Source organism: Triticum urartu, chromosome 1A (assembly GCF_056163025.1).
Source record: "Triticum urartu cultivar PI428250 chromosome 1A, HENAU_Tu73, whole genome shotgun sequence".
Taxonomy (NCBI): Eukaryota; Viridiplantae; Streptophyta; class Magnoliopsida; order Poales; family Poaceae; genus Triticum; species Triticum urartu.
The window spans coordinates 543,678,061-543,748,792 of NC_141873.1; the positions used below are offsets into that span (position 1 = coordinate 543,678,061).

The following is a 70,732-nucleotide window of genomic DNA, read 5'->3' on the forward strand; positions in this document are numbered from 1 at the left end:
AATGATCAAGATACTTCTAATCAAGCTCCTACTGAAATTCGAAGGTCCACAAGGACACGTTCCGCACCAGAGTGGTACGGCAACCCTCTCTTGGAAATCATGTTGTTAGACAACGGTGAACCTTCGAACTATGAAGAAGCATGGCGGGCCCGGATTCCGACAAATGGCTAGAAGCCATGAAATCCGAGATAGGATCCATGTATGAAAATGAAGTATGGACTTTGACTGACTTGCCCGTTGAACGGCGAGCCATAGAAAATAAATGGATCTTTAAGAAGAAGACAGACGCGGATGGTAATGTGACCATCTATAAAGCTCGACTTGTCGCTAAGGGTTATCGACAAGTTCAAGGGGTTGACTACGATGAGACTTTCTCACCGGTAGCGAAGCTAAAGTCCGTCCGAATCATGTTAGCAATTGCCGCATTCTACGATTATGAGATATGGCAAATGGACATCAAAACGGCATTCCTTAATGGTTTCCTTAAGGAAGAATTGTATATGATGCAGCCGGAAGGTTTTGTCGATCCTAAGAATGCTGACAAGGTGTGCAAGCTCCAACGCTCGATTTATGGGCTGGTGCAAGCATCTCAGAGTTGGAACATTCGCTTTGATGAGATGATCAAAGCGTTTGGGTTTACACAGACTTATGGAGAAGCCTGCGTTTACAAGAAAGTGAGTGGGAGCTCTGTAGCATTTCTCATATTATATGTAGATGACATACTATTGATGGGAAATGATATAGAACTCTTGGACAGCATCAAGGCCTACTTGAATAAGAGTTTTTCAATGAAGGACCTTGGAGAAGCTGCTTATATATTAGGCATCAAAATCTATAGAGATAGATCGAGACGCCTCATAGGTCTTTCACAAAGCACATACCTTGATAAGATATTGAAGAAGTTCAATATGGATCAATCTAAGAAGGGGTTCTTGCCTGTGTTACAAGGTATGAAATTGAGCTCAGCTCAATGTCCGACCACGGCAGAAGATATAGAAGAGATGAGTGTCATCCCCTATGCCTCAGCCATAGGTTCTATTATGCCATGCTGTGTACCAGACCTGATGTAAACCTTGCCATAAGTTTGGTAGGAAGGTACCAAAGTAATCCCGGCAAGGAACACTGGACAGCGGTCAAGAATATCCTGAAGTACCTGAAAAGGACTAAGGAAATGTTTCTCGTTTATGGAGGTGACGAAGAGCTCGTCGTAAAGGGTTACGTCGACGCTAGCTTCGACATAGATCTGGATGACTCTAAGTCACAAACCGGATACGTGTATATTTTGAATGGTGGGGCAGTAAGCTGGTGCAGTTGTAAGCAAAGCATCGTGGCGGGATCTACATGTGAAGCGGAGTACATGGCAGCCTCGGAGGCGGCACATGAAGCAATATGGGTGAAGGAGTTCATCACCGACCTAGGAGTCATACCCAATGCGTCGGGGCCAATCAAACTTTTCTGTGACAACACTGGAGCTATTGCACTTGCCAAGGAGCCCAGGTTTCACAAGAAGACAAGGCACATCAAGCGTCGCTTCAACTCCATTCGTGAAAATGATCAAGATGGAGACATAGATATTTGTAAAGTACATACGGACCTGAATGTAGCAGATCTGTTGACTAAACCTCTCCCTAGAGCAAAACATGATCAACACCAGAATTCCATGGGTGTTCGATTCATCACAATGTAACTAGATTATTGACTCTAGTGCAAGTGGGAGACTGTTGGAAATATGCCCTAGAGGCAATAATAAAAGCATTATTATTATATTTCCTTATTCATGATAATTGTCTTTATTCATGCTATAATTGTGTTATCCGGAAATCGTAATACATGTGTGAATAACAGACACCAACATGTCCCTAGTAAGCCTCTAGTTGACTAGCTCGTTGATCAACAGATAGTCATGGTTTCCTGACTATGGACATTGGATGTCATTGATAACGAGATCACATCATTAGGAGAATGATGTGATGGACAAGACCCAATCCTAAACATAGCACAAGATCGTATAGTTCGTTTGCTAGAGTTTTTCCAATGTCAAGTATCTTTTCCTTAGACCATGAGATCGTGTAACTCCCGGATACCGTAGGAGTGCTTTGGGTATACCAAACTTCACAACGTAACTGGGTGACTATAAAGGTAGACTACGGGTATCTCCGAAAGTGTCTATTGGGTTGACATGGATCAAGACTGGGATTTGTCACTCCGTATGACGGAGAGGTATCACTGGGCCCACTCGGTAATGCATCATCATAATGAGCTCAAAGTGACCAAGTGTCTGGTCACGGGATCATGCATTACGGTACGAGTAGAGTGACTAGCCGGTAACGAGATTGAACGAGGTATTGGGATACCGACGATCGAATCTCGGGCAAGTAACATATTGATTGACAAAGGGAATTGCATACGGGGTTGATTGAATCCTCGACATCGTGGTTCATCCGATGAGATCATCGTGGAGCATGTGGGAGCCAACATGGGTATCCAGATCCCGCTGTTGGTTATTGACCGGAGAGTCGTCTCGGTCATGTCTGCTTGTCTCCCGAACCCGTAGGGTCTACACACTTAAGGTTCGGTGATGCTAGGGTTGTGAAGATATGTATATGCAGTAACCTGAATGTTGTTCGGAGTCCCGGATGAGATCCCGGACGTCACGAGGAGTTCCGGAATGGTCCGGAGGTAAAGAATTATATATAGGAAGTGCTGTTTCGGCCATCAGGACAAGTTTCGGGGTTATCGGTATTGTACCGGGACCACCGGAGGGGTCCCGGGGGCCCACCGGGTGGAGCCACCTATCCCGGGGGGCCACATGGGCTGTAGGGGGTGCGCCTTGGCCTAGATGGGCCAAGGGCACCAGCCCCAAAAGCCCATGCGCCTAGGGTTCCACTTAAGGGAAGAGTCCCAATGGTGGAAGGCACCTCTAGGTGCCTTGGGGGGGAGGGAAACCTCCCCTTGGCTGCCGCACCTAGGAGATTGGATCTCCTAGGCTGGCGCACCACCCCCCTTGGCCCTCCTATATATAGTGGGGGAGAGGAGGGACTTCACACCCCAGCCCCTGGCGCCTCCCTCTCTCCCCGTTACGTCTCTCTCTCGTAGTATAGGCGAAGCCCTGCTACTGTGACGCCCTGCATCCACCACCACGCCGTCGTGCTGCTGGATCTTCATCAACCTCTCCTTCCCCCTTGCTGGATGAAGAAGGAGGAGACGTCTCCCGTCCCGTACGTGTGTTGAACGCGGAGGTGCCGTCCGTTCGGCGCTTGGTCATCGGTGATTTGGATCACGTCGTGTTCGACTACATCATCACCGTTCTTTGAACGCTTCTGCACGCGATCTACAAAGGTATGTAGATGCATCCGATGACTCGTTGCTAGATGAACTCCTAGATGGATCTTGGTGAAACGAGTAGGAAATTTTTTGTTTTCTGCAACGTTCCCCAACAATAGGCTAGTGCTATGCATTGTTTATTCAAAAAGGTGCGTCGAAGCAGAATGATACAAGTAGTGCGATAAGCAAAAAAGTAGGACTATTTAACATGTCCCCTCCAAGGGCAAGCTGAGGAATGGTATTTAAAGCAGGTATTTCACTCGTTACCAGAGACCACCTGGGAATTTCATGGTGCGACATAGCTTTCTGCCTCCTTGGTTGTTGTATCGTGTGTCCGGCAATCGTACTGCCAGACGGGGTTTCCAGAGAGTAAAGTCCTGAAAGAGAGAAAAAATAACAAAGCAGAAAGCCCCTAGTGCGGTTGAGCCGTGTTTTGGGGCGTGCCGTAGTCGTGCCCCCCCCCACCTATGCCCATGGTATTTTCAGTGCGTAATTATGTACACGTGGCGCAGATTTTGCCGTTTGGGTGAGACTGGGGTGGGGGCCGCATTGCTATGCGAGCTCAGAATGTGCCAGGCGGTCTTGTTGTAGATTACTTCGGGTGCGCTTGACGGTGTCCGGGTGTTTAATCGCCGAACTGGTGGATTGCCTGAAGAGGCTACCTTGTGCTTCTGCTGCGAGGGCCGCAGTGTGCTCCTCCGTGTTGAGAGAGCGCTCTGTGTTTCCATTGACTGTGATGACCCCCCGAGGTCCTGGCATCTTGAGCTTGAGGTATGCATAATGCGGTACTGATACGTCTCCAACGTATCTATAATTTTTGATTGCTCCATGCTATATTATCTACTATTTTGGACTATATTGGGCTTTATTTTCCACTTCTATATTATTTTTGGGAATAACCTATTAACCGGAGGCCCAGCCCAGAATTGCTGTTTTTTGCCTATATCAGTGTTTCGAAGAAACGGAATATCAAACGGAGTCCAAACGGAATAAAATCTTCGGGAACGTGATCCAGGAGACTTGGACCCTGCTCCAAGGAACAAAAGAGGCGGTCACGAGGGTGGGGGCGGTCACGAACGTGATCAAGATCGTCACCACGCCGTCGTGCTGACGAAACTCCTCCCCGAAGCTTTGCTGGATCGGAGCCTGGGGTGTGTCATCGAGCTGTACGTGTGTCAAGAACTCGGAGGTGCCGGAGTAACGGTGCTTGGATCGGTTGGACCGGGAAGACGTACGACTACTTCCTCTACGTTGCGTCAACGCTTCCGCTTCGGTCTACGAGGGTACGTAGACAACACTCTCCCATCTCGTTGCTATGCATCACCATGATCTTGCGTGTGCGTAGGAAAATTTTGAAATTACTACGTTCCCCAACAGTCACGAGGGTGGGGGGCGCCCCCCCTAGGGCACGCCCCCTGCCTTGTGGGCCCCTCGTTGCTCCTTCGGCGTACTTCTTCCTCCTATATATACACACACGTACCCCCAAACGATCAGAAGAGGAGCCAAAAACCTAATTCCACCGCTGCAACTTTCTGTATCCACGAGATCCCATCTTGGGGCCTGTTCCGGAGCTCCGCCGGAAGAGGGCCGTCATCACGGAGGGCTTCTACATCATCATAGCCTCTCTGATGAAGTGTGAGTAGTTTACCTCAGACCTTCGGGTCCATAGTTAGTAGCTAGATGGCTTCTTCTCTCTCTTTGAATCTCAATACAAAGTTCTCCCCCTCTCTTGTGGAGATCTATTCGATGTAATCTTCTTTTTGCGGTGTGTTTGTTGAGACCTATGAATTTTGGGTTTATGATCAAGTCTATCTATGAATAATATTTGAATCTTCTCTGAATTCTTTTATGTATGATTGGTTATCTTTGCAAGTCTCTTCGAATTATCCGTTTGGTTTGGCCAACTAGATTGGTAGTTCTTGCCATGGGAGAAGTGCTTAGCTTTGGGTTCGATCTTGCGGTGTCCTTACCCAGTGACAGAAGGGGCAGCAAGGCACGTATTGCATCGTTGCCATTGAGGATAACAAGATGGGGTTTATTTCATATTGCATAAATTTATCTCTATACATCATGTCATCTTGCTTAAGGCGTTACTCTGTTTTTAACTTAATACTCTAGATGCATACTGGATAGCGGTCGATGAGTGGAGTAATAGTAGTAGATGCAAAATCTTTTCGGTCTACTTGTCACGAACATGATGCCTATATACATGATCATGCCTAGATATTCTCATAACTATGCTCAATTCTGTCAATTGCTCAACAGTAATTTGTTCACCCACCATAGAATACTTATGCTCTTGAGAGAAGCCACTAGTGAAACCTATGGCCCCCGGGTCTATTCTCATCATATCAATCTCCATCACTTTAATCTTGCTTTGCTTTTTTACTTTGTTTTTACTTTTTACTTTGCATCTTTATACCAAAAAAACCAAAAATATTATATATATATATCAGATCTCACTCTCATAAGTGACCGTGAAGGGATTGACAACCCCTAATCGCGTTGATTGCGAGTAGCTATCGCTTTGTGCAGGTACGAGGGACTTGAGCGTGGCCTCCTACTGGATTGATACCTTGGTTCTCAAAAACTGAGGGAAATACTTACGCTACTCTGCTGCATCATCCCTTCCTCTTCGGGGAAAACCAACGCAAGCTCAAGACGTAGCAGGTACTGCATTGAATCTTGCAAATGCGGTTCGCCCGAGCAGTGCGTGATAGCCACTGCGGAACGGGACTATATCGAAGATTAACTCCTCGCTTCGGAAGTTATCCGGGGATCCGGAGACCACTTCCAGTGTGACTGAGCCTATGAAATGGGCCTCTACACCTAGTATGACGCCTTTGAAGGTCGTTTTTGTGGGTTTGATTCTTGAGGGGTCTATACCCATTTTGCGCACTGTGTCCTGATAAAGCAGGTTCAGGCTGCTGCCGCCGTCCATAAGGACTCGAGTGAGGTGAAATACGTCGATGATTGGGTCTAGGACCTATGCGGCAAATCCGCCATGACGGATACTAGTGGGGTGGTCCCTGCGATCGAAGGTGATCGGACAGGAGGACCATGGGTTGAACTTTGGGGCGACTGGCTCCAACGCATATATGTCCCTTAGCGCACGCTTCCGCTCCCTCTTGGGAATGTGGGTTGCGTATATCATGTTCATCGTCCGTGCTTGTGGGGGGAACCTCTTATGTCCCCCGATGTTCGGCAGCCGGGGCTCCTCCTCGTCATCGCTATGTAACCCCTCTTTGTTTTCGGCATTTAACTTGCCGGCCTGCTTGAACACCCAACATTCCCTGTTGGTGTGGTTGGCTGGCTTGTCGGGGGTGCCGTGTATTTGACACGAGCGATCGAGTATACGGTCCAAACTGGACGGGCCCGGAGTGCTTCTTTTCAATGGCTTTTTCCGCTGACCGGGTTTAGAGCCTCTGAATCCGGCATTGACTGCCATATCCTCGGTATTGTCGCTGTTGATGTGGCACTTGTGTTTGTTGCGACGTGACCTGCCATTGGTATCCTTGGTATCCGAAGTACCATGGTTCTTTGATATATTATTGCTGTGAGCCAGCCAGCTGTCCTCTCCCGCACAAAAGCGAGTCATGAGTGTCGTGAGGGCTGCCATAGATTTCGGCTTTTCCTGGCCAAGGTGCCGGGCGAGCCACTCGTCGCGGATGTTGTGCTTAAAAGCTGCTAGGGCCTCTGCATCCGGACAGTCGACGATTTGATTTTTCTTTGTCAGGAACCGTGTCCAGAATTGCCTGGCCGATTCCTCTGGTGCTGAATTATGTGGCTCAAGTCATCGGCATCTAGTGGTCGCACATAAGTGCCCTGGAAGTTGTTGAGGAATGCGGCTTCCAGATCTTCCCAACAGCCAATGGATTCTGCTGGCAGGCTGTTGAGCCAATGCCGAACTGGTCCTTTGAGTTTGAGTGGGAGGTATTTGATGACGTGTAGATCGTCACCACGGGCCATGTGGATGTGCAGGAGGAAGTCCTCGATCCATACCGCGGGATCTGTTGTACCGTCGTATGATTCGATATTTACGGGTTTGAAACCCTCTGCGATTTGGTGATCCATTACTTCGTCTGTGAAGCATACGGGGTGTGCGGCGCCTCTGTACTGGGCTATATCGCGACGCAGCTCAAATAAGTCTTGTCCGCTGTGTTCGGCCCGGCCGGATTTACTTTTACTGTATCCGGCGTGACGGTTATCGTCTCGCATAGTGGCGCGCCCTCGTGATCCGTAGATCGATGTTGCGTGTTTTGCTTTGTCCTCCAATACGACTCGCGGGTCTAGCGTGTTTCCCCGGGCCTTGACATTTTTATTTGAGTGGCGTCAGGGTGCGGGCTGAGCTTTTGGCTGAAATGCCTCTCTGTCGTGGCCACGAGGTGGCCGATCAGCCGCGTCATACGCTGGAGATGTAGGTTTTAATGCTTCCTCCTCCTGTCGGGGTAGCAACCTGCGCTTTGGGTAACTCTTGGAGGGGCGTTCGAGTTCATATTCCTCGGCCGCAAGGACTTCAGTCCATCTGTCAGCTAGCAAATCTTGATCAGCTCGAAGCTGTTGTTGCTTTTTCTTAAGGCTATTTGCCATGGCTATAAGCCGGCGCTTGAAGCGCTCTTACTCGACGGGATCCTCAGGCACGACAAATTCGTCATCGTCGAGGCTTGCCTCGTCTTCGGAGGGAGGCATGTAGTTATCATCCTCCGCCTCTCCATCTGCCGCTCTCTCGGGAGGGTTGGCTTCTCCATCCTCCTGATCTAAATCTTGCTGGAGGAGATTGTCGTCATCTTCGGCACTGTCCGGAGTGCTATTATCTCCTGTGCCGGTATCACCGCTTTTGCCCTGGCAAGACTTAGAGCGGCGCCGCTGACGTCGGCGCTTGGGTTGCTTCTTGGAGGGGTCATCCTCCGTTGTCCCGTCGCCATTGCCTTCTTTGGGTGTGTCCACCATATATATATATATATATATATATATATATATATATATATATATATATATATCATATGATGAGGTGGCTGTCCAGTGCCCTGTGGGCAGTGGTTCTTGTTCGTCTCCTGCATCGTCGTCCATACCGTCGATGTCTTCGGAGTTGAAGTCGAGCATGTCGGTCAAATTGTCGACAGTGGCTACTAAGTGGGTGGTCGGTGGGCGGCGAATTTCTTCGTCATCCGCATCCCAATCCTGCCGGACATGGTTCGGCCAGGACTCTCCTGACAAGGAGAGAGACCTTAATGAGTTCAGTATGTCACCGAAGGGCGAGTGCTGAAAGATATCCGCGGAGGTGAACTCCATGATCGGCGCCCAGTCGGATTCGATAGGCACGAGCGCAGGCGGTTCGGAGTCCGTGGCCGGGGAAGAATCCAGCAGTTTGGCGTCACGGCTCTCGTGAAGGGTAAGGTCAATACTCGGCCCGATCGCCGCTGATAATGCGGTCTCCGTGGCGGGGTCTATCCACCCGTCCATGGATGGTGCAATTGGCTCCGAATTGAGGTTCGGAGCAGTTGTCGGTGCGGTCTCCTGAACACTGTCCGATGGTAGAGCTAAATCATGCTCATCGTGACCGTGCCGCGCACTCGGCAGGGGCTCGAATCCGCCGAAGATCAAGTCTCCGCGGATGTCAGCCGTGTAGTTTAAGCTTCCAAACCTGACCTGGTGGCCAGGGGCGTAACTCTCGATCTGCTCCAGATGGCCAAGCGAGTTGGCCCGCAGTGCGAAGCCACCGAATACGAAGATCTGTCCGGGGAGAAAAGTCTCACCCCGGACTGCATCGCTATTGATGATTGAAGGAGCCATCCAGCCTAACGATGACGACACAGAGGAACTCTCAATGAAAGCACCAATGTCGGTGTCAAAACCGGCGGATCTCGGGTAGGGGGTCCCGAACTGTGCGTCTAGGCAGATGGTAACAGGAGGCAGGGGACACGATGTTTACCCAGGTTCGGGCCCTCCTGATGGAGGTAATACCCTACGTCCTGCTTGATTGTTCTTGATAATATGAGTAGTACAAGAGTTGATCTACCACAAGATCGAAGAGGTTAAACCCTAGAAGCTAGCCTATGGTATGGTTGTTGTTGTTGGTCCTACGGACTAAACCCTCCGGTTTATATAGACACCGGAGGGGGCTAGGGTTACACAGAGTCGGTTACAAGGAAGGAGATCTACATATCCGTATTGCCAAGCTTGCCTTCCACGCCAAGGAGAGTCCCATCCGGACACGGGACGAAGTCTTCAATCTTGTATCTTCATAGTCCAACAGTCCGGCCAAAGGATATAATCCGGCTGTCCAGATACCCCCTAATCCAGGACTCCCTCACTTACACTGATGGCACGGTTGGGTATGACTCTCGCCGCCGTGCCTTCTCCGCCGCACCAGTTTCCCATCTTGATGCTTTGGGTGAACCTGCCTGGCGTGCCACCATGTCCGAGGAGTTTGCTGCTCTCCGTCACACTAACACCTGGGTCTTGGTGCCTCGGCCACCTGGTGTTAATATTGTGAGCTGCAAGTGGATTTTCAAAACCAAGCATCGTCCGGATGGGTCTGTTGATAAGCACAAAGCTCGTCTTGTTGCTCGCGGTTTCACTCAACAGCATGGGATTGACTATGGAGATACATTTAGCCCGGTAGTGAAGCCTGCCACAGTTCGCTTGGTTCTGTCTCTTGCTGTGTCTCGTGGTTGGAGCCTCCGATAGATTGATGTGAGCAATGCCTTTTTACATGGGTTCTTGGTCGAAGATGTGTATATGCAGCAGCCACCCGGGTTCGAGGATGCCACGTATCCCTCTCATGTCTGCAAACTTCAGCGGTCTATTTATGGTCTCAAGCAGTCGCCCCGTGCCTGGTATGCTCGTTTGAGTCAGCGCCTTTCGCAGCTCGGTTTTGTTGTCTCCCGATCAGATATATCTCTGTTCATCTTCTCTCAAGGTGCTATACAGATATACATGCTGGTGTACGTTGATGATATTGTGATTGCTGGCTCTACCCCCGCCGTGGTGGATCATCTTGTGCAGTCGTTAGCTGCTAGATTTCCCATCAAAGATTTGGGTCGCCTCCAGTACTTCCTTGGTTTGGAAGCGTCCTTTTATTCAGGGGCCATGACCTTGACGCAAAAAAGTATGCTTTGGATCTTCTTCATCGCGTCAACATGGAGAACTGCAAGGCCATTTCCACTCCGCTTGCTACATCCGAGAGTCTCTCACGTCATAGTGGTGCACTACTGGGTAGAGATGACTCCTTTCGGTATCGCAGTGTGGTTGGAGCACTTCAGTATTTGACCCTCACTCGTCTTGATATCTCCTTCGCAGTGAACAAAGTGTGCCAGTTCATGTCTCAGCCAACGGAGGATCATTGGGAAGCAGTCAAGCGTATTCTAAGATATGTCAAAGGTACGCTAGACATGGGACTACGGATTCGTAAGTCCAGATTTACTGGAGTGAGTATATTCATCGATGCAGACTAGGCAGGCTATGTTGATGATAGGCGCTCTACTGGTGGTTTTGCTATATTGGTTGGACCCAATCTTGTATCTTGGAGCTCGAAGAAGCAACCCACATTCTCGAGGTCAAGCACCGAGGCAGAGTATAAGGCATTGGCCAATGGCGCAGCTGAAGCCATTTGGATAGATTCAGTTCTCACAGAACTTGGAGTCCCACGGCAGCGCAGTCCTATATTGTGGTGTCATAACTTAGGGGCAACTTACCTGACGGCGAACCTGGTGTTTCATGCTCTGACTAAACACATTGAGATTGATTTTCATTTTGTGAGAGAACGAGTAGCTGCTTGTGAACTGGAAGTCAGGTTTATTTCTACAGATGATCAGTTAGCGGATGTATTTACTAAACCCGCTACTAGACAGATGCTAGACCATTTTAGAACCAATCTGAATCTTGTATGTAGTTCAGATTGAGGGGGCATGTAAAGTAGGGTCTAGTATATTGTTCTTGTACACGTATTTGTATACGTATGTAATTGTAATTGTGATCATCTATATATTGAGACGTGAGGCTGGATGTCAACCACCCACGCAAAACCCTAAACCCTGTGTTTCAACAAGGGATTCAGGGATAGATGGACTGAGGCCCTTCATACCCTAGGTAAACATCGACTGCCCAGTGTGGATAGATATGAAACCAAGGCCAAATCGCTGAGGGTGATCATTTTTTACAAAGTATAGTTTTTCTTCTGAAACAATGCCAAAATATTTGCCTTGTATATTAATTAACTAATGCAAACAACCCATAAGCGGACTACTCACAAAGTGTGAAACATCAACCCTTGACACTTGTACAACACATCGGAACCCTTGACGAGAACACTAGCAACAACAACTTAGACAACCAAAGGCACACGGCACCCTCCATCATGAAATCGCATATGCCTTCCCGGTGGCACCACCCATCTTGCTTTTGTTCCTCTTTGATTTCTTCCTGGCTAGTTTCTCCTTCAGGAGGCTGCCACTTGTCTTGCCGGATCGATCCAAGGTGCTCAGTCGCCCATTTGTCCAAGAAATTGTAGAACTCATTGTATTATTGGTGTAGAGTTGTCATCAACCAAGAGGCTCCTAGGAGTAAGCACCAAAACACCAGTTGCATTGACATCATCAACCACAGGAACCACCGACACGACGGACTCAAGCACCCAGTTTCTCGCATGACAGAGGCAACGCATGTCCCTCACACGAGGTTACCGACGAGCCCACCTTCATATGCTCCACTGACAGATGCGAGGCAAGGCTCAGACATATAGTTCTCTAAGCTCAAGCAAGATCTATAGCACCGGGCCACAAGCACGGCGATGGACTAGTCCTTGGTGGTAGGCAACACATGGGACAAGGCAGATGACGCCGATAAATTGTCCCCAACATTATGGGAGAGACATCTATGTAGCTCCGCCGGCCCAGAGCAGGCTCCGCTCACTCCAGAAAGCTCTCAGCCGCGCCAACTGTCCTTGCAGACTAGCGGAATGGTGGATGTGAGAGAGAAGGCTTGCTGATATTTCAGACAATTCGTGAACGTATATAAATTTATGGGATTAGGTGTAAAGAATCTGAGGGGGTACTACTAATCGGCTAATAAACCTTCTCTTGTAACACAGTGGTCGGCTGAAGCCTTCGTTTGGTAGGGGAGATCCTAAGTTCGAATCCCAACATATAGCATTTTTTCCTGCGGCTCAATCGAAGAAAAAAAAGATGCAGAAAGGAATTAACTCCCATTTGTAGCGCAAAAAGATGCAGCCCAATAGGAGCTCCTATTTGTTGTGTTTTCCTCTCATTTTTTGAGTCTAAACACACTTGCTTTATTGATTACTAATGTTCATAGGGATACAATTCAGATCGGGGGGGTGGGGGTTATCAACCACACATGGCGCCCCGATTCCAGACCAAAAGCGTGCTTAGCAAGGCCATGTGCCTCTTGATTAGTTTTCTGGCCTTAGAAGATGAAGGTACATTGTTGAAAGAGCTCCACGGTATCTCTGATCTCCTTCACGATAGTTGCATACATTCCTCCTATACCACGATTGATGTCCTGCACCACGCCCTTGTTGTCTGAGGCAACAACAACATGAGACAATGATAGGTCTTGAGCTAGTGCAAGAGCTTCCCGGCAAGCCAGTGCCTCAAGTGTTGCTGGGTCAGTGAGGTCGGCGCATCTGATCACCGATGACCCTAGATAATTCCCATCGTAGTCCTTGCACACCGCACTGTAAGCGCGTTCCTCATTTGCTCTATTTACAGCCCCGTCGACCCTTATCTTGGCAAAGTTCACTGGTGGTCGGATCCACCTAGGTTTCCTGATGGTTGATCTGGTGGCGGGAGTGTGTTGCACCTCTTTTGGTTTACAATCGTTGAGTTCTCGGATGTACTTCATAACAAAGTGGTGAGTGGTGGCTTTGAAAAATATTTTCATGCAATACTTGCCGTCAAGAAAACCAGATAGGCCAGAGGGTTACCAGCACCTGGGTAAACTCCGCCGAGGGAGCACGTCCAGAAGGGTGAACAAATAGCGCTTTGAGTCAGGTTCGGTCGTTTCGGATAAGACATGAAAGAGTTCAGGGGCTTGCAGTGCCCACACTGATCGAGCAACGTGACAGTGCAATAAAGAGTGTTGCCAGGAATCTATAGCTCCACATAGCCCACAACTGTCGACAGTAGACATCTTCCAGTGGTGTAACAAGTCCGCTGTTGGGATGAATTGTTGGGCTAGTCTCCAGAGGAGATTTTGACCTTTGAAGGCACATCTACCTTCCATAGTTTAGACCAGGATTTCTGTTCACCTTCAAAATTGGAGGAGTCTGAATGTCCTTCCAGCCAAGCTTTCCGGCTATACTTTGTAGTAACCAGCATGCGGTACGCCGGGCGTACTGTAAAAACTCCATTCTTTTCATGTGCCCACGACCAAAAATCGTCTGTTTGTTGTGTTTTTCTACAAACAGTCAATGTAGCGCAAAATGGAACTGAACACTAGACCTTTAGCTCGTGTGTGCACATAGCTAGCCACTTTACCTAATGACCATTTTATGAATACAAAGCAGCGATAAACGTTAGAGAGCTAAGCGGCATCGGCAGACCCCGAACAATTTTTTTAATTTTCGAAGCCAATCATTTTCAAAAATCACAAACAGATTTAAAATTTTGAATATTTTTTAAAAACTCAAACATGTTTTGAAGCTCCCAAACAAAAAATGAGAATGTGAATAATTTTTAAACCCCTGAACAAAAAAATAAAATCCCGAACAATTTTTGAAAATGCCAACAATTTTTGTTAGTAAACATAATCGGAAATATTTTTGGAAACTAAAAAAAATTCAATGCAAACACGAGCTAAAGAGAACATTTTTTTCAAAATCATGAACATTTTTTGAATATGTGATAAAACAAAAACATTTTTTGAAACTCCCAAACAAAATTGAAAAACACGAGCCAATTTTTCAATATGTGAACAGTTTTGGAAAAAGAGAACATTTTGAATTTTTTTAATCATGAACATTTTTTTAAAAATTCTGAACATTCTTTTTAATAAATAAACATGAGAAAAGGAAAAGGAGAATTAAATATAAGAAACCTGTTTAGGAACCTTTAACGGGTAAACCGGCTGAGAACGTTGTAGAAGGTTCTCGAAACCAGAACTGAAAGCTGTACGTATGTACATATGGGCCGACCCAAAAATCGCTCGTACATGGGATACGTTGACTGTTTAACGCAGTATGCCTCAAATAGGGGTTTTCCAGCCTCTTGGCCCACGTAGGTGATTGGCTCTCTACGGCCTATAATTGAAAAAAAAAAAGTTGACCTGGCCCCTTGAGTGAACTTCCCAGTGCGTTTTTTTTTTGGAATCAATGAGCATTATTGATCAAAGATCAGTATTACAATCTTGCTGTAAAATGTCAGCAAGGAAAGGAAGGGTATAATTAAGCCTAAGCATCTACGCCTAGACTCGCTCGCTCTTTAGCACAAAGATGCGCCGCGGCATTAGCATCCCTCCCAATAAAGCTCAAGGTAAAACGAGAGAAACCAGCACTGATCTCCATGATGTCATGCAGAATATACTTCCTATCAATGCTCTCTTGTAGTTGCTGGACCGCCACAAAAAATTATCTATGCGTGGACGGACAAAAAATTTAGTACCACCTCAGATTTCGGTACCAAAGAAAATAATTGCATGTGGTGAATGGAACAAAAAGTCGGAGAAACGCAGCTGGTAGGCATAGATGAAGCGGGGCAACAGACGGGCACACGGGATACGCGACGTGCACGTTGGCGCCAAATACGTAGAGCCAAGCGAGAGCACGGGCGACAAATCCACGCAGCGCAAAGGAACGCTGCCGCAGCCCATAGTACGATCCAATGCTCGACCGCGACGTCCCCGTCCGCTATCCTGGACGCGCGAGTCGAGCCCAGAGGAAGAAAGCCAAGCTTCTTCCGCCTCGTCTCACCGTCGGGACAACACATCAACATATAGTCGCAACACTTAGGCCCTCTTTGATTCATAGGATTTTCAAATCATAGGAATAGAAAAAGTATAGGGTTGGAGTGGCATACACACATGAATCCTACAGGATTAGCATGGAGTGTTTGATGGCACAGGAAAAGCAAAGGAATTGTAAAAAGAGGTTGGAGTGGATGTTAGATTTCCTATGAAATGTAGTACAAAAGATTCCATAAAAAAAATTTCTATGGGATCCAATCCTATGAATCAAAGGATTAACATAGAAAAAATTCTTAAGGATTCCAATCCTCCAGAAATTCTATAAAATTCCTTTGAATCAAAGAAGCCCTTAAAATCCGTATGCCACCATTGTACATGCCCCATGCCATCCGATGATTGCATGCGAATGCAATGCAGAGCCAAGCCGGTCGACTGATTGATTGGCTTCCCTGCCGATCATCGACGCTTCCCTGCCACGGTAGGTATGGTCGACGAAAGGGAGAGGCGAGGTGACAAGGACGGCTCAATCACCCCAATCACACGCGCGCGCACACACACGAACTCGAGCCTAATTAATGAATCTTCCCCCTTAATCCTTATCCACCAAAGCAGGTCCAATGCCTACTGACGCCCGCTTTCCTTGACCCACTGACCCCCCGTGGACCGCCCAGCGCCCCAGGGCCCGGCCCCCGGCCGCCCGATCATGATCCCACGGCCCTGCGCTAACCCCGACGGGTCGACGACCTCTTCTCCCTATTTGTACATCGGACCGGCCTCTGCTCTCGTCCCTCCCGAATAACCAACTACTGCCTCCCCCCGCTCGCCGCACCTACCCTACCGCGAGCGTCAGAGCCGCACGAGCGCCGCGGCCAAAGAGAGCTTGCTTGCTTGGCCCGCTCCGATGGCCCGCGACGGCGCGTCGGCGGAGCGGCGCCGGGTGGCGCTGCGGGTGCTGCTCGCGCGCGTCGAGGGGTCCTCGTCCTCCTCCTCTCCCCCGCCGCGGGGGCCCGGGGAGGAGGCGCGGCGGGGCAAGCAGCAGTGGCTCGCGCTGCGCCTGCGCGACCTCGGCTGCGCGTCCGCCGCCGCGTCCCGGGCCCACGCGCCCGTCGCCGCCTCGGCCTCCGTGCGCCCGGCCCCGGACGCGTTGGAGGAGGGGGAGGAGCAAGAGGAGGAGGAGGAGTGGCGCGGGGCCCGGCAGCAGCGGCGGCGGAGGCGGAGGGAGAGGAGGGGCGCGAGGGGCGCTGGCACGGCCGGAGGGGTCGCCGGGGACGTGTGGTGCACCTGCACCCCGGGGATTCCCTTCGCCGCCGAGGCGTCCTCGGTCGACTGCGTCGTCGCGCGCCACCACCACACGGCTGTCCCGGGCCGCCGCGGGGACGGGGAGAGGCGACACAGGGAGGTTTGTGCCGGCTTCTCCTTGCTCCTGGTTGATTTTCAGATGTGGAGATAGCTAGTTTGTGTAGCTGAAACTTTGAACGAATTCAAGTCCAACTGAATCTCCATCTCGTTCTGTCGAATTGACTTCTGATTTCCTGATGCCAGAGGACCGCCGAGCAGCGGGCGCGCAGGGTCACCATGCGGGAGCACATATCCTCCTCCTTCATGGACTCGCCGCCGCGCTTCCACATGCCCTTCCACGACGCCGACCTCCTGCATTCAGGCCGCCACCGCCACGCCCACCCCTACGACAGGACCGACCAAGAGGTACACTCCAACACCTGCTCCATTCCACGCACCATTTCATTCCCCCCACCCCGTGAACCACACCGACAAAACCTCACCTCACAGCACTTCCATCCAGCATTCATTTCATCATTGTTGGTACACGATAGGTCGGTCCTCCACATTCCGCAAGAATCATTCTGATTGGGTAAATCTCATAGCATCCATCGTAGGTGGTTTCAGACTATCAGGGGGTCCGTGCTCAATCTTATACTACTCTACTAGCAGCCATCATATGTTGTAGCCCATGGTCCATGCTGATTTGGCATTTTTGTTCGGATGCCATGTACTCACTCACATGGTACCACCACACAAAACGATCCTCACACGTTCTATTATACTGGAGTGGTTGGTTGCAGCTCTAGGATTGGTACAGTATGGTAGTTTATCACCCCTAGCTGGTAGTAGTTATGTTTATACGACACGCAACGCAACGCAGGCACGCGGCAGATTGGATGGAGGCACATGAGAGCAGGTGATGGTGGTAGATATGTTAGGTGCAGAGGCAGAGAGCCCTTTGAGTGTAGATGCAGATTTCCCTTTCCTTTCCCTGCTGTGTTTACACACACAGATGATGAATCATTGTGCTGGGCTGAACTGAACAAGCATGTTGCTGATTCTTTTGGTTAACTAGTTGCCATGTTGCTGGGGTGGATGGTTGGTTCGTTGTTTAATGTGATATTTTAGAATGGGGTGAGCGCGATGAAGGATTTGAATGCCTGAGCAAGGATAATAAGAATCTGACCTCCTTCAAGTGGACTTTAGGATATGAACTGGCATGTTTGTGAGTCAAAAGGCGGCATTCGGTGGCAGTTTTGACTTTGGGTTCTGCACTTAAGATAATACCTAGTTGCTCTTGATCAGAGAACTGTACTATTTTTTGCTAGTTTCCTGCTCATGGAGCACAATGCTGCTGTGCCACTTTAGTGCTGATCAGTTCTGAAGTTGTTTTTCATCTGTTCTACACTAGTTGTTGGCATCAGGTCATTATTTGATAGGTTGTTCCAGTTCACTACTGTCAGTCACCCACAAGCTCTTTAGATCCCTTGAGTACTTCTGCTAATGGATATATGTGGCATGCACTTTGAACCCATGTTATTTGTTACTACTATATAACATTCAGTATTATCCTTTACAACATTCAGATAATGATGTTTCGAACGAGACTACTGTTGGGAAGAATGGGCATGTATGATCAATATCAGGATTGGCGCCTTGACGTTGATAACATGAATTACGAGGTACCCCCCCTTCTGCTGCCCATCATCTGCAACAGATTTAAGATTGCACACCACTGTCTTTACTTAATAAAGAACATTGTTGCATCATTTGACAGGAGCTACTCGCACTCGAGGACAGGATCGGCTATGTAAGCACAGGGCTGCGCGAAGACGAGATCGTTCGCGGCCTTAGGGTGGGCAAACACCTGGCATTCGACCGCAAGCATTTCTCAACAGAGACGGAGCGGAGCTGCAGCATTTGTCAAGTATGTCGACGTACTTGCTCCTTTCGATTCAGTCCCCATGTCACATCGGCATCGGCTCTTCACAAGTTAACATGAACTTACAAACCATTGCAATTTTTCAGGAAGAGTTTGAAGCGAGTGAGGAGATAGGGAGGCTGAGCTGCGGCCACGGCTACCATGTGCACTGCATCAAGCAGTGGCTCTCCCGGAAGAACGCCTGCCCACTTTGCAAGACCGCCGTCTCAAAACCATGAGATAGATCATACGTAGATCCATACGCCGCCCAGTTTCTTTTTCTCTGGTATAATACATGTATTCATATCGTATCTGAAAGGTGTTTGTTCTTGTGCGTAGTTGTACTTGTACAGGCCCCTCTACCGCTCTGCATATGCACATTGTTGTTGTAAAAAAGATACACAGGCACACATGCATATAGAAATGATATTGTCCGCGTCGTCTTGAATTGCGTCTCAGTCATGGCCTCGTGCATTTCCCGCCGACGAGCTTCAGATAGCTTCTTATGGCGAGCGTCTGCGCCCGCGGGTGCCGTGCCAAAGGTGACGGCGGCGGCGATGGCGTCCTCCTTCTTGATGTCGCCGCCGACGAGCCTTTCACCATCGCGGCTCGCCTCGACGTGTGCGCGCGCTGCAGGCCGTCATGCGGCCTCCGCTGCCCCGCCGCGCTCTCATCGTCCACGGCCTGTAATTCAAGCCCGAGCTCCCTCTCGATCGCCTCGGCCCGCATGATCATCTCCTTCTCGCCGGCCCGCCGCGCCTCCACCCACGCCTCGGCCGCCGCCACCTTCTTGTCGGCGACCGCGCGGACCACCTCGGCGCGGCCGGTCAGGTACTCGTACTCGAACCTCGGGAGCGTCACGTTCCCGGACCTCCGCGGCGCCATGGACGCCCTCTCCATCGCCGCACCCTCCACGGCGGCCCTCAGCCTCTCCGTCGCCGCGGCCTCCGACGCCCTCGCCGCCTCCAGCTCCCTGATCGAGCCCCTGATCGTCTGCTCGGCGGCGGCGATCTCGGCGTCCACGCTGTCCGCGTCGTCCTGGACGCACTGGCCCTCCTGCTCCATCAGCGCCTTCTCCTTCTCCGCCGCCTCGGTCTCCTCCTCCAGCTGCCGCAGCGTCGCCTCCAGGTCCGCGAGGATCTCGCCGGCCATCTCGTCGGCCGCCGTGACGGCGCCCAGCCGGCACTTGGCGTCGCGCAGCGCGGCCACCAGCTGCCGCACCTGCGCGCCGGCCTTCTTCTCCTGCTCCTCCAGCCGGCCGATCTCCTCGGCGAGCCGCGCCGCTTCCGTGCGCGTGCGCTCCATGGACGCCGTGAACTGGAGGCTCTCTCCCTTGGCGGACTCGAGCTCCGCCCGCGCCATGTCCAGCTTGGCCTCCGCCGCCTGCAGCGACGGCGAGCTGTCGTGCCCCTCGTCGGTGATCTCCGAGTCCGAGGAGTGGCCGAAGCCGTGGCGGAGCCGTCTGTCGTCGGAGCTCGCCGCGGTGAGCCACGCCTCGAGCTCGCTCGACACGCTCTGGCGGCCCATGATCGCACCTCTCTGCAGCCCCATGGTCGGCGGCGTCCACCTCGTCACCTCCTCCTCTGTCTCCCTGGTAGACGACCGGCCGGCTCCGGTGAGCTCAAAGGCGACGCGCACCTCCTTCGCTTCGTGGTCGGCATCCGGTCGTTCCTTCGCGCCGTGGGCGACGATCGAACCAGGGCTCCTCGTCGCCGTGGACGACGCGTCCTCCTCGGCCACGGCCATGCCGCCCTTGGCCCCCCTCGCGGCCTTCACCTCGCGCTGCAGCTCCCGCAGCTCCCTCTTGACGCGGTCCAGCTCCCGCATCACCTCGGCGTACGTCGCGCCGCCGCTAGACTCCAGCGGCCGAGCACCACCGCCGGGCGCCTCGACGACGACGTTCGCGCGCGGTCCTTTGAGGAGCTCCGACGTGCGAGACCCCTGCCGCTCCAGCTGCTTCTTGGCCACGACCGCCGGCGGCTCAAGCTCCGCGGCAGCGACGGGGCGCGCCCTCTCCTTGTCCGGCCCGTGCGACCCCGCCGCCTTGGCGTCGGCCTGCTCCACCAGCTGCTCCAGCGTCTTGCCCGCGAACAGCTCAGGACCCACCCGCGCCTTCTCCTTCTCCCTCTCCGGCGTGGCGGGCGGACGCCGGTGCGGCAGCCTGTCAGTGCCGGACCCGGACCTCGCCACCTGCTTGACATCATACGACACATTCTGCAGTCACCACGGTCGACGTCAGTACACCAAGAACGGCAAAGACAAAGCCTCTAAGGGCAACTCTGTCTACCTTGACGACCTTGGGCAGGGTGGCTCGCCGCCGGGGCTTGCCGCGGCGGCGCACGTCGATGCTCTGGCTCTGGCTCTGGCCGAAGATGCTCATGCCGTCGCCCACCGACACCGACTCGTTGCCGCCGTAGCCCCGCGCCGTTCGGATCCTCGCGCCCTCCATTGCCGCTATAGTTTCCTTGAACGAATGGATTCCAGGTTAAATACGTTCTTGCTGGTGCGTGGTGACAAACCGAGGCATGGCAACTCCAAGCCTTCCTTCGCGCCAGCTCGCCACAGCCTCACTCCTGAAAGCGGCGTGAATGTGATTGGCCGGGGTTTGTCTCCAGCTCGGGGGGGTGGGGTGGGGTGGGGGGTTTCTCGTGGAGTCAGACGACAGTGTGCAGCTGCGGTGATTTTTTACATGAAAATGATGCTATTTTACATTGGTGACAGCGTCTAAACATGGAGTTTTCGATGGTCCGGAAGAACATGGGAGTTCTCTGCTCTTCCTGGTCCAATGACATCAGGTGGAGAGAACTAGATTGCGTTTGGAAATGAAGCAGCTTGGGACAAATTAGTAATCTGTCGTAGTTCACAAAGATTTCGTGAGGTGTGAATTGAATTGGCAAATTCGCATCTCGGTCGAAGAGTTTCGTATGGCTTTTCAGTTTGGCATACCGTTTAAAATTTCAAGTGACAGTGAATCTATGTTGCCAGACAGACCAGAGTACTTTCCAATGCGGAAAAGACCAATATGCTACCAAATTATTATGCTTCATCGCATAAGAAATTGAACAAGCTTCGGAGAAAAACATGTCATGCCTCCAAATGTTAATTGCGTTGGTCGCTAAATTTAGCTGCGTCGATAGAGTTCTCCAGCTGACTGCTGAGCAAGATACAATGATGCCCTGCACAAGCAACAATATTTCCTCTTCCTCCATGTGTTCATACATCATATCTTCTAGAATGCACACTCCAAGTTGGTTCTAAAATACAGAATTGAACTTAGGTGTGGACAGGCGATGAAGGACAAAACCAGGGCCATTGGCAGCTATGCTCCCAGTAATCTATTGTATACAGCAGGTTAAGACAAGCGGTGAAAAATCAAATGCATCAGATGATCAGATTGCACTGTGGGCTGAAGCTACAACAATGAACACCAAAAATAATGTACAAAGGAGGTCAAAGGAAATACGGGACCGCACTTCTCGGCCCTCGCATTTGGTTGTTCTCGTCCGTCTCTGTGAAGATCTTGACATCTCGTTCCTGCCAACGGAGTTATAAGGGTCGATAAAATTATGAAAATACAAAAGGTGGCATAATCAGTCCCCACAAAAAATGACATAACAAATCTCCTTTTTTAAGATAATAACTGAAAAACATGGTATGCATAAAACGCAGGAGTATCAGGTACTGCAACATTAGGGAATTGAATGGAGATTGTTGTAATTATTATGCTGTCTACTTCTCTTTATCAAGGAAAGATAGAAGGCACCAGTTCATTTGTTACCAACCAAGCCACATTCGCCTGTTTATTGGTAAGTCTACAGCTTGGAAGCTGGGATGGTATGTTCCTTCTCAGAATCTCAGGTCATATTAACTTGCTTACTCTGGGCTAACTTCTTTTCAAGACTCTTATTACTGTTAGTTTGTTAATATCAAGAGTGCACAGAAATACAGGAGCGACTTCATCAATCATAACAGGAACTGTTGCAACTTGCGCTGCAATGCTACTATGTAACAAGGATCAAAACAGCCTGAAAATCAAATCGCAGCTTCTGTTCTCTATCTGGATATGCCATCAGGAGCTCCGGAGTTCATACACAAAACAGTGAAATTATCACTATATACCTCACCGATAGACTCAAGAAGGTTTCCAATGGAACCTATCAAAGCCTGAGTAGGAACGATTTCTTGAAAGTTTTGAAGCCAATAAAGCATGTCTAGCAAATTATCGCAGGCGAAGACAGCAGTAGGCATAACGTACATAAAACACAATTGAAGAACTAAGTCTGGTAGTGATGATGGTGTGACCTACCATAGTTTCGCTGAAGCTTAGTATAGAAGCAACATTCCCACATCTGTAACAATAATTAGGTGCAGACCACACCTGGAAAAAGTACACAAATAAACAGTGAGCATCTGGAACTACATGCAAGTTCTCGGACAATTCGACATGTGTAAATGGAGAGCTTACAGTTACAAGACCCTTGTCTGGGAACATGTACTTTAGGCCTTCCTGGACTAGTTGATGAGCCCGACAAACTAACTCAAGATTGTTAACATGGTTAAACTGCATCAGAGCAACAAGCATCAGTAAAAACCTTATATGGAGACAACCTGAAATGAAAAGAGCAATATGCCATACCTCGGTTGTCACCCGTGATCCAAAAAGCCAACCTGCTCCACGGGGACTAACACCCCATGTCTCTATCTCCTCTGGGTCACTCCACATCAGATCACAAAAAGGTCCTTCATGGGGAATTTCGCAGTTGCGATCAATTGTCCGCATCTGGACACAACAAATACATTTGAAATTACTCATGAGATTTCCAATTTGGTTTGGTATTTCACTGGGCACTGTCTTAAACAATCCAGTCTACTCAAAGGGACATTGGATTGAGCTAATTGAATACATGAAGTTCACAAATTAATTTGACACATGAAATGTGGATAACTATATCTTAAATTATGATTTCACCACAGCAGAGTAAATGAAAGCATCATTTCAGGAATATGAGCCAAAAGTGAATAGAATGACTAACCTGATCAACTGTACGTATATCAGGTGAAAGGCCACCATGAACACAGAGGACCTAAATATTTCAGTATGTCACTAAGTATGACTTAGCATCATGTGAACCTAGGACTTAACATGTTTACTCAAAGTAACTTACTGTGCCATTAATGATCGCCGAAAGAGTAAGGTAGTCAAAAACATCAGTGCAATACCTCCATGCATTCGCATTCCCATACTTCCTCTGACACTCGTCATAAAAACCATAAACCTAAAAAAAGATAGAAACCTTAGGATACACACATGACAGATTGGTTTAGTTGCAGATAGTATTGGTTAACCAGCATAAAGCTTCAAAGCAAATAGAATAAGAGAGATTCTAGTTCCAGTTAGAAAGGAAGCATGTGACACAAACTAAAAATTGAGAAAAGAAATAGCATTTGAATATTACAAAAGGATTGTACCTGCGTCAACTGTCTGCTTTCATGGTTTCCACGCAGAAGGGTTATGTGGCCAGGATACCTAATGATAATCATGAAACTAAATAAATTGAAAAATAAATTTGTCGTGATACCAATCTATTTGAAAGCAAGTCCTCTTTTTGTTTTGGAATTGAAATAACTCTTCGAGTGCAAAGAAAATAAACTGGGTTCGAACAGAAATATTCAATGTTAGCCATTGTCCAATATGGATTCAGCAAGTATGTTAATCCTGAGAAATTTTATTAAGCATGAAGCAATGGTTCCATTCTACAGCAAAGGAGTATCAAGTATAGCCCCCTGAACTTTCTAACTTCCCTTAGGCCTTGTTTGGATACACAGTTTTACCAGTACTAGTTTTCCATAGACTCGCATAACCGCCTAACAAACTAAAACCATGTTTGGGCTTTCCACCAAAAACATGGATAAGCAGGATTTGGTTTCCACAAAACCAGGAATCTGCGTTTTGTGAAAAACTACTAATAGTTGTTTTTGAGAAAACACGATCGTAGAAACCCACCGCAACTGATTTTTTCCAGTTCCACTTCTTTCGCAACAAATCCATTAGCACTGATTTTACAGTCATCAGGAGCTTGGATGGCCGGCGTGCATGCAAATTGACCCTGAGCATCAGCTCTCTACCGTCGGCCTGTACGTCGATGGAAGCGGATGTCGCCGCCCGTGCGGGGCGAGTGGAAGCGTTCACTGCCGTGCGCGTGCCGTGTTGGCGAGGGGAAGTAGCCACCGCCGTGCGCGTACGCCGGAGTCGTCATTAAGAAGCGGTCGATGCCGTCGTCCGCGCGCGACGAGTCGTCGAGGGAAAGCGGCTGCTGCCGTGCGCTCACGGCCAGTCCCCAGATGAAAGACGTTGCCGTCGTCCGCAACCAGCAGCTGAGCTTACCAAACATAGTTTTCTATAAACCGGTTATTCACAAAATAGTAGATAAAACTGGTTTTCCTAGAAATTAGCTGAAAACGCATTTTCTATATTCTTATCGCTAATCTCCATTATCCAAACAACCACTTAGGTAGAAACAACCCTCCTAGCAACGTTACATATGAACTCCCATGTGCTGAATCAGTAACTACAGCATACTACTGAATTTGACAGCAAGCTAAAACACCACTAGAATTTTACAAAGGTGCTGTTTGGGAAAAGGAGCAAATTAAACAGCACATCATAAAGTATGTTAATGAGACTCAAGTAGCATACATGATATCCCTAAATGTGCAGAGCAAGTACAGTCATTCAATTGCTCAAGCAGACATTCAATGCCATACCTAGCTTTTAGAAGCAGAAGAATGGTGAAGACCTCAAGGCTGTTGAACCCGCGGTCCACGAAGTCGCCCTGCAAGTCAACACAAACTCAGTTCTTGAATCAGCGGGAAGGCCAATCCAGCCTAAGACACCAAACCGACAGCAGGGCCAGAGACCATGAATATGTAGTTGGTGTCCGGGACATGGCCCCCGGTGGCGAAGAGCTTCATGAGGTCGTGGAACTGGCCGTGGATGTCGCCGCACACCGTCACGGGGCTGTTGACCGGCTGCACGTTCGACTCCTCGATGAGGATCTCCTTCACCTGAAATGATTTCATCACACACACACAAGAGCATCAGCCACTCTGCTCAGCTCACTGAACAGCAGCGTAGAGCCGCACCACTGGCCAGGCGGCGGCGCCGGACAGTAGCGAAACGCCGGAGGGGAAGCCGGCGGGGTTGGGGCACCGGAAGGGGGGAGAGGGACTGTACGTATTCGCAGAGGGACTGGAGCTCGTGCTCGGCGAGGTGCTGCCCCTCCTTGACCTTGACGATCCACAGATCCAAATCCATCTCGCCCGAGCGCTGGAATCCCCCGGCTACGGCCTCCCGTTCCTCACCGCTAGGGTTTCGGCGGATTGGGGATTGGATTTTGGTGGGAGCGACGATTTTGTTTTCGATCCAATCAAAGGAGGCGGCGAGAGAGGGGAAGGGAATGGGCTCGAGGACGAGGAGCATGAATTTTCAATTCCCCTTTAGTTTTGGAATTTTTTTAAGCCTTGTAATCTTGGATAGGGATTTTCCCGTTGGCCCCACGTGTCAGGCCAGTCACTTCCTTCTTCATTTTTGCTTTTTCTTCAAATACCCATGTGATGTGATGAATTTCCTTTCAAAAAATATGTTTCAAACATGTGGTCCTGGTCCATAGTCTTGGGGATTGAACGCGAGGCAAATACATCAATGATGAGGATGAAGACGAAACATATGAGGAGGGAGGGTAGAGAATGAGGGCAGGAAGAAGGGTTGGCCAACAATCTAGATGGTTTATGGTAACCGATGATGGCCGGACATCGAGGAGGTGGTGTGTGTCAATGGATGAGCAAAGCAAAGAGAAAGGCCATGTAGAATGTGTAGATGAGGTGGTAGTAGCAAAAAAAAGGGTGTATAGCACACCCTAAGCCTGTGGCGCGACAAATTGTTGTGTAACTAGTGGCTGGGGCGCGTCCTTGGTGCGCCTCCTCTATGGTACTGTGCGTACTAATCTTGCTGGAGCATTTGGTGCAGCGCAAATGAGTGCCAATTGTTAAAAGAGAATACATGGAGTAGAAACTGCAGCAGCACAATACTAACTCATAAAGCACGCATGTCAATCTTAACAGAGAGGTGACCGTCTTACAAGATGGATGACTGATCATAGAGCATGTCGATCTATTGAAATCAAACTCTAACATCCTCTAAAAGGTATCACAGAGCATGGCGATCAGTTGAAATCAAACTGTACCATCCTCTAAAAGGTGGGCGATCACCAAAAGAGAGACATAGTTCACTAGATAATCAGAGCACAGGCATATTAAGTCTTAGAGAGAAACTAAATACATAGTTCATTGGGTCATCAGAGCACAGGCATATTAAGTCTTAAGAGAAAAACTAAAGACCATACATGGATCATATGTATAGGCGATAGCTGCGGCTGACAGTGGTGTGTCTAGAGACAGTGCACATGAGAGAGAGGCGGCGCCCTTGCTTGTGCTTGAAAAGGAAGGTGCAGATGTCACCTTGCTGAATGTTCGGGTGGTGGCGAAATTATGATTAGTTCGTCGTGATGGTGGCCCTCTTGTTAGTTCCAAGCATGAAGCGATCGTCGTGATGGTGGTCCATCTTCAAGCTTGACTGGTAGGGTATCATCGTCTCGGTGCATGTACTCCTTCAAATTGTTCTCAGCGTATTCCACCTGAAAGTAGTACCGTTGACAAGAGACAAGAGGGAAAAGAAGTGAGGGCATGACAAAACACAATATCATGCCACCATTAGTCTTCTTCCTAGCGATTCAATCTAGCATCCTAAAGGTTTGCAAAGGAATGTTGTGCATACCATCTATGCAGCCACTTCTAACCATGTCCTTCAGGGCTTCCCAAAACTTTCAAAAGCTATCCTACGCCGGTGCTTCACAAAAACTTCTCTTGTGTAGATATATGACATGGTAACTACAACACACTACTTGAATCTACAAAATATTTGTAGTACCTGAAATTGATAAGCAATCATTCAGGGTTAGTCGTATAGCCGTGTGGTTCTCACACTTTCTCTACGCAGTGGGGGGGGCAAACAATTACTCTTTGATAAAAAATTTAAAGGGGGATTCTTAGATCTGTGATTGCAACTGACAACAGGCACCTCATTCGTATTTCCCCATTTTTAATTATAATGAAATGTATAAAGAAAATTTATTACTGAATATACCTAGAGCTCTGCATATTTACCCTATACACCTTCAAATTTCCCCCTTAATATTGAAAACCTTGTTGGAGAGGCTATGGCTTTTGCTTCTTGAATGGGCATAATACTCCAGAGATGTAATTAAGAGTAAAAACAGATATATGCAGTAAAATAAAATGGACATGCAGATCCCATATCTTGACTACTATTAAACTATCATCGAAAAAGAATTAAATATCCTAATCTACAAAATTACCAAAAGATTGTAGAAGAGATACATCCATACTAAAACAAAACCACACATCGCCAGAACGCCCTCTGAGCAGACCATCGCAAATCGAAATTGATTCGAGACTTGTTCGCCAAGTGATGTTCATCGTTGTGGTGTTGCACAGTGGCACGGGAGGTCATGCTTTTCTATAGATGGCATACATGTATTAAGAATTCAACTAGAATTTACATATTCAGAACACTGGCTGCCACTTGTGGACAAAGGTTAACTGAAATGTAAATAAGTTCAAGGCTGCAATATTTAGAATGCAAGACAGATCCGTTTGTGACGGTTGCACATGAATTAAAACTCAGAACTGCGAGACCTGAAAAACTAAAATCCCACAAATTCATTAGAAAAGCTTACGATGTGGAGATTTCTTTCGCTTCCACAAATTCAACCTAAATTAAGACGGGGAGATTCACTTACATTTAGCTATGTGTAGATTTTTTTCGCTTCCAATGCTTCCATGCAGCATCAACATGCTGAACATCAAGCAAAGGAAGAAATAATGAGCAGCACAAACCAACAAATAAATCTAGTATCAGCTTGATATGAAAAAAAATCATACCATAAAATATTTGTTCAACTATTGTACACATCAAGAGAAACCCGCTTGATACTGAACATAATGGAATAAGAATAGTAATTAGTGAACTCATAACTATAGGTGTGAGAGGGGAAAGAACAACACATCATCATTTTCAAGTATAATAGTGAACCTCATACTATGCATATACACATCACTAAATTTTTCAGGTTTAGACAACCCAAGCTTAATAACTGAAACAAGAAGCAGGCGATGTTGTTGTTGGAAATATGCCCTAGAGGCAATAATAAATTAGTTATTATTATATTTCATTGTTCATGATAATCGTTTATTATCCATGCTAGAATTGTATTGATAGGAAACTCAGATACATGTGTGGATACATAGACAACACCATGTCCCTAGTAAGCCTCTAGTTGACTAGCTCGTTGATCAATAGATGGTTACGGTTTCCTGACCATGGACATTGGATGTCGTTGATAACGGGATCACATCATTAGGAGAATGATGTGATGGACAAGACCCAATCCTAAGCCTAGCACAAGATCGTGTAGTTCGTATGCTAAAGCTTTTTCTAATGTTAAGTATCATTTCCTTAGACCATGAGATTGTGCAACTCCCGGATACCATAGGAGTGCTTTGGGTGTGCCAAACGTCACAACGTAACTGGGTGGCTATAAAGGTGCACTACGGGTATCTCCGAAAGTGTCTGTTGGGTTGGCATGAATCGAGACTGGGATTTGTCACTCCGTGTAACGGAGAGGTATCTCTGGGCCCACTCAGTAGGACATCATCATAATGTGCACAATGTGACCAAGGAGTTGATCACGGGATGATGTGTTACGGAACGAGTAAAGAGACTTGCCGGTAACGAGATTGAACAAGGTATCGGGATACCGACGATCGAATCTCGGGCAAGTATCGTACCAATAGACAAAGGGAATTGTATACGGGATTGATTGAATCCTTGACATCGTGGTTCATCCGATGAGATCATCGTGGAGCATGTGGGAGCCAACATGGGTATCCAGATCCCGCTGTTGGTTATTGACCGGAGAGTTGTCTCCGCCATGTCTGCATGACTCCCGAGCCCGTAGGGTCTACACACTTAAGGTTCGATGACGCTAGGGTTATAGGGAATAGATGTACGTGGTCACCGAATGTTGTTCGGAGTCCCGGATGAGATCCCAGACGTCACGAGGAGTTCCGGAATGGTCCGGAGGTAAAGATTTATATATGGGAAGTCATCATACGGTCACCGGAATAATTCGGGGGGTTACCGGTATTGTACCGGGACCACCGAAGGGGTTCCGGGGGTCCACCGGGAGGGTCCACCTGCCCCGGAGGGCCCTATGGGCTGTGTGTGGAGAGAGACCAGCCCCTTAGTGGGCTGGGCGCCTCCCCCTTAGGGCCCATGCGCCTAGGGTTTGGGGGAACCCTAAAGGGGGGCGCCCCCCTTGCCTTAGGGGGGCAAGGCAACCCCCCTGGCCGCCGCCCCCTCCTCAGATTGGATCTGTGGGGGCCGCCCCCTCTCCCTTGCCCCTATATATATGTGGGGGTGGGAGGGCAGCCGCACCCAAGTTCTGGCACAGCCCTCCCCCTCTCCCAAGTCCTCCTCTTCTCCCGTGGTGCTTGGCGAAGCCCTGCAGGATTGCCACGCTCCTCCTTCACCACCACGCCATTGTGTTGCTGCTGGATGGAGTCTTCCCCAACCTCTCCTTCTCCCCTTGCTGGATCAAGGCGTGGGAGACGTCACCGGGCTGCACGTGTGTTGAACGCGGAGGCGCCGTTGTTCGGCGCTTAGATCGGAATCAACCGCGATCTGAATCGCTGCGAGTACGACTCCTTCATCCGCGTTCTTGCAACGCTTCCGCTTAGCGGTCTACAAGGGTATGTAGATGCACTCCCCTTCCCCTCGTTGCTAGATTACTCCATAGATTGATCTTGGTGATGCGTAGAAAATTTTAAATTTCTGCTACGATCCCCAGCAGTGGCATCAGGAGCTAGGTCTATGCGTAGTTTCTATGCATGAGTAGAACACAAGTTGTTGTGGGCGTCGATTTTGTCAATTTGCTTGCCGTTACTAGTCGTATCTTGATTCGGCGGCATCGTGGGATGAAGCGGCCCGGACCGACCTTACACGTACGCTTACGTGAGACTGGTTCCACCGACTGACATGCACTAGTTGCATAAGGTGGCTAGCGGGTGTCTGTCTCTCCCACTTTAGTCAGATCGGATTCGATGAAAAGGGTCCTTATGAAGGGTAAATAGAAATTGGTATATCACGTTGTGGTTTTGGCGCATGTAAGAAACGTTCTTGGTAGAAACCTATAGCAGCCACGTAAAAATTTGCAACAACAATTAGAGGACGTCTAACTTGTTCTTGCAGCATATGCCTTGTGATGTGATATGGCCAAAAGGATGTGATGAATGATATATGTGATGTATGAGATTGATCATGTTCTTGTAATAGGAATCACGACTTGCATGTCGATGAGTATGACAACCGGCAGGAGCCATAGGAGTTGTCTTAATTTATTTATGACCTGCGTGTCAACTTAAACGTCATGTAATTACTTTGCTTTATTGCTAAACCGTTAGCCATAGTAGTAGAAGTAATAGTTGACGAGACGACTTCATGAAGACACGATGATGGAGATCATGGTGTCATGCCGGTGACGATGATGATCATGGCGCCCCGAAGATGGAGATCAAAAGGAGCAAATGATATTGGCCATATCATGTCACTATTTGATTGCATGTGATGTTTGTCATGTTTTACATCTTATTTGCTTAGAACGATGGTAGCTTAAATAAGATGATCCCTTGTAATAATTTCAAGAAAGTGTTCTCCCTAACTGTGCACCGTTGCGAAGGTTCGTTGTTTCGAAGCACCACGTGATGATCGGGTGTGATAGATTCTAACATTCGAATACAACAGGTGTAAGCCAGATTTACACACACAATACACTTAGGTTGACTTGACGAGCCTAGCATGTACAGACATGGCCTCGGAACACGGAAGACCGAAAGGTCGAGCATGAGTCGTATAGAAGATACGATCAACATGAAGATGTTCACCGATGTTGACTAGTCTGTCTCACGTGATGATTGGACACGGCCTAGTGGACTCGGATCATGTTTCACTTAGATGACTAGAGGGATGTCTATCTGAGTGGGAGTTCATTGAATAATTTGATTAGATGAACTTAATTATCATGAACATAGTCTAAATTGTCTTTGCAAATATGTTGTAGATAAATGGCTCACGTCGTAACTCCCTGTTTCAATACGTTCCTAGAGAAAGACCAAGTTGAAAGATATTGTAAGCAATGATGCGGACTGGGTCCGTAGTCCGAGGAGTGTCCTCACTGCTACACAGAAGGCTTACGTCTTTGATGCACCGCTCGATGTGCAAACCCCTACAACGTCGTTTGTGGATGTTGTGAACACCTGACAGACACATCCTGATGACTACTTGATAGTTTAGTGCACCATACTTTACGACTTAGAATCGAGATTCCAATGACGTTTTGAACGCCATAAGACATATGAGATGTTCCAAGAGCTGAAATTGGGATTTCAGGCTCATGCCTGTGTTGAGAGGTATGAGACCTCTGACAAGTTCTTTTGCCAACAAGATGGAGGAGAATAGCTCAGCTAGTGAGCATGTGCTCAGAATGTCTGGGTGCTACAATCACTTAAATCAAGTGGGAGTTAAACTTCCAGATAAGATAGTGATTGATAGAGTTCTCTAGACACTATCACTAAGCTACTAGATCTTCGTGATGAACTATGACATGCAAGGGATGGAGTTAATCCTAGAGCTGTTCATGGTGCTTAAGACCGCAAAAGGTAGAAATCAAGAAGGAGCATCAAGTGTTGATGGTTTAACAAGACCACTGGTTTCAAGAAGGGCAAGGGCTAGAAGGGAAACTTCATGGATGGCAAACCAGTTGCCGCTCCAGTGAAGGAACCCAAGGTTGAACCCAAACCCGAGACTAAGTGCTTCTATTGTAAGGGGAACGGTCACTGGTAGAGGAATTACCCCAAATGCATGGTAGATAAGAAGGTTGGCAACTTCAACAAGGTATATACGTGTTATTAATGTGTACCTCACTAGTACTCCTGGTAGCACCTGGGTATTGGATACCGGTTCAGTTGCTATTATTGGTGACTTGAAGCAAAAGCTACGAACTAAACGGAGACTGGCTAAGGGCGAGGTGACGATGTGTGTTGGAAGTGTTTCGAAAGTTGATAAGATCACCATCGCACGCTCCATCTGCCTTCGGGATTAGTATTGAACCTAGATAAATGTTATCAGGTGTCTACGTTGAGCATGAATATGATTAGATCATGTTCATTGCAATACGATTATTCATTTAAGTTAGAGAATAATGGTTATTCTGTTTACATGAATAATACCTTTATGGTCATGCACCCAATGGTTCATTGAATCTTGGTCGTGGTCATACGCATGTTCACGCCAAAAGATGTAGAGTTAATAATGATATACCACTTTCTTGTGGCACTGCCGCTTAGGTCATATTGGCGTAAGATGCATGAAGAAACTCCATGTCGATGGATGTTTGGAGTCACTTGATTTTGAATCGCTTGACGCATGCGAGCCATGCCTCATGGGCAGGATGACTAAGACCCCGTTTTCAGGTACAATGAAACGGGCAAGTGACTTGTTGGAAATCATACATGCTGATGAGTGTGATCCAATGAGAATTGAAGCGTGCGGTGGATATCGCTATTTTCTCATCTTCACTGATGATTTGAGTAGATATAGGTATATTTACTTAATGAAGCACAAGTCTGAAACATTTGAAAAGTTCAAGCGATTTCAGAGTGAAGTTAAGAATCATCATAACAAAGAAGATCATGTTCCTATGATCTGATCAAAGGGGGATTTTCTGAGTTATGAGTTTGGCAATCACTTAAGACATTGTGGAATTGTTTCGCAGTTGAAGCCACCTGGAACACCACAACATAATGGTGTGTCCGGACGTCATAATCGAACCTTATGAGATATGGTGCGATCTATGATGTCTCTTACCGATCTACCGCTATTATTTTGAGGTTATGCATTAGAGACAGCTGCATTCACTTTAGATAGGACACCATATAAGTCCGTTGAGACGACGTCGTATGAACATTGGTTTGGCAAGAAACCAAAGTTGTCGTTTCTTAATGTTTGGGGCTGCGATGCTTAAGGCTTTAGCCGGAGAAGCTCGAACCCAAAAGCGGACAAACACATCTTCATAGGATACCCAAAGGTGACAGTTGGGTATACCTTCTATCTCAGATTCGAGGGCAAATTGTTTGTCGCTAAGAACGGGTCCTTTCTCGAGAAGGAGTTTCTCTCGAAAGAATTGAGTGGGAGAAAGATAGAACTTGATGAGGTTGTCGAACCTTTACTTCAACCAGAGAGTGATGCAACACAGAAAGATGTTTTCTGTGGCGCCTACGTCTGTTGAATAGGAAGTTAATGATAGTGATCATGAAGCTTCGGATCAAGTTGCTATCGAACCTCGTAGGTCGACAAGGATATGTACTACTCCTGAGTGGTACGGTAATCTTGTCTTAGATATCATGTTGTTAGACAACAATGAACCTACGAGCTATGGAGAAGCGATGGTGGGACCGTATTCCGACAAATGGTTAGAAGCCATGAAATCCGAGATAGGATCCATGTATCAGAACAAAGTATGGACTTTGGTGGACTTGCCCGATGATCGGCAAGCCATTGAGATAAATGGATCTTTAAGAAGAAGACGGACGTGGGTGGTAATGTTACCGTCTATGAAGCTCGACTTGTGGGAAAGAGTCTTTTTCACAAGTTTAAGGAGTTGACTACGATGAGAATTTCTCACCCGTAGCGATGCTTAAGTCCGTCGGAATCATGTTAGAATTAGCTGTATTTTTCGATTATGAGACCTGACAGATGGATGTCAAAAAACAAGTTTTCTTACCAGTTTTCGTAAAAAAGAGTTGTATGTGATACAATCAAAGTTTTGTCGATCCTAAGGATGCTAAAAGGTATGATGGCTCCAGCGATCCTTCTATGGACTAGAGCAAGCATCTCGGAGTCAGAATATATGCTTTGATGGAGTGATCAAAGCTTTTAGGTTTATACAATGTTTGCTAGAAACTTGTATTTACAAGAAAGTGAGTGGGAGCACTACAACATTTCTGATAAGTATATGTGGATGATATATTATTGATCCGAAATAATGTAGAATTTCTGGAAAGCATAAACGGTTGTTTGAAGAGTGATTTTCAAAGGAAGGCCTGGATAAAGCTGCTTACATATTGGGCATCAAGATCTATAGAGATAGATCAAGACGCCTGATGATACTTTCAAAGAATGCACACCTTGACATGATTTTGAAGGAGTTCAAAATAGATCAGTCAAAGAAGGGATTCTTACCTGAGTTGTAAGGTGTGAACTTGAGTAAGACTCAAAGCTTGACCACGGCAGAAGAAAGAATAAGGACGAAGGTCGTCCCCTATGCTTTTGTCATAGGCTCTATACGGTATGCCATGCTGAGTACCGCACCAGATGTGTGCCTTGCCACATGTCTGGCAAAAGGGTACAAAGGTGATCTAGGAGTGGATCACCAGATAGCGGTCAAAATTATCCTTAGAGGAATAAGGAAATGTTTCTCGGTTATGAGGTGATAAAGAGTTCGACGTAAAGAGTTACGTCAATGCAAGCTTAACACCTGTCCGGATAGCTCTGAGTAGAGATACTGGATACGCATAATGGAGCAACAATTTGGAATAGCTCCAAGTGGAACGTGGTAGCAGCATCTACGATATGACATAAAGTTTTGCGAAATACATAGGGATCTGAATATTGCAGACCCGTTGACTACAACCTCTCTCACAAGCATAACATGATCAAACCCAGAACTCATTGAGTGTTAATCACATAGTGATGTGAACTAGATTATGAGTCTAGTAAACTATTTGGATGTTGGTCACATGGCGATGTGACCTGTGAGTGTTAATCACATGGTGATGTGAACTAGATTATTGACTCTAGTGCAAGTGGGAGACTGTTGGAAATATGCCCTGGAGGCAATAATAAATTAGTTATTATTATATTTCATTGTTCATGATAATCGTTTATTATCCATGCTAGAATTGTATTGATAGGAAACTCGGATACATGTGTGGATAGATAGACAACACCATGTCCCTAGTAAGCCTCTAGTTGACTAGCTCGTTGATCAATAGATGGTTATGGTTTCCTGACCATGGATATTGGATGTCGTTGATAACGGGATCACATCATTAGGAGAATCATGTGATGGACAAGACCCAATCCTAAGCCTAGCACAAGATCGTGTAGTTCGTATGCTAAAGCTTTTTCTAATGTCAAGTATCATTTCCTTAGACCATGAGATTGTGCAACTCCCGGATACCATAGGAGTGCTTTGGGTGTGCCAAACGTCACAATGTAACTGGGTGGCTATAAAGGTGCACTACGGGTATCTCCGAAAGTGTCTGTTGGGTTGGCACGAATCGAGACTGGGATTTGTCACTCCGTATAACGGAGAGGTATCTCTGGGCCCACTCGGTAGGACATCATCATAATGTGCACAATGTGACCAAGGAGTTGATCACGGGATGATGTGTTACGGAACGAGTAAAGAGACTTGCCAGTAACGAGATTGAACAAGGTATCGGGATACCGACGATCGAATCTCGGGCAAGTATCATACCGATATACAAAGGGAATTGTATACGGGATTGATTGAATCCTTGACATTGTGGTTCATCCGATGAGATCATCGTGGAGCATGTAGGAGCCAACATGGGTATCTAGATCCCGCTGTTGGTTATTGACCGGAGAGTTGTCTCAGCCATGTCTGCATGACTCCCGAGCCCGTAGGGTCTACACACTTAAGGTTCGATGACGCTAGGGTTATAGGGAATAGATGTACATGGTCACCGAATGTTGTTCGGAGTCCCGGATGAGATCCCAGACGTCACGAGGAGTTCCGGAGGTAAAAATTAAGCCAGTTAGCTATACAGAGGGACTCCTCCACTGTGTACCCTAGTACCATCACCTCGCTCTTCGCGAAGTTTATCTTGAGGCCCGACATCTCCTGAAATCATAGTAGAAGAAATTTGAGGTGTCGAATATCCTCCTCCGAGCCTTCCACCATCAGTATCGTGTCGTCAGTGTACTAAAGGTGGGTGAGCCCCCCATCTCCAATGAGATGGGGACATATACTCCTAATGTGGCCAGCACGCTTTGCCAAATCCAAGATTGTGGCCAAAGCATCCACCACTAGGTTGAATAGGAACAGGGAGAGTGGGTCGCCCTCATGGAAGGCGTATAGGAATTTTTTTTCACTACTCCCGCGCCGTGTGGAAGTATGGGCCTATCTCCCCATTGATATTGATAGTTGTGCGTCCACTCGTGACCAGTTGCATCACTCGTGCGATCCGATGCGGGTCAAAGCCACGCTTCTCCATCTCTTCCCGAAGGAAGGACCAATGTACCGTATTGTAGGCCTTATGGAAGTCGATCTTGAAGAACACCGCTCGGAGGTGCCTTCGTTTGACCTCATGGACTACCTCGTGAAGAACGAGGATCCCATCCAAAATATAACGGCCCTTAGTGAAAGCCATCTGGTTCGGGTGATGTATGTGAGGGGCAATAAGGGCCGCCCTAGTGGCATACCCCTTGGCCAGGATACGGAAGATCACATTAAGAACCGTGATCGGACGGAACTGGGTGATCTCCAAAGCCCGGTTGTATCTTCGGAATCAAAGAAATGATCCCATAATTCAAACGCGATACATCTAATGTGCCTCTAGAAAACTCTAGGAACAGCGCAAGGACATCCTCCTTGATGGTGGACCAAAACACTTGAAAGAAGCGAACCGGTAGCCCATCAGGGCCTGGGGCCGAGGCTGGGTTCATAGCCTTAATGAAGGCCTCGACCTTCGGAGCATCGAATGACGCGAGGAGGGCAGCATTCTCACCTCGGCATGAAGCCTTGAGCCGCCTCCACCCTTCGTCCTTTAGGATTTAGTTTGTTTATATGTGTGATGAAGTCCGGTGAGGTCCGGACTATCTAAATGTAGTGAGGTCCGGACAATCAATCTACGGTATTTGTTCTGCGCAGGGCAAAAAGTGCCCATCAAAATTGATTTAGAACAAACCGTAAATTGATTTTGCAGGCCGAGATTATAGCAGCTCTACTAGAGATGCTCTTAGACCAAATTCTTTTACACCAAAAAACGTCTGTCTTAATAGTTCTTCCTACACCATGCGAGATATACTGGATTTGGGTTCACACGGGCCGTCTCCTCAAACAAATGGTTTCACGTGACCGGGCATCCTTTGCGTTCTGCCCACCACACAAACCAATTATTGCAAAGGCTAAAGTATAGTGTTCCTCGCTGCTTTTGGTGCCTTTAGCTGATTAAAGCAAAGCTGAATTACTCTACTTTATTCGGCCACGTGCATATATACTGATGCCCTCCACACAACTATGGAATCCTCTTATAGTCCTCGTCTTGGTCCTTTCACAACTATGAACAATAGTATGAAATTTCTGAAGCTTTTGTTAGCTGATATTTGATACACACCATCTCAAACCGTATGTTTGGACAGTCCGACACATCGGAGTTGGCCCACCCCAAATTACCCCCGTCCCTTGTTTTTCTCCATCCCATCACCAATTATATGCATGTGTTGTACTCCCTCAGTTCCCAAACATTTATCTTAATTTTTAGACATTTCAAATGGACTACAATATACGGATGTATGTATATATATTTTAAAGTGTAGATTCACTCATTTTATTTCATATGTAGTCACTTGTTGAATTTTTTTGAAAGACAAATATTTAGAAACACTAGTGCAGAACCGGGCAATAACACCGGTTCGTAAGGCCCTTTAGTGCCGGTTTCGTAACTGGCGCCAAAGTGTAGGCACTAAAGCCCCCCCCCCCCCCCCTTTAGTACCGGTTCAGCACGAGCCGGTGCTAAAGGGCAACCACGTGGCACGAGCCAGCTTCGGGGGCAGGGAGCCCTTTAGTACCGGTTGGTGTCACCAACCGGTATTAAAAGGTTGGGGGGTTTTGGGTTTATGATTTCTTTTTCATTTAATTTTGTGTTTTTTATTTAATTCTTTTTCGTTTGCTGGTATTTTACGATGCTACATATTGTACATGTTATGCATATATATAAATAAAATTTCTAGTAGAACCGATCATAATATACACACATATTGTACACGTTATGCATATACATCATCGAATGTCTCACAACCACCATTAATTAATTCACACACACATACACACACACACATATATATATACATACACACACAATTTCTCCTAATTGGTGTCTTCGGAGCCAGTGGCATTAGCCTAATTGATGCCTTCGGAGCACGATAACAATTGGAAGTGGTTCATGGGGCGGTAGCGGGTAATAGTATTCTCCTTTGGGATCTATGACCTGGTCGAGCAAAAATCCCGATATTTCCTCTTGAATTGCTTGTATGCGCTCCTCTGTTAGGAGCTTCTCCTGCGGCTCTTTGAACTGTTAAGGAGATCAATATGCATGTGTATTAGTTGTGTGACTAGATATCGATAACGGTGTAAAAATTGTGAATAGTGTTCTGACAAACGTACCCACTCCTGTCTTTGAGATTTGCTCCTTTCGGACGTCATCATGCGAATGTTCTCGCAAACGTAGTATGCATACAGATTATTCCCCGGCGCCTGCTTCAGGGCCTTTACGAGAATGGAATTTGATCAGATAATAATTAATCAAGCATGATAATTAAAGAGATGGCAACTAGCTAGTACTACTTAATTACTTACCTGGGGTCGATACCATTTCAGATTTTGGTTCCATGGGTCTGGAGTGGCCCTGATGAACTTTGCCCAAGCCCTGCCCGCCGACAAAGAAAATGAATAAATGGGTTATTAAATAGTTGTTATCAGGAAATGACGAACTAATTAAATAGGCCAGATATAGTTAATAATGATTGAAATTACCTGTTGACTATCCCCTTCACGATGGTGTAGTCACTTGCTTTCTTAAGTAGTGAGTCTAGTACTTCAACTGTTCCTTCATCAACTTTAATGATTAACAAGATCCAGTAAAATCTGCATGCACACATGTTCGTATGTCTTAATTAAGCGGGCATATGTAAGCAAAAACATGTAGCTAGCTAGTAGGCAAAAACAGAATTTGTAGTACAAGACAGTGTGACTCACTCGAAGTTGTAAGGAAGTAGTATATCTTTATTGTATTTGAGGCGCTTGAAGAACTCTAGCATGCTTTTCTAGTGTTCCCTCGAATACTGGAGTCTTCCTTCCTCCCTTGACGTACTTGGCCCATTCACAAATCTTGTGGTTCTTGAATGCAACCGCCATCTTCCTAAGAGCAGCGTCCTTGACTTTCTCCACATCTGCATCTGTGAAATGATCTGGTAGGGTGAAATGTTCCATGAGCGTTTCCCAAAGCAGAAGTTTTTGTCTATCGTCGACAAAAGTAACTCCTGGACGTGGCTTTGCTGGCTCTCTCCATTCTTGAAGGGAGATCGGGAGTTGGTCCTTCATAAGAACTCCGCACTGACGAATGAACTTGTCCGCAATCTTCTTAGGCGCTAATGGTTTGCCATTAGGTTTGATGGCCTCGATATTATACTTTACGCCCTCCTTCAACTTTTTGTTCGGGCCTCGTTTCATGTTGCCTGAAGATTTGCTCGATCCGGATGGCTGAAAGAAGAAAGATCGATTCGTTAATATATCTTCAAGTCATTTAAAACAGGCGATGATCACCAGATGCCTGCTTATATAAATACATATACCTCGCCGGTCTTTGTTGTTTCAAGATCAACATTTTCTTCGTCATGTTCATAGTTCATGACTTCATCAATTCGGTCGTCGCGATCGAATATCATATCACCCTCCCCGGTGTTGTTTAGATATTCGGAGCCGTCATAATCTTCTTCATTCTGATCATCATCTGGCCCGTGAGGATTGCGTATGATATTGAACAGGGCCTCTTCTCCCTCTCTGCTGGTATTGTCCGCCATAGGTTTTGTTTAACTAATCCAAAAGAAATATATTCAAATTACAATGAATGGATGCAATCAATTAATAAGGAAAAACTGAATCAATCATAGTACATAATAAGCATCATCGAATATAATCTCGAATACGTCGTCTCGAATAATAGATATAATCTCGAATACATCGTCTCGAATAATAGATATAATATCGAATACATCACTAGCTAGTTAGCTAGCAAGCTAATAAAGATCGAATACTACAGAGTAATCTAGGTCACTCGCGGTTCCTGAGGTGTGGGCGGTGGACACCCAAAGAGAAGGAACCATCACTGGATCATAGCTCGGGTGATCTCCCAAAAGAACCTGCCAGGTATTGGAGAACCTGACGTCCATAGCAGCCATGTAGCGATGGACGTGCTCGTCCTCCTCCCTGACACGGCGACGTACCACCTCCGGCGAGGCCGGCTCCCTCCGCACCAAAAGTGGCCCACGCGAACGCCACCAAAGGAGATGAGGGTCGACGACGGGACCCGGGGCCGGGTTCCTCACCAAACGTCGCGCCCCTGAAGGTAGCACCTCTCAGTGCCAGCCCAGCGGAGCCCAGTTCCGGACATGGGTCCTCTGAAGCAGGACGTCGTCGCGAACGGGTCGACGGCGAGGATGCGAGCCGGGCATCGTCGACAACAAATACTATATGCCGCAAAAGTAAAGTAACATTTTTTAAATGATGGATTGTGATTTCATATATGAAAATTCTAAATTTTATAACAAAAACTAACATTTCTAATATTTCTATAGCTAAAACTAACATTTCTAATATTTCTATAACTAAAAAACATTTCTATATAACTAACATTTCTAATATTTCTATATAACTAACATTTCTATAACTAAAACTAACATTTCTAATAATTCTATAACTAAAAAACAGAAAGATTGCTAACAATTCTATAACAATGTGTGTGTGTGTATGTGTGGTTGGCGGCCGGGGCAGGAGCTCACCGGCGAGGCGCGACGACGGTGGGCGGCGACGGGGACGGGGACGGAGACAGGACGGTGACGACGGGAACGGTGACGGGCCGGGCGGGGACGACGTACGGGAGGATGGGCCGGGCGGGGACGACGGGAGGACGGGGTGGGGCGCGGCGCGGCGATGGGGACGGGGACGGCGATGGGGATGGCGACGAACGACGACGGGGGCGGCGACGAGGGGCGGCGGCGACGGGGCAGAGGAGAAAGAAGCAGGGAGAGATGAGAAACTGACAATTTTTTTGAAGTGTTTTCTTATATAGAACCCACCTTTAGTACCGGTTGGAGCCACCAACCGGTACTAAAGGTCTGTTTTGGCCAGGCGAAGTGGCGGGAACCACACCCCCTTTAGTACCGGGTCGTGGCACCAACCGGTACTAAAGGCCCCCCCTTTAGTACCGGTTGGAGCCACGACCCGGTACTGAAGGGTGTGCGCTGCCAGGCGAGGGGCGTAAAAGTTTAGTCCCACCTTGCTAGCCGAGGGGCACTCGCACCTGCTTATAAGCCCTGCCGTCGCTGCTGTCTCGAGCTCCTCTCTTAAGCAGGCCTTCTAGGCCTACCTCTTCTGCGATGCCCTGTTGGGCCTACTGGGCTAGCGGGCCTGCATCCTGGCCCAATTAGAATTTGGGTTTCTAGTCGTATGCAGGCCGCTGTGGCCCAGTAGGTGGGCTTTTTTTTTCTTTTTTTTGCTTTATTTATTTTTGTTTTATTTATTTTTGTTTTATTTATTTTAGAGTTGTTTTTTGCTATATTTAGAGTTTGTTTGTGAATATTTTGCTTTAGGTACAAAAAATTACAAACTTTCTGTTAGTACCGGTAGTTTACAAATTTGAATAGTTTAAATTTTGAATTATTTAAAATTTGTGTGAATCACTAGTTTGTGAATAACTTAACTTTGAAAATAGATTTTTCAGTGATTCTTTTTTATGTTTAATATTAGTATGTTTTATCATTATATTCAATTTGGTAATGCTTAGGTTATTTAAAAAATGAAATGCCTTTGTAACGGATGAGTTTTCATCCGAAACCCTGATACTTCGAAAGAGATTGTCCATTTTGTACACGAAGTGCATCCAGTTTTTGCGGTAACACTCTCTAATTTTTTGCACATGCTATGTTGGTGAAATTATGATACCATGCCAACTTTCAACCTTTTCTGAGTTCATTTGAAATGCTTTTCAATTTCAGGGTCATTTAGCTAAAAAAAATCAGTAAATGCATGAAAAAATTTGCTTGCACATAAAATTTCTTCGCATTTCAAATGCCAAAACACATAACTAGCTACCCTAACTATTACAGAGATTCCCTCCTAGGTGTGAAACACAGAAGAAAGTGATGATAGTGAAGCCGATCACATCCCAGATCTTTGGGTGTGAAACTTTTTCTTCACGTGTGTCCCTTTGAGCCGTAGCCATGGAAAATCTTCATCATTTAACTGGATGCTCGGGTCAATATTCACTGTGAATGGAGAAATTTCATCAAACTTTTCATAATCTCCTGACATGTCTGTCTTGTCATCCACTCCCATGATGTTTCCTTCCCAGAAAGAACTATGTGCCGCTTTGGCTCATCGTACGATGCATTCGCTTCCTTATCTTATCTTTTTCTCGGCTTGGTAGACATGTCCTTCACATAGAAAACCTGTGCTACATCATTGGCTAGGACGAATGGTTTGTCTGCATACGCAAGATTGTTGAGATCCACTATTGTCATTCCATACTGCGGGTCTTCCTTTACCCCGCCTCATGTCATATTGACCCATTTGCACCGAAATAAAGGGACCTTCAAACCACGTCGATAGTCAAGTTCCCATATGTCCTGTATATAACCATAATATGTTTCCTTTCCCGTGTTGGTTTCTGCATCAAAGCGGACACCACTATTTTGGTTGGTGCTCTTCTTATCTTGGGCGATCGTGTAAAATGTATTACCATTTATCTCATACCCTTTGAAAGTCATTATATTCGAAGATGGTAACTGGGACAGCAAGTACATGTCATATTCAATAGAGGCGTCATGCATGGTACGTGTCTGCAACCAGCTGTCGAAACTCCTGATTTTTTCACGTGTAATCCAGTCATCAGACCGCTTCGGGTGTTTGGAGCGTAGCAAATTCTTGTGTTCATCTATATACGGAGCCACCAAGGCGGAATTCTGTAGAACTGTGTAGTGTGCTTCAGTGAGAGAATGTCCGTCCATACATATTATTTGTTCCCCTCCTAGCGTGCCTTTTCCATCCAGTCTGCCCTTATGCCGCGATTCAGGAACACCAATCGGCTTAAGGTCAGGAATAAAGTCAATACAAAACTCAATGACCTCCTCATTTTCATGGCCCTTGGAGATGCTTCCTTCTGGCCTAGCATGGTTATGAACATATTTCTTTAAGACTCCGATGAACCTCTCAAAGGGGAACATATTGTGTAAAAATACAGGACCCAAAACGTTAATCTCTTCACATAGATGAACTAGGACGTGCGTCATGATGTTGAAGAAGGATGGTGGGAACACCAACTCGAAACTGACAAGACATTGCACCAAATCATTCTCTAACCTTGGTATGATTTCTGGATCGATTACCTTCTGAGAGATTGCATTGAGGAATGCACATAGCTTCACAATGGCTAATCGAACGTTTTCCGGTAGAAGCCCCCTCAATGCAACCGGAAGCAGTTGCGTCATAATCACGTGGCAGTCATGAGACTTTAGGTTTTGGAACTTTTTCTCTGCCATGTTTATTATTCCCTTTATATTCAACGAGAAGCCAGACGGTACCTTAGGGCCAGTTCTTTTGGGCGATTCTACAAGAATCGCCCCCCTCCCTAGCTTCTTCCATAATCACTACTTCATATGTTTTTTACAATCCTAGCTAATTAGACCTTAACTAGATAGAATTGTAAAAAAAATATGGAGTGGCGATTCTGGGAGAAGCTGGGGAAGAGGGCGATTCTGGGAGAATCGCCGAAAAGAACTGGCCCTTAATACTGAGCAGGCATTCAAAGAAGATTTCCTTCTCTTCTTTGGTAAGAGCATAGCTTGCATGACCCTGATGTATGTCGTCTTTTTCGTGCATACGTTGCTGGTCCTCCCGTGCCTCAGGTGTATCTTTTGTCTTCCCATACACGCCCAAGAAGCCAAGCAGGGTCACACAAAGATTCTTCGTCATGTGCATCACGTCGATTGCGGAGCGGACCTCTAGGTCTTTCCAATAGGCATGTCCCAAAATATAGATTTCTTCTTCCACATGGGTGCGCGTCCGTCAGCGTCATTCGGAACAGGTTGTCCACCAGGACCCTTTCCAAAGACCACCTTCAAATCCTTGACCATATCATGTACATCAGCACCAGTACGGTGGCGAGGCTTCGTCCGGTGATCCGCCTCACCTTTGAAATGCTTGCCTTTCTTTCTTACGGGATGCCTGCTTGAAAGAAATCGACGATGTCCCAGGTACACATTTTTCTTACAATTAGCCAAATATATACTGTCGGTATCGTCCAAACAGTGCGTGCATGCGCGGTATCCTTTGTTTGTCTGTCCTAAAAGGTTACTGAGAGCAGGCCAATCATTGATGGTCACGAACAACAACGCCTTTAGGTCAAATTCTTCCCCCATGTGCTCATCCCACGCACGTACACCTGTTCCATTCCACAGTTGTAAGAGTTCTTCAACTAATGGCCTTAGGTACACATCAATGTCGTTGCCGGGTTGCTTAGGGCCTTGGATGAGCATTGACATCATAATGAACTTCCGCTTCATGCACAACCAAGGAGGAAGGTTATACAAACATAGTCACAGGCCAGGTGCTATGGTTGCTGCTCTGCTCCCCAAAAGGATTAATGCCATCTGCGCTTAGACCAAACCATACGCTCCTTGCGTCATCTGCAAACTCCTTCCCGTACTTTCTTTCGATTTTTCTCCACTGCGACCCGTCAGCGGGTACTCTCAACTTTCCGTCTTTCTTACGGTCTTCTCTGTGCCATCGCATCGCCTTGGCATGCTCTTTGTTTTGGAACAAACGTTTCAACCGTGGTATTATAGGAGCATACCACATCACCTTGGCAGGAATCTTCTTCCTGGGGCGCCGGCCCTCGACATCACCAGGGTCATCGCGGCAGATCTTATAGCGCAATGCACCACATACCGGGCAAGCGTTCAAATCCTCGTACTCACCGCGGTAGAGGATGCAATCATTAGGGCATGCATGTATCTTCTGCACCTCTAACCCTAGAGGGCAGACAACCTTCTTTGCTTCGTACGTACTCTCGGGCAATTCGTTGTCCTCTGGAAGCATATCCTTTATCATTACCAGCAACTTTCCAAATCCCTTGTCAGATACACCATTCTCTGCCTTCCATTGCAGCAATTCCAGTGTGGTGCCCAGCTTTTTCTTGTCACCTACGCAATTCGGGTACAACAATTTTTTGTGATCCTCTAACATGCGCTGCAACTTCTTCTTCTCCAAATCACTTGCGCAGTTTCTCTTTGCATCGGCAATGGCCCGACCTAGATCATCAACGGGCTCATCTGATGCTTCTTCTTCAGCTTCTTCCCACATTGCCGGCTCAGCTTCTTCCCGCATTACCGGCTCAGCTTCTTCCCCCATTGTTGTATCATCGTATTCAAGGAACCCATGGCCAGGATAGCTGTCGTCGTCCTCTTCTTCTTCATTGTCTTCCATCATAACCCCTCTTTCTCCGTGCTTGGTCCAAACATTATAATGGGGCATGAAACCGGTCTTAAACAGGTGGACGTGAATGGTTCTTGACGTAGAGTAATTGTGACCATTCTTACAGCGAGCACATGGGCAAGGCATAAAACCATCCGCCCGCTTGTTTGCCTCAGCCGCAAGCAGAAAAGTACGCACGCCATTAATGAACTCGGGAGAGCATCGGTCATCATACATCCATTGCCGGCTCATCTTCAATACACAGCACCGAAAACACCAAATTAATACAATACATAAAGTTCATACATAAAGATCATACAACACTTAAATGCAACAAACAAATAACTCTCTAGCTAAAGAATTTAAATGCAACAACAAATGCGATCAAGATCGCAACTAAGGTAACAATTGATCCAACAGTATAATGATACCAAGCCTCACTATGAATGGCATATTTTCTAATCTTTCTAATCTTCAAGCGCATTTTCTCCATCTTAATCTTGTGATCATCGACGACATCGGCAACATGCAACTCCAATTCCATCTTCTCCCCCTCAATTCTTTTCAATTTTTCCTTCAAATCCTCGTTTTCTCTTTCAACTAAATTTAATCTCTCGACAATAGGGTCGATTGGAATTTCCGGTTCAACTACCTTCTACATACAAATATCTATGTCAACTTGATTAGCATAATTTGTCATAAACACGAAATGCAATGAATAGTTTTAAAAGAGAATATACCACATCCGAATCATAACCCGGACGAGGGCCGACGGGGACGGATATCAAAACCATGGCACTATGTATAACAAACAACGTATGGGTAAGATAATTATACGAGTAACTATATATCCAAATCACACAAACATCAATTTTTTATATAAAACTTCATGAAGAAGAGGCTCACCACAAGGTGGTGCCGGCGACGGGACGTTGCGAGCGATCGACGGTGGTTATGACGGAGATTTAGAAGGTACTAAGTAAACCACACCTACATATGCAAACTAAGTGTTATTTTTGACCTCAAATTGCATATAAATTAAATACTAGCACATCTATATAATTCCTCCCAAATTACTAAACTCAAAAATCAATCACTATAAAGCATTGCACGAGCTAATCTAGCAATGAGAGATGAAAGGACAAAGTTACTAACCTTTGTGATCATTTGAATGGATGGGGGCCTTCAAATCTTGACAAATTTTGGGCAAAATGTGTGATGAGTTTGAGAGGAAGAGGGAAAAGAACAGAGAGGAAAGGGGAAAGGGAAAGAACAGAGCGAGCTCGGATGGACGAAGGATCTATGTAGGACGACCTTTAGTACCGGTTCGTGATACGAACCGGTGCTAAAGGTTCGCCACGAACCGGTACTAATGAGAGCGGCCGGCTAGCCGTTGGAACCGGCACTAATGCACACATTAATGCCGGCTCAAATTCAAACCGGCACTAATGTGCTTCACGTTTGATCCTTTTTCTACTAGTGAAATAGAGGGAGTAATAATTTAGAAACATGATCACGTGCACGGACAAATGAGGATTCTAAGCAGATACGCCCACACAATATCAAGACGTGTGCATGTGCAAATGGAGGACCAATTAGCCAGCCCGAAGATGCTCTAAGGGCATCTCCAAAGCAGACCACCAAGCAGATGCCCTCAAATGCTCAGACACATTCGACAGCCAGCCAGACGCCGACCCTTCAACGATATGCCTCATATTACACATGCAAACCATACAACACAGAAACATTTCACATATTTCATAGCAAAAGACTCTATATACTTCATAGGAAAAGGTATTCATCATATTTCATAACTAATCCTAATCCTAAAAAATCACATTTCTTCACGTCAAACGTGAGGTATATCACCCCAATGCCGGAGCCACCGGCCTCGTCGTCATTGGTGGTGGGCGGAGTTGATGGCATCCCGACGAACCCAGTAGGCGGCGGACTCGTCATCCTCCCATTTGACCTCATCTTTGAGGTCCATGAAGAGCACGGCGCACTCGGCATCGCGGATGAAGATCTCATGGTGCTCGACCGTGCGAGTGCTCTTCACGGGCTCGAAGATTGCCCAGTTCTCGACGATGATCTCCAGGTTGGTGAGGAGCGCCGTCATGGCGGCGGCATCCACGTGCTCCACATTGATTTGCACCTTGGCCGGAAGGTGCTACGCCTCCTCCGTGTGCGGGAGGCGGTATTGCACTGGATGTTATCGACCTCGAACCCTATAGCGGGGTCAATCATCATCACCCCCCCTCCTTTGTGGGCTCCGTGAGCGCTATGGGATTGCCCTCCTCCTCCTTCGAACCCGGCTTCGAGAGCTCGAAGGTTGCCGCCCGCAATTCGGTCCGCGTGCATATCGGTGGCGAGCGCCACACGATGATCCAACATGATGTGCTTGTACCATGTGAATCTTCTGCCACACCGTGGCGACGATAGGTGGTGTCTTGGCTCTTGAGGTCGTTGGGTCCGCGATGAGCTTCGCCAAGAGCGGTGGGCGGGGGGGAGGGGGGGGATAGGGTATCTAGGGTTGCATACAGAGACTACTTGGGCGATCACGCCATGAATGTGGGTAGGCTGACCGGTGAGTATCAATGCAGATGGAGAAACTTACGTGCTTCGGATGGGGTTTTAGGTGGTCCGGACTGTTGAAGTTCGATGTGGCGGACGTTTGAACTCTCCTGCTCCGCCCCTCGATTTGAGGATGGACCGGGAGATTTTGGACGTCGGTCCACATTCAGCCCAATATGCAAGTCCGCGCTAGAGGCCTTAAAAGTGTTCGAGCCGTTTGGTCTAGAGTCTAGACATAAAACCGAAGAGAGGTCAGTGTTGGGGAGAAGGAAGTTGAATGCCATGTGGCTAAAGTAGATGCCTTGCCTGATTGCAGTTCTCTTTTTTTGTGGGGTGCTTTGTACCCTTCATAATAGATCTGGGGGCTTGCTTGAAAAAAAAGAAGTAGATGCATTACCTGACCTGCGAGGAGCGAAGCTCCATGATTATTATAGGTTGACGACCAGTGTATATATAGGTGCCACAGATAGATAGCTACCACCTCTGCTCTCAACTCCCAAGTCCCAACTTCTCTCTGAAACAGAAAAAAGACTTCCAAGTCCCAACCACTTCACCTCGGCAAGGTGAACCGAAGCGCAGATGGAGGCGGCCGTCGGCGCGACCAGCTCGCTCCTCGGCAAGGTGCTCACGAAGCTGTCCGAGGACCTGGTGGCCGCGTATGTCGACAGCCTCGAGCTCGTCCACAACTCCCAGGAGATCAAAACCAAGCTGCTGCACACACAAGGGCTGCTGCAACTGGCCGAGGGGAGGGACGTGAGCAATGTCACCGCCCTTCAGGCCTTGTTGGAGGAGCTGAGCAAGAAGGCCGACGAGGCGGAGGACTTGTTGGATGAGCTCCACTACTTCAAGATCCAGGACCAGCTCGACGGCACCAACTGTGCCGCACTGGATCTCGGTGATGGCCTCCGGGGCCATGCTTGTCATGGTCTCCATGCTATTCACCACACCATCGGTAACTGTTTTCCATGCTTTTCTTGCTCTCGCACGCAAGATGATGGTTCTGCTCCTACTGCTGATGATGGTGGCCATGTCGATAAGTTACATTTTGACAGAGTGGCCATGTCCAGCAAAATCAAGTCAGTGATAGAGGAAATACACTCCCTATGTGACCCCATCTCTGATTTGCTCAATAAAATTCCAAGCAGCAGCACAGTTGTCACCCTAAAACGGCTTCACATAGGGTCCACAATTATACAAGATACACTGCACGGAAGGAGAGACATTTTTGAGAAAATTGTCAATGATATCACAAGTGGCACACATCACGGTCAAACTGTTTCTGTTCTTCCTATAGTCGGCCCGGGGGGGATTGGAAAGACAACTTTCACCCAGCACCTGTATAATGATAGTAGGACTGAAGAGCACTTCACTGTTATGGTTTGGGTGTGTGTATCGACTGATTTTGATGTGTTGAAGCTCACCCAACAGATCCATAACTGCATACCTGCAACTGAAAGCGAAACTGCAATTGAAACAACCAATCTAGATCGGCTTCAGAAATCCATTGCACAGAGACTTAAGTCCAAAAGGTTTTTAATTGTCTTGGATGATATATGGAAATGCAATAGTGAGGACGAGTGGAAGACCCTGCTAGCTCCCTTCACAAAGGGGGAAGCCAAAGGCAGCATGATACTTGTGACAACTCGATTCCCAAAACTAGCAAGAATGATGAAAACAGTTGATCCAGTAGAGCTACAAGGCTTGGAGTCTAATGACTTTTTCACATTCTTTGAATCATGTATATTTGGTGAACATAAGCCTAGGCATTATGAAGATGAGTTAGATGGCATTGCAAGATAAATTGCACGCAAGTTAAAGGGCTCCCCACTAGCAGCCAAAACAGTTGGTGGACTATTGCAGAAAAATCTTTCCCGGGAACATTGGAATGGAGTTCTTCACAACCATGAGTGGCGAAACCAGAAAAATGATAACGATATTATACCATCTTTGAAAATTAGCTACGATTACCTTCCTTTCCATCTGAAAAAATGCTTCTCATACTGTGCCCTTTATCCTGAAGATTATAGGTTTAGTGATTCAGAAATTAATCGTTTTTGGATTGCAATAGGCATCATAGACTCTAGCCACCCAAGCAATAAGAATTGCATGGAAGGTCTAGTGGAAAATGGTTTTCTCATGAAGGGGGTTTCCAAAAATCTTCCTTTTCATGAATACTTTGTAATGCATGATTTAATGCATGAGCTATCTCGGAGTGTCTCTGCACAAGAATGCCTAAATATAAGTGATCTTGATTTTAGAGCTGAGGCCATCCCACAATCTATTCGACACTTATCCATCACCATAGAGAATAGATATGATGAAAAATTTAGAGAAGAAATGGGTAAACTAAAGGGAAGGATAGACATTGTAAATCTACGGACACTGTTGATTTTTAGAGAATATGAAGAAAGAATCATTGAGATCTTAAAAGATACATTTAAGGAAATAAAAGGCTTGCGCATCCTATTTATAGCAGTGAAGTCCCTTGAATCTCTACCACAAAGCTTTTCAAAACTTATCCACCTCCAGTACCTCCAAATTCGATCACCCTATGAAACAGAAATGACTTTACCTAACACACTATCCAGATTTTATCACTTGAAATTCTTGGACCTAAGTGGTTGGTATGGTAGTTCTAACTTGCCTAAAGATATTAGCCGCCTTGTGAATTTACGCGATTTCCTCGCTGAAGAAGAACTCCACTCCAATGTTCCTGAGGTTGGAAAGTTGAAGTATCTACATGAGCTAAAAGAATTCCATGTCAAGAAAGAAACTGTTGGATTTAATTTAAGAGAGCTGGGGGAATTGAGAGAGCTTGGGGGAACACTCAGTATACATAATCTTGAAAATGTGGCAACCAAGGAAGAAGCTAGTGGCGCCAAATTGGTGTTGAAAAGGGATTTGAAAGAGTTGACATTAGTATGGGGCAGAGAGCAACGGACTGATGTAGATGCTGATATTCTCGATGCTCTTCAACCACACTCTAACCTTACAACACTAGGCATTATAAATCATGGTGGCACCACTTGTCCTCGTTGGCTGTGTCCTGAGATAAGGGTGAACAATTTAGAGACTCTCCATTTACATGGCGTGTCTTGGGGAACTCTTCCACCTTTTGGGCAGCCACCATGTCTCAGGGAACTAAGCTTGAAGAGCATTTCTGGGCTGCGTCAGTTTGGTCCTGACTATGGTGGTGTTAGAGGCAAATGTCTTTTGCAGTTGAAGAAAGTTGTGTTTTATGACTTGTCAGATCTTGTCCAGTGGGTTGTGGAACCTAATTGCCATATGTCTCCAGGTCTTGACAGCATCGATTGCAGAAATTGTCCCAACCTATGTGTGATGCCCTTCTCGGAGTGCTCTTGTACCAGTTTGTCCATGCTTTGCATTGGTAGTTGCCCCAAGTTGTCTCTGCCACCCATGCCTCACACATCCACACTAACATGTTTAGCTGTTGAAAATGGTTCAGAAACGTTGTCTTACGATGGAAAAAGATTGGTTGTTAGCAAGTATGCCGGTGCTTTGGCCTTCCACAATCTGGGTGAAGTAGAGGATGTGTGTATTCGAGATGAATCACACATTTCGTGGACATACCTCAAAAAGCTTAAATCCTTAAGAAAACTAGCTGTCACAAGATGCGACAGCCTGTTTTCTGGAGAAATGGATGGCAGTGTTGTCTTCCACAACATGAATATTGAGACTCTTAGTGTAGATGTATCTCATCTTACCAGGAAATTGCTGTCAAAAGTGTTCAATAGTTGCCCAGCTCTTGGTGAATTGGAGATACATTCTTCACTGGAAGACCAGGAGGAACGAGTACTACAGTTCCCATCATCCAGCTCACTGCAGACACTTCGCTTCTACATGTCGAAGGGCCTGGTTCTTGTGCCTGCGGAGGATGGAGGAGGAATCCAGGACATCACGTCGCTCAAAACATTAAGAATAGATGGATGCGGCAAGTTGTTCTCTCGGTGGCCGATGGGAGAAGCAGGAGGAGCTCCGATGACTAACCCTTTCCCTGCTTCCCTCAGGAAACTTTATATTAGGGAAGAGTCAAGCATGCGGTCAATGGCTTTGCTCTCAAACCTCACGTCTCTCACTCATCTAAGTCTAATACACTGTGCGAATTTAACAGTGGATGGGTTCAATCCTCTCATCACAGTCAACCTCAAGGGATTGGAGGTCTGGAACAGTGGCGGCAACTCTCCAGCAGAGGTTCTGCTCTCAGAGGTGGCAAGGACCAAATTAATGCACGCGGGTTCCTTCCAATTGGATAGACTGAACGTGGATAGCATCTCGGCAGTGCTTGTTGCTCCCATTTGCACCCACCTTTCCGCCACCCTCCATGAACTGAGCTTCTTTGATGATGAGCGGGCAATAGGCTTCACAGAAGAGCAAGAGAATGCGTTTCAGCTCCTCACCTCCCTCGAGAAACTAGGATTTTATCGCTGCAAGGTTCTGCAGTCCCGCCCTCAAGGATTACATCGCCTTTCTTCTCTCAAAGAATTAGTAGTCAACAGTTGTCCTGAACTCCGATGGCTGCCAGAGCAGGGCTTCCCCACTTCGCTGCAAGCTCTACATCTATGGTTTGGCAGTGCAGAGCAAAAACAGCAAGCTGAGAAATTGAAAGAAACATACCCAGATTTACATGTACATTATCATCATTAGCACAAGGTAACACATGTCGCCTCCCTCTTCTTATATTTCTCTAAAGTGAGGCTCCCCCTATTCATGATTTATCTTTAATTTCTAGTAGTAAATTCTGACAGGCTAGCAGGCTCCACTGTTGCAATATGTACATAGCTTCTGAAATCTGACAGGCCGCCAATCTGCCTGTAAGTAACGGAAAACCACCTTTTCTGCTCATCGATTTATATGATTTCATTCACATTCCGTTCATGACTTCTGTATCTCTGTATCTACACATACAGCTGCCCTATAAGCAATTCTTATGCACTTTCCCTTTTTCTAACCAGAACTATTAAATTTCTTATGCAGGAGGCATGGTAGCTTTCGTTCCACACTTGCCTTTGTTCTGCTTTCATCTGCCAGCTGCATGGTAAATATGAAGACTAAGGCGACTCCTGATAGACCTATAGATGAATGCCTATTTTTATTTAACAGAATGTCAACAGGTAATAAGCAACTTGCACGTCTGAATTTGCAACCTAGTTGCTCATGTATCAAAAATTTAATGCGATGCATTCTGCAATCTTCTTTTAAGACAGGAAGCAGACTCCTGAATAATGGGACGTGAAACACGAGACATCACATATCGATTCTGCAAATTTGCCTCCAGTTCTGCTTTTATGGAATTATTAATCCTTTGTGTGCTTGCCAATTTCGAGGGAAAAGTAAGTATCAAGTAGCAGCTATCTTCTCATGACCCTTCTACAACTCCCTGCATACTGAGGCACCTATCTTTTGCTGTCAGGTGTCAACAAAATGAAGAAAATCCACAATTTTTCTTTTTGAAGTAAATGGCAATGTGAAGTGAAGGTGTTTCAGATGATCCGGTCTTATTTCTCCGGTCCCTGTGACGGATCAACTATCTGAGCATTCTGGAGCTTAGAATGGCATCATGTTCAATGTTCAGGCTGCTGGTAGTTTGCCACAATAATTTGCAGCAATCGCTGGTACGCAATTGTCCAGTGTTTCTGTATTTGCACATACAGCCACCCTATAATTCTTACTAGGGGTTGGGGCGCCACCTTGTGGCGCCTCCTCAAAGGAAGCTGGGGCGGTGCCAGGTTGACAGCCGCCCATTCGAGTTGCTTTTTTGCAATCTTGGTAACACATGAAAATAGCAATGTTATAAGAAGTCGCAATATAATTTTGAAAGAGCTAAATAATTGACACTCAAATACAACGAGATTAGGACATCTCCAATGTGGATCAGCAAACAGATACCACCAACAAGTTCGTGGACATCCATCGAGCTTCGGTCGTTCAATGCAATTTATAAAAGAAAAAACAGGACACCGATCATAACAAAAACTAAAAACCAAAGAAAAAACAGGACACTGATCAAGGTTGATGACCCCGCGCCCGAGCCACCAGCCTCGTCGTTGTTGGCGGCCAACGCCAACCCGCGGAGCACGACAATATAACTACAGCAGGAAGAGTGCCCATTCATAAAGAAGAGCAAGCCTGGTACTTCCATAGATACTAATAGGTTTATATACTAACATAGAAGGGCCAGTCTTACAAGGTGGACCAATAGATTCTGATAATGGAAGTCTTACAAGGTGGATCATTTTTCTCGAATCAGCTGAGAGGAAAGAAGAATATCTCAGGTATGAGCAAATTATGAATAAAACCAGTCAGTTTGAAGCATGATAGCTGTAGATTCTGATAAAAAATTATTCCCATAGAGTAAGAAGCTTTAGAGCATGCTTTTCGGGGTGGATCAATAGGATTTCAAGCAAACCGATGAATATTTCAACAATCTATCAGAAGGATAGAACTTGTGATGCAGGAAAGACAGTTATCCGACATGATCAATTTCAGCTAGAAGAACAGATAGATGGAACGAATATTCATGGAAGATGATAATTAACAAAGAAGAAAAGGATTAATTTCATGGGAACATAATAATTGTTGCCACACAAGTATTACCCACCACGTTTTATCCGACATTTGCAGTACTGGTAATCACTCTGAAAATAAAGTAGCACAAAAGCTCACCGCAGATGTTCATGATCTGGCCTCTTTCACATAAAAGCTACAATGGAATCTAGAGGGAGGGAGCTAGAGGAGGAGAATGGAGAGAAACATGACCTGCGCCGGTCGTCGTGGCGTGCTACAGTACATGTGGCGCTCAGAGTATGCTCGATACTGTACCATTTCATTATCTGCAAAAATCTATAACTAAGTTGTCATGAGAACAAATATAAGCATGGAGCATTACACAGAAGTGCGGCATCAAGCACGTGTTACTGCTAATAGTATTATGGTCATGTGCACTGTTAGGTACTCAAGTCTGATACTCGAGCATCAATCACTTCTTCTAAATAATTTTCCAAGGTCCAGCGGCTTAAGTAGAAACTGATATTTCTTAAATGCATGTCAAGTTAAACGGCTAATGACAGGTCTAGATAAACCAAATTCTGAAATTTACAACCTATTATGGTATTAATTGATGAAGAAACTATTGCGATAATAGTTTTCTCTTGCACCAGTATCTCATCGCACTGTGCATATATAATATCTGTTCATTTTTTAAGTTTGATCATTAGGCTTTTCTCTTGCACCAGTAGCTCATCACACTGTGCATATATAATATTTTCCAAAACCTAACTGTTCATTTTTTAATTTTGATCATTAGGCTGCTACCGTGAAGCAAGATCCCACAATGTTATATTAGAGAAAAGCAACCTGCAATCTAAATCAGGGATGAAACATGACAACAAGTTTGCATATAGAGATCACAGAATACAAAAATGGCGACTTGCTATAAAAAGGCAATAATAGAGCATAGAACCCAAACTGCAGCTAGATCAATGTGCACCTGATCAAGATCCCGTCCATGCAGCTCTGATTAATAATCAATTATTGGAGAGAGGAATACTGAATGTATACTTTTCTTCCCCTTGTATGGCAGGGGGATGGTGAATGTCAAATAATGGCATTGAAAATCAAAATCACTGACAGTGATACTGTAATTTGTAAATTGATGGAAACATAACAAGTAGAATAATGCAACTTTAAACTCTCGCAATCCAAATCACAAATGACATTACTCCCTGCTATTATGGACAATCACACCACATAAAAAAATAATGCAAAAACAACTCTACAGGCAGAAGATCGGTTTGCGAACCAAAAGGAAAATCTTACTCAGATGTACCTACATCGGGTAAGAACAAGATTGCCTCACACTATGTTGAGTCGTAGTGTAGTATTGGATCATGCTCAAGCCAAGTCCTCCATCTGGACAAGAGCCTGCGGTAACAGAAGCACAAAACCCAAATCATAATCACAAAAACTGCAAATATACATCCACCTGAAACGTGTGTGCACAAATGAATCAAGAGGGCACCTGATTCGTGGCACGCAGCTCCGACATCAACTGAAAATGGTCAAAATAAATCTTCAAATAGTGTAGATCGATATTTAAAATCAATCAATAGTGGAACCTATTCAACACTTGATTACGACACAATTAGAGAAAGCATCTTGAGTTCTAATAAACATTTAGAAGAAACCATAAGCTGGACATCATACAGACTGCAAGCACTTTTTTTTGTTTGAGAAAACAGAAGAGTCCAACATCAACCCTTCAGGAAGGCAATATATAATCAGAAGAACTAAAACAACGCCAAAATCTTATAGACACAACTATGCTATTCCATTCTAATAAAATACGCTCATTTCTGAAGAAAACTAAGAAATAGTAGACATAAAATTAAATAAGAAACGATCAACAACATATGTGAAAATGTCCAACGCGTTGCGAAATTCTGGTAGCTACTTCAGTAGTAACTATATGTTCTGGTTTTAGAGATGACTCTCAATGCCTAGTTCAGTACTCACATGGAATTGAAGTCGGAGTATACAATATTGTCCAATGGATGTCCAAAATGCTAGTTTCAGTTCCATGACATAAAACACAAATTATACAAGTCCAACAGGGCTTGAGAGAAAATACAGTAATCAAACATAGAAATGCACATCCTAGAGATATGTAGAAGCATTCATCAAATAGGTAGTACGAAAGTTTGCACTATATCATGACCTCACCGAAATCCTATGAAGCAGTACCAAAGTTTTTCTTACGGACTTAAAATGAAGCACTTTATTCCAAAATCCCAATACAACAACTTTTAATATAATAAAATTATTCTGTCACACAAGCAAGCTCCTCTTTATGCTAACTATAGGGTATCAGCAAGTCAGTACAATTTTAGAGGACTTGACTCATATCCAATGCAAAAGATAAAAGTTTGGATCAGAGCCAAGCCGACATTGGCCTTCCAAATCAGGCCATCCCACATCTGATAGAAGAGAATCAAGCAACAATGAGCACATGAAAAAAAAGTTATTAAGATCTTGAACATAACCTCCTGCGAGCGCCATGGCGGACGAGAAGAGGGTGAGGCCGCTGGACACCGAAATAGCAGTGGCGCAACCACTGCGGGTGGCGGCGATTGGTAATAGACCGCGAGGAACGGCGCCGCCGCTCATGGCATCTGCAGCTTTCGCAGTGTCTAGCTGTGCACATACTATTTCACACCTATTGTTGAAATCAATAGTTGTGTTCCTGCAAGCAAGGAAAGTATGAAGCTGCACTGGTTGAGGAATCTAACGCTAATTGAATGAGCAATTATATGAAGCATCGGCATTTAAAAACATAATGCGGATAAGAGGCAAGTCATCCGAATGGATTAGAAGCATTATCAACATTTTAATCCCTAAAAATGAACCTTGTAAAACTGCATGAGAATATCTTGTGGTCACGTTGAATTGACAATCTGGACAAGATCTGCAAGGACATTTAGTGTTTAGACATGTTTCTTTTTATCGATTTCCTTGGGAGATGACTAAAATAACTCTTGCTCTATAAGAAATTAATGGCCAATCTATGAGGAAAATATATATAATCTGGATACATGCATTATTTCTCAGCATACTGATTAGCTTAACGTATCACCTTAGAACCCAACCGAAAATACAAAGGAACTTATAGTTAGGAAAGCGAGCATTTTATACGCATTAATCACCGAAATCATAACCTCTTTGCAAATCTGGAAAAAAATAGTTAAAATACGTAACCTGCCATGACCTATATTATTCTCATGTCAAGGGACGAAAGGAACACCTACTCACACACATAAATGATTGGATGTACAACTGAATCGAATCTATGAATACAATTAACTTCTAAGGCATTGTTTCTTTTGTGATGCAAAGCCGTGTGTGCTCGAGCTGGCAATGAGTTGATTTGCATCACAAGCGCACATGAGGTCTTGTACAGAATCGATGACCGGTCTTGTTCGCTTGCTCTGAAATGCAGAATCTACGTAAGTAGGTCTGCTTCTTATTGGATAACTGAAGACAACATTCCACATGTACAACTTCAGAAACACCTATTATGAAACTGATCACTTGATACAAGTATACAACTCAATATCAAGAACATTATGCAAACAATCTGAGGCTGGGTACACACACAAAAAGGCCTTCTGTTAACACAGCCAAAATTTGGTACTCCTATTAAGAATACACGCATGGAAACTGACAACGAATTTGAATGTGTGCGAGTTAGAGAGGAATGAATGGGCGATGGACTCACCATCACGGCGTAGTTGCATAGGCTAAGCACCGCGGCGCAGCGCCAGTGGTCGACGAGAACGGGCATCCCTTCAGCGGCTGCTCCGTCAGCAGCCGGCGCGGGCGCGGCCGCGAGGTTGGATGTGATGAGTACTGGACAACGGCGCCGTCGCCGACGCACTGCGTGGGCCCCAGACCGACTGCAGCGCCTCCCGTCTCCTTACGACCTGCATCTCCACCCTCACCTCGACCCCGTCCTCCGCGGGCTTCACATCGATGTAGACGGCGTCGTAGGGCGTAGTCAGCGCAACCATGAGCTCGTCGGCGCGGGAGGCGGCGGGGAGGTCGGCGTGATGGCAGATGGAAGACGCGAAAGTCTCGAGAGGAGGCCGAGGGTCGAGGAGAAGGGGGAGGTAGGGACGAGGAGGAGGTTGCGTGAGTGCGAGGAAAAGAAAGAAGCACACGCAATATTTCCTCTGCATCGCTATCACAACCGGCGTATCTGGAGGCGGCCGCATCTGGTGGACCAACTGAAAGTCTGAGACAAGACCTACGCTGCCCAATCGATGCTCGTTTTTCCTTTTGTTGTAGAAATCTGACGTGGCATGGTCGAGGAGGCGCCCCTTCTGCACACGTTAATGTTTTCCGATGCAAGTTCCCTTTTTCTACAGAATGTATAAATGTTGAGCAATTTTAAGATGCTCCAAAACCATTCGGGACTGGTCATTCCTTTTGATCCAACAGTTTAGATTGATCGTGGTGATCTACTATCTCCTAGGAGGTAATAAGGCACCCATAACTCTTAAATAGGTATCATTGCCTTTATTTTATATTCGAATATTAGTTGACAATATGGAAGCATATTGCTATGTCTTCATGCCATAATTATTAGTAACCTTCGCGTTACACAAAAAATTGCAGGTTCTGTTCTTTGCTTTCTTGGAGCATTGGACAATTCGCTTGTGCACTCATTGGCCAAGTCTTCCTAGTGATTGGATAGCATTTGTCTTAAGAGATTAACAATTTGGGTGGATGAGCATAACCGAAACTATAGCGAAGCTTCATTGCCTCCATTCCATTCTCTGTCTTGTTACTTTATATATATGGTCAAGGTAGCAGACCTCCCTTATTGTTGTTGGTTCAATGCAACGATGTTTGTTTAGCCTTTTCTGAACCGCCTAATGCTAAGACACATTTCATACAATATCAGTGTGTGATGATTCTCTGTTCATGGAGTTGATCAATCTGCGCCGCTACCATCAGGTTTATGTTCTGGCAAAGTACTGATCCTGTGGTAACCAACTGCCATCTGGTGTGGATTGCGTATAAGCTGAGGTCGCACTGGCATCCTTCAGTGTTCTAGGTAATGATTAAGCATCTGTATTTGCTCCTGAGTTTTCTTCCCTTGTACATTTTTCTGACCTTAAGTTCATTACTCCCTGCAGAACAATTACAACCAACAGTGAATTTTATAGTTGGCATTCAGGGCATAGCTCCTCTATCCGGATAATAACAGCAAAGGAAACCTTTGTCCTGATATTCTGAGTGAGCCGAGCCTTGGAGTCATGAAGTGACCATTTAAAAAGTTAGTAGGCCAATCTTCCTTTTCTGTTTGTTCTTTTTTACTAATAAAGCTCGAAAGTGGTAAAGTATCTCCACTTGTGTACTGAAAGTCCTGAGTTCAAGACAGCCTCTTTGCAGAAAGAAGCAAGGGAAATGTGTCTATAAACTCCCTTCCCCCCAGAGTCCACAGTGTGTGTGAGCTTTCAGCATTTGGGTACGCCCTTACTAAAGCTCAAAATTGACAATGCGCCGAGTGTCAGAAGTGGTAAGCACATGTTTACAGAGCTCACATTACTTGTGGTGTGATCGTTCAGGGGTATGACACATTGACACTAACTCGTTTTGGTGTGATCGTCCAGGTGTTCCTCTCAATTTGCTCCCAGTTGACGAACCCATACCCCAAGGATGTTTTCAAGTCCTAGCACCAAGATGGGGTCTGATGGAAATGGACCGCCAACGGTTGCTACTCCGCATCGAGCCCCCACTTCATTCAGTTTATTGGCAGAACTAAGCCCTGTCTTCCTTGAGCTGATCTGGCATGTCACAACAAATGTGCATGATTTAAGCTTTCGAGTCAAAACTTATGCAATTTCCATGCAAGCGGCCCAAGAGTTACTTACTGCCAAGACTCCACAAGCTTGCTCCATTCACAGCTTGTTTCTCACGAATTAATCCTCTGTTTTTTAGTTTTCCCAAGCCTATGTGCCTCTAGTATAAGTATCCCCACATGTTCGTTGTGAAAGGGAATGAGAATTCTGAATTTGAGTTTGTAGGCAGTCGGTGGGATTGTGTGTTTGGGTGCTGTGCTGCAAGCAATAGATTCCGTCGAGTGTTAGCCCTTGTGCGTGGATCGAAGGGCTTGTCCTTAATAATCCATATAGGATTCTTTTGGTTCCTTTTTGTGATTCTATCAAAATTCCACAAGTACCATGGTTTGGTCTGCCTTGTTGCAAACCAAACTAGTTATCTGCAGGCTGCAGCAGTAAATCTGAGAGTGGTTCCTGCTGTTGTGTGCTACTTGAGAGAAATTAGTTGTTGCTGCCTTGAAAGATCGGTCGCAATGGTGCCCGACATCAGGGCTAAACTCTTAGCCATCTTCTGATGCACCGCCGACATAGAAGGCCTGACATATGCAATGTTGGTTTGTGGATGGGGGCCGTCGGAGAGGAAGGCTGGATGGCGCGGCGAGAAGACAGTGGTGATCGCGCCCTATGCCCATGACATGACGGTCGCGGTGTTGTGCCGTCCATTCCCATTTTTCATCTTTTCTATTTTGCTTACCGTTGTGTTTTCTTTCACTTTGAGAAGGGGGAGAGATGAAGCCATCAGAGGACACCAAGTAATCCTCACAAGAACATCACTCAACTCAACTCTCATTACTTCCATCTCATATCCGTAGCACGATAATAACAGTTTATAACAGGCACACACACAAACACACACACTTTGCCACGACTTGCAACTCAACAAGACTTTTGCGAGTCCATTGCCATTTCCCCTGAAACCAAACCCCGTACGCACACACCGGCGCACCGGCACCATCACGACCTCCTCAAATCAACCACGTACGATGCGTTCATTGATGAACCCTAGCTAGTGGAAGTGCGCTCTCTTGCTCTTGACGGGGCCTCTGGGGATCTTGTCCAGCACGTTGGCGTCCACCTTCCTGTAGAACTTCTTGAGGTCCTCGCCGCCCTTGGCCACCAGGTGGTCCACCTCCGTCCCGTACCTCTCGTACAGCACCGGCAACGTCAGAGCGCACAAGAACCCTGCAGCACAATGAACAACATGTTTTTTGTTGTCGATCATCATGTCTTTTTTTTGTTGTTGTTGATCAAAATTCGGGGATGCTTACCAACGTAGACCAGAGTCGTGAAGCTGCAGTTGTCCCCGATCACCGCCACCACCCACAGAGATCCAATCACCTTTCATGGAGGAAAAGAACATATGGCCATATAGGAGGTGATCAGCTACTTGGCTAAGCCGAAGGAAATAGCCGGCACTGTGAGATGATGCATGGGGCACGTGCAAACAAGGGAGAAGAAAGTATATATGGTACCGAGAGGAACTTCTTGAGGTCCTTGCCGCAGGCGATGTCGTAGAGCACCGCCACGGAGCGCTCCAGCTTGCGGTGCACCGCCATGGCGGCCTCCCTGAAGGCATGCTCCGACACGATCACCTCCGGGACGCGCGGTGGCGCCCTGTCGAAGAGCGGCGCGGTGACCGACCAGAGGAAGAGGAGGAGCATGCCGAGCAGCGCGGCGTGGCAGAGCAGCGTCACGAAGTTGTACTCGGCCACGTCGAACAGGAACCACACCGCCGTCGCCCCCGCCAGCATGCCCGCTGACAGGTTCCGGTCCCGCCACAGCAGCACGTCCGCCACTGCCACCACATTGCCGACGTTCAGATATCACAGGTAGGTAGACGGTGCGTGCAGTTTCCAGAGGAAAAGAAACAAAAAAAAAAATAATAATGATCGGTGGAGCGCCGCACCTTTCCGGCCGCCGAGGAACCTGTGCACCGGCCGCTGCCGGCGGAAGACGCTGACGTTGGGCGCGCGGCGGCCTTCGTCGTCGGACTCGGAGTCGCTGCGGACGTGAGGAACCGTCGCTCTCTGAGTCGTCGCCATCGCTGCCGTTCTCTCGTGGCGTGTTGTGCAGGTGTGATCTGGTGAGCGCGCTGGGCATGCAGGTCACAAAAGTTTCTCAGCTTATAAGCACTGCCATGCCGGAAAGAGCATGGGAGGTCGATCAGTCCGGGAAGGAAGGGATAGCTTTGAGCCGGGGGCACACGGGGGTTGGAGGGATGCCGGGGCAAGTCTTTTGCTTCCGGCAGAGGTTTGCCGGGGACCGGGGAGATGCCCTTGCTGGAGCCTCCAAGACTCGGGAGCCAGCCAACTCTCTCACGGTAAAAGATTTGTGCATGCTTTTTAAAACAGTGTCTTGCGTCTGCATCTTGTTGGTTGCTACGTGCGTCCGTGAGTGCAGCTCCGTCAAAGCATTTCTACTTTGCTTGGACGAGGGGGGTTCCCCCTGCATCGCCTGCCTCGAGCATTTCTACCAACGGCATTGGGTTCAGAGTTCAGACTGTTCGTAAAAAGCTTTGTTCTTCGGTTATAACCACTACGAGGCTTATCCACGGCGTGCACGATTGCCAAATTCACCAGGCATTCAAATGACGCAACACCGTCCTCTCTACCTTTTTTTTTGACTGCCACCGTCGTCTCTACCTGATAACTAACTGAATGCCCGTGTGTTGCCACAGTTACGAAAGAATTAATTCAGATAAATATGCCAATACTTGAAAAAAATGTAATGGTCTTAGGCTTTGAAATATGTTTCTGATGAGTAAGAATAATTTGTTATACTTGGTTTTCTGCACCTTTGACTTCATCATGTTCCATCTCGTGTGACGCATTTTTGTAGGAATTTCCTCTTTCATCTCAAATTAAAACCCTCATTTTTTTGCTTCTTTTCCTTCTGTAAAAACTATTTACGAAATTGTTTTAAGACAAACAGAAAAATAGCAAAAGGAAAAAAAAAGGGAGTGAGGGAGCAGCCCAGCCTATCAAGTGTAGCCACTGATACATCGTCCCTATTGTATCTACCTTTTCAAATACTTTTGCTCTTTTTTTAACTCTAATTTGCATAATTTGGATGAAATTAACCCGCACTGACGATGTTTTCAGCAAAATTACTATAGTCTTGTTTTTGTGTAGAAATAAAAGTTCTTGTAACCAGACGAAACTTTGCGGAGATTTTTTTTATTGAATAAAAAATATACTGAAATGAAGATCCACTAGAGGGGGCCCACCAATTGCTCAAAAGGCAACAGGGCGCACCTACCCCGCAGGGCACGCCCTGATGCCTCTTGGATCCCATAGGCGGCCGTCTGACCTAATTTCAAGCCTATAAACTCAGTTTTTCCGGAAAAAAAATAGAGGAGTGTCATCGCGTTTTAGATATGGATCCGCCGCCACCTCTGGGAGGGCTGTTCTGGAGTCCATTCGGAGCTCCGGAGAGGGGAATTTGTTGTCATCGTCATCGTCATCATCAACCCTTCTTCATCAATAATTCCATGATGCTCACCACCAGGAGCGAGTAATTCCTTCGTAGGCTTGCTGGGCGGTAATGGAGTTGGATGTGATTTATCATGTAATTGAGTCAATTTGTTACGGCTTGATCCCTAGTATCCACTATGTTCTGAGATTGATGTTGCTATGACTTTGCTATGATTAATGTTTGTCATTAGGGTCCGAGTGCCAGGATTTCAGATCTGAATCCTCTGTGTTTCATGAATATATTTGAGCTCTTGATCCTATTTGCTATTTGTATGCATTTATTATTGTTCTGATCCGTAGACCCCAAGGTGACAATAATTTGGATACTCTCCGGGGATGACTGTAATTCAAGGAGCACATGTATTCATCATGTGTTAACGCTTTGTTCTGGTTCTCTATTAAAAGGATGCCTTAATATCCCTCAGATTTTCTTATGGACCCCACTGCCACGGGAGGATAGGACAACGATGTCATGCAAGTTATTATCATAAGCACGTATGACTATATACATAATATATGCCTACATTGAATTGATGAATTGGAGCTATTGTGTATTGCTCTAGGCTGTGACTGTCACATGATGAATGTCATCCAACACAAATATCTATCGCTGATCCAATGCCGATGCTTTGCTCATATTGATCTTTGCTAAGTAACTACTATTGTTGCCGTTGTTACAATCAGTACAAGACTGCTACTGTTACTGTCATTGCTATCATTGCTACTGTTACCGTTACTATCAAAATTATCATACTACTGTGCTACTAAATACTTTTCTGCAGAAATATTATTCTTCATGTGTGGTTGAATTGACAACTCAACTGCTAATTAAGACTCATAAATATTCTTTGGCTCTCCTTGTGTCGAATCAATAAATTTGAGTGAAATACTACCCTCCAAGACTGTCGCGATCCCCTATACTTGTTGTTTATCACCCACCTCCCATCCGGCCAGTGTCGGCCTTCTCCCAGCCCAAACCGGCCCAAGGCCCAACCGGTGCAAACCCTAGAGCCCATCCCAGCTGTCCCCTCCTAACTCTTACCGCCACGAACGGTGGCCCTTCTCCTTTTGCACTTAGACCCCCACCGCTGGCTCTTTTCTTCCAATCGGGTCCCTCCCCCTCTCACTCTCTCTTCCTTCCTTTCCGACGCCACCATCTCCCTCTATTGTGTCGTCGGCCAAAGCAAGTCGAGCACGCCGGATCCTCCATGCGAACCACCCGCTCGAGGTCCTCTCTAGCCATCGTTCTGCTTCGTCCCCATCGCTCCCAGTCCGAAGCCAGCCTGCCGACCTCGTCACCAGCTAGCCGGCCACGGGCCCTATTTGTCCATGATGGCAGTGTCGCTCTCGCTGACCTGCGGGAGCCCGTCGTCCCTCCTCCGCGATCCCCTGCCTGCTCACAGTGCCGGCCGCCTCACCTCCAATTCCGATTCCCGTGAAAGGGTGCCCCGGCTTGAGCACGCGGCCACCGTTCGGCTCTTGGCCCCGCGCGCGGTCCTGGCGAGGACCATGCCTGATGTGGTCGGCATGCGCGGAGTAGGCTGGGCGCGACGCTTGCGTAGCAAGGGAGAACGGCGAGCGCGCACGGAGAAGGCCGATGGCGGTGCAGCTGTGGAGACAGATGATGGTCCTGTGGCACGGTTTCCTAGTGGGGCGGTAGAATGTTTCTCCATCCGACGGAGGCGCCACAACCCCTTCCGACGGAGGCGTGGGGTCCATCCAGTAGCGGCGCAAGAGCTCCTTCCGCCGAAGAGGGATTGACCCGAGCGGGAGGTTGAGAAGGAAATAAATGAACCGTTCAGTTTGACTTAGCGGTGGCAGACCATGTAAAACATCCGAACCATCAGGGGAAAATTTGGAAAGAAAATGTTGGAACGAAAACAATGAACCTACCTCAAGCAATTTAATAGTAAAGATAATCACTAATTAATGGCAAAAGACTATACTGCCCTTAATGAGTTTTGGGTTGGGGGTTGTACAAGAGCAGACCTCATATCATAACCGGTTTACACTAAACCTTTGGTGTTGGGTTAGATTGCTACAGAATATACACCAAAATCCAACAACTAACATTGTAAAGATTTGAAAGTGTTGTTTACTATTGGACCATTGCAGATTCGCATTTTTTTACCCCCTTTCACACAGCGGTGAGGCGGGTTTGCATGTCAACCAATGTTTGTGAGATACACAGTTGTTTTAGTTGGAACCTTGCTTCTGTTCGCCTGTCTATCATTGTCTTCCCGTGGTCCATATGTCGGCGACCCATTGGCCACCTTGAAGTCAACAAAACCCTAGAATCGATTTTCCTTAAAATAAGGCATATTCGTACAACAAAATTCGAACTAAACATAAATCTAAACTACTCCCCGGCCTCGACGTCATTTGGGAACGAGGACGTGTGTTGTACCAGCCTTGCGAGCGGCCGCCTTGGCCCACCTATTCACCATGCCTTCCGGCGCCCAGTGATGCGCCTCCATCGCTGCTGTACAATGAGGTTAACAGCGGAACCCACCCGCCTGCATCATCCCCCAACTGTAACAATGCCAATTTTAACGAGCGGGTCCGAAAATAAAAAGTCAAGTAGCCAGCAATCATGGGTAACAAATTATTCGACATGCTTGTACAGAGAGACCAACATCGGGGACCTACCAGCTAGACCATGCACGGCTGTATGGAGCAACATTAACAAGGTCAAAATAGCGGGCATGACTGAAAAAAAAGTCAAACTGGGCACATGTTTCTTGTTCAGAGATGCTGGCATCGGGTACCCAGTAGTCATACCATGCACGATTGCATGGAGCAACGTTAACAAGCTCAAAACAGCGGGCGTGATAGAAAAAAAGTCCAATAGAGTACAAGTTTCTTGTACAGAGAGGCTGGCATCGGGACCCGGCAGTCAGACCATACACAGCTGCATCAAGCAACGTTAACAAGGTCTAAACAACAGGTGCGATAAAAAAAAGTTTGACAGACAGACACACTCACACACATCGCGGCATCAGAAGTTTTGAAAGACTGCGAGGTATCAATCAGAGTTAAAACGTTCAAGGGACCGAGCATCTATCACGTTTTTTTTTTCTAATCCGTGGCCAAACAAAATAAATGCATTTCCATCTACCACGATAAAATGACCAAAGTCGTGTGACCATTTCATCACCGATGGCTACTTTTTTTTGGCCCACTAAAAAATAAGGGTGGGCATAGCCCATTACGGGTTTGCTTCGGGCGGCGAGAGGCAGTAGTGCCGCTTAGAGCGATGTATAGGATTTACGTTCACTTGTCTCGATCTTTTACGATCGGCAATCAATATATAGACACGAATCATATAGAATTATAAACATAATATAGATACGAATCACATAAATTTATAGGTAAAAAGATATGAACAGGAATTAGAGGAAAGAATAAGTAACAAAATATGAATAAATAGGAATTTGTATCGATCTTTTCCGATCGTCAATCGATATATAGAACCGAATCATAGAGAATTATAAGTAAAGAAATATATACACGAATCAGATAAAATTGATAAATGAAGAATGTAAATAGAAATCTGAGAGGAGTAAGTATAAAAAATATAAATAAACTGGAATAAAAAAAGAAAGAAAGGATAAAAAAATGACGGTCCTACTTCTCCCCACTTGTAATTGGGCTAGGGGCCGACACGGCCGGGCCCGGAAGCCTGCTCCCCTCATGTAATTGGGCTAGGGGCCGACACGACCGAAGCCTACTCCCCTCATGTAATTGGGCTGTGGGCCGACACGACCGGGCCAGCAGTGACTGTCAATTGCCCCCTCAGCATCTGGGTTACAAGTGGGCTATTCTACGCAGGCCTAGAATAGGTTTCCCCTCAAGTTAGGGTTTAGGTTTCCTCTCGGCGGCGGCGATCTGCGATCGCCTCCCCCGTAGAGAACTCGACTCCCCCACCCTCCTTCCACGACGCCTTCGACGGGGGGGAGGGGGGGGGGGCTCTCCCAGGCGGCGAGGACGACCGGGGGGGGGGGGACTGGGGCTGTACCGCTCGCGGAAAACAGATCTCGGGCGAGAGATCCAATGAATAGCGTGTCTTCAAGCATGGGCCAGTCGGCGGCCGAGCTGGAGGCGATGATGGCTGAATTGGGCCTGAAAGAGGATGATCTTCAGGATGTGGTAGTAGAAGATGATGAGCTACCTGATGAAGCAACACGCTGGATGGCCGTTGCCCGCGTGCACACACCAAAACCGTACAGCCAGTATTGGTTCTACAGAACCATGAGGGCAGCCTGGGATCTAGCGCAGGAGGTAAAGATCAGGCCACTGGAAGAAAATTTGTATACGCTGCAATTCTCATGCCTAGGTGACTGGGAGAGAGTTATGGAAGAAGGGCCCTGGAACTTCAAGGGGAAGGCAGTGGTTCTGGCTCATTACGACGGATTTACAAGACCTTCCTCCATAGAATTGAAGAAGATAGATATATGGATGCAAATCCATGACTTTCCAGATGGCTTCTTCTCAAAGGTCAAGGCACTGTCAGCAACAGTTGGTGAGTTCATCTATGCGGAGCCCAAATCACAAGATTTTGAGGGGAACTTTGTTCGGGTCCGGGTAAGGATTGAGTGACAAAACCTCTGAGGAACGCTGTGTCTCTGGTGGTGAAACAGAAGCGAGAGATCTTTAGGGTCAAGTATGAGAGTACCAGATTGGTGTGCCGTGTGCGGCAACCTCGGGCACCTGTTTAAGGAATGTGGGGATGGAGTTCACCCCCCAAAGACACATGTTTTCAAGGACCTGCGAGCTGAATGGTTTAGAGGACCTGGGAGAGGACCGGGTGAAGGCAAGGGGGCGAACAGAGGCAGAGGCCGTGTCCGCTCCGGGCGAGGTCCGGGCCGAGGTGGATCACAGCGTAACCAGCAAGATAACTCTGAGGATCTTTACCAGGAGAGGTACCATTGGAGTTAGCAGACGGAAATGACAGACATGATCGTTGACGCAAGAGGGGAAGCAGATGGGAATAGGAAGAGGGGGCCCGGTCGTGGTACTGAGCCACCAACGCCAGTCCCGGATGTTACTCATATGATGTCAGGTACAGAGGATGATCTCCTTGCAATTGTTGCTAGACCGGTGGCCCAGAGCCCTTCCAAGCATGAACCCAAGAGGAACAAGCTGACACCTCAAGGGCAGGAGAGATCGAATGTGATGACAGTGGTTACAAACATAAACAATGATGCGCATTTGGCGGGCCTCCCCGGGGGGTCGCGCCACGCGCAATGAGTCTCCTGGTGTGGAACTGTCGTGGGGCTGGCAAACCCGCGACAGTTCAAGAGCTTCGTAATATGACGAAGCAATTTGCCCCCTCTATAGTATGTATTTTAGAGACTCAAATAGAGGGATCCCGAGTGGAGAGTTTAGCTAATACGCTAGGTTTCAATAAATGCTATGCTGTAAGCAGTTCTGGTAGGTGTGGAGGTCTTGGTATATTTTGGAACGATATAATAAAAGTTGAAGTTATTGGTTATTCTGAGTATCATATCGATGTGATAGTGGATGATTTTGGTGACACAAAGAGCAGAGTGACATTTGTGTATGGTGAAGCGCAGGTGCCAGAAAGATATAAGACATGGGATATGCTCACCGGAATTGCAGCGCGGAGCATCCTTCCATGGGCAGTGATTGGTGACTTCAATGAAGTTTTGCATGCACATGAACACGACGGGGTTGGTCAACGCAGCCAGGCCCAGATGGATGCTTTCAGAGATGCGATTGATACATGCGGCCTTGTGGACATTGGGTATACTGGAAATAGCTGGACCTTTGAAAAAAAGGTAACCGGTGGCACGTTTACGAGAGTCCGTTTGGATAGGTGCGTCGCAACGCCGGATTGGATGTTGGCATTCCCTCAGGCAGAGTTGGAACACAAGGTAGCAGCTTCATCGGATCATGCACCTTTGCTCTTGCGACTTGACCATGTGCATGCATGCAGGAAGGGGCCCAAGCCCTTTAAATACGAACTCGCATGGGAACGCCACCCGGACCTGGTCGGGGTTGTGGAGACAGGCTGGAAAGATAAACCAGTCGAGAGTGTGGCGGGAA

General features: G+C 46.7%; 4 protein-coding genes, 2 long non-coding RNA genes and 1 pseudogene across 8 annotated transcripts; 3 read left to right on the forward strand and 4 right to left on the reverse strand.

Annotated features, from left to right (window-relative positions):
• The first annotated feature begins 16,022 nt into the window (after positions 1 to 16,022).
• Positions 16,023 to 18,896, forward strand: LOC125527912 (uncharacterized). Its single transcript, XM_048692416.2, has 5 exons — positions 16,023 to 16,645; positions 16,789 to 16,950; positions 18,114 to 18,209; positions 18,305 to 18,454; positions 18,556 to 18,896. Exons 1-5 carry the CDS (start codon positions 16,148 to 16,150, stop codon positions 18,685 to 18,687), a joined length of 1,038 nt encoding a protein of 345 aa, XP_048548373.1. The 5' UTR covers positions 16,023 to 16,147; the 3' UTR covers positions 18,688 to 18,896.
• LOC125527900 (uncharacterized) lies at positions 18,760 to 21,043 on the reverse strand. 2 transcript variants are annotated; one of them, XM_087530276.1, is made up of 2 exons: positions 20,745 to 21,043; positions 18,760 to 20,662 (listed from the first exon to the last, which is right to left on the reverse strand). In XM_087530276.1, the coding sequence occupies exons 1-2, from the start codon at positions 20,895 to 20,897 to the stop codon at positions 18,908 to 18,910; spliced, it is 1,908 nt and encodes a 635-aa protein (XP_087386402.1). In that variant the 5' UTR covers positions 20,898 to 21,043; the 3' UTR covers positions 18,760 to 18,907. The 2 variants fall into 2 exon arrangements, with proteins under 2 accessions (XP_087386402.1, XP_048548365.1); XM_048692408.2 differs by having other exon boundaries at positions 20,736 to 21,043.
• A 582-nt stretch (positions 21,044 to 21,625) lies between these two features.
• Positions 21,626 to 25,943, reverse strand: LOC125527641 (phytochrome-associated serine/threonine-protein phosphatase-like). The gene is made up of 10 exons (XM_048692155.2): positions 25,683 to 25,943; positions 25,367 to 25,513; positions 25,214 to 25,281; positions 23,918 to 23,975; positions 23,614 to 23,724; positions 23,482 to 23,532; positions 23,085 to 23,228; positions 22,914 to 23,009; positions 22,755 to 22,826; positions 21,626 to 21,982 (listed from the first exon to the last, which is right to left on the reverse strand). Exons 1-10 carry the CDS (start codon positions 25,926 to 25,928, stop codon positions 21,899 to 21,901), a joined length of 1,077 nt encoding a protein of 358 aa, XP_048548112.1. The 5' UTR covers positions 25,929 to 25,943; the 3' UTR covers positions 21,626 to 21,898.
• Positions 25,944 to 48,614: 22,671 nt separating this feature from the next.
• Positions 48,615 to 54,529, forward strand: LOC125527651 (putative disease resistance protein RGA3; annotated as a pseudogene). The gene is made up of 3 exons (XR_015609257.1): positions 48,615 to 53,903; positions 53,993 to 54,122; positions 54,203 to 54,529. The product of XR_015609257.1 is annotated as a putative disease resistance protein RGA3 (transcript).
• A 374-nt stretch (positions 54,530 to 54,903) lies between these two features.
• Positions 54,904 to 59,571, reverse strand: LOC125527657 (uncharacterized). Its single transcript, XR_007292211.2, has 4 exons — positions 59,063 to 59,571; positions 57,831 to 58,030; positions 56,810 to 56,839; positions 54,904 to 56,712 (listed from the first exon to the last, which is right to left on the reverse strand). It is a non-coding gene; the product is annotated as an uncharacterized LOC125527657 (long non-coding RNA).
• Positions 59,572 to 60,099: 528 nt separating this feature from the next.
• Positions 60,100 to 61,491, forward strand: LOC147992437 (uncharacterized). Its single transcript, XR_015615344.1, has 3 exons — positions 60,100 to 60,403; positions 60,486 to 60,868; positions 60,963 to 61,491. It is a non-coding gene; the product is annotated as an uncharacterized LOC147992437 (long non-coding RNA).
• A 452-nt stretch (positions 61,492 to 61,943) lies between these two features.
• On the reverse strand, positions 61,944 to 63,302 carry LOC125538106 (Reticulon family protein). The gene is made up of 4 exons (XM_048701411.2): positions 63,097 to 63,302; positions 62,663 to 62,985; positions 62,459 to 62,528; positions 61,944 to 62,372 (listed from the first exon to the last, which is right to left on the reverse strand). Exons 1-4 carry the CDS (start codon positions 63,230 to 63,232, stop codon positions 62,197 to 62,199), a joined length of 705 nt encoding a protein of 234 aa, XP_048557368.1. The 5' UTR covers positions 63,233 to 63,302; the 3' UTR covers positions 61,944 to 62,196.
• Positions 63,303 to 70,732: the final 7,430 nt, after the last annotated feature.

Excerpts from the sequence above, each read along its gene's own strand:
- LOC125538106 (XM_048701411.2), bottom strand. The coding sequence starts at position 63,232 with ATGGCGACGACTCAGAGAGCGACGGTTCCTCACGTCCGCAGCGACTCC. Across the intron at positions 62,529-62,662 it reads ACCTCAAGAAGTTCCTCTCG|GTGATTGGATCTCTGTGGGT; the intron begins GTACCATATATA and ends CCTCCATGAAAG. Across the intron at positions 62,373-62,458 it reads CACGACTCTGGTCTACGTTG|GGTTCTTGTGCGCTCTGACG; the intron begins GTAAGCATCCCC and ends ATTGTGCTGCAG.
- LOC125527912 (XM_048692416.2), top strand. The coding sequence starts at position 16,148 with ATGGCCCGCGACGGCGCGTCGGCGGAGCGGCGCCGGGTGGCGCTGCGG. Across the intron at positions 16,951-18,113 it reads ACGACAGGACCGACCAAGAG|ATAATGATGTTTCGAACGAG; the intron begins GTACACTCCAAC and ends TACAACATTCAG. Across the intron at positions 18,210-18,304 it reads TTGATAACATGAATTACGAG|GAGCTACTCGCACTCGAGGA; the intron begins GTACCCCCCCTT and ends ATCATTTGACAG.
- LOC125527900 (XM_048692408.2), bottom strand. The coding sequence starts at position 20,897 with ATGGAGGGCGCGAGGATCCGAACGGCGCGGGGCTACGGCGGCAACGAG. Across the intron at positions 20,663-20,735 it reads CCCTGCCCAAGGTCGTCAAG|AATGTGTCGTATGATGTCAA; the intron begins GTAGACAGAGTT and ends TGGTGACTGCAG.
- LOC125527641 (XM_048692155.2), bottom strand. The coding sequence starts at position 25,928 with ATGCTCCTCGTCCTCGAGCCCATTCCCTTCCCCTCTCTCGCCGCCTCC. Across the intron at positions 23,976-25,213 it reads CTTCTGCTTCTAAAAGCTAG|GTATCCTGGCCACATAACCC; the intron begins GTATGGCATTGA and ends GATTATCATTAG. Across the intron at positions 22,827-22,913 it reads CAGACAAGGGTCTTGTAACT|GTGTGGTCTGCACCTAATTA; the intron begins GTAAGCTCTCCA and ends TACTTTTTCCAG.